The sequence below is a fragment of the Rhinatrema bivittatum genome, chromosome 4 (assembly GCF_901001135.1).
Source record: "Rhinatrema bivittatum chromosome 4, aRhiBiv1.1, whole genome shotgun sequence".
Taxonomy (NCBI): domain Eukaryota; kingdom Metazoa; phylum Chordata; class Amphibia; order Gymnophiona; family Rhinatrematidae; genus Rhinatrema; species Rhinatrema bivittatum.
The window spans coordinates 8,302,394-8,374,482 of record NC_042618.1 but is presented as its reverse complement, the minus strand read 5'-3'; positions in this window follow the sequence as shown (position 1 = coordinate 8,374,482).

The window sequence follows — 72,089 nt, the reverse complement described above, 5'->3', positions numbered from 1 at the left end:
AAATTATTTTTTAAAATTCTTAAGAAATCATTTGAAAATTTTGGCAATTGATTATTGTAGCTTTTAGATTTTTTTTTTTTTAATGTATTGATTTGTGGTGGAAATCAGTGTTGGCTCTTTTTTTTATATTGTTAAATTCTATTTAACCAGGTATCTTTTGAAGATATACGGTTAAGCAGGAAGCTGGATAACAAAAAAAGCCCCTAAGTTATCCGGCTATATGTATCTGGATAACGTTAGTCAAGTATATTCAGCAGGATATTTACCCGCTGAATATATGGAACAAGTTATCCAGCTTAATTTAGCCAGAATAACTTGCCCACTAAACGGCCTTCTGAATATCGACCTCTTAGTACCAGAATGATAATCCCAACTACTTAACCAAATGAAAAGTCCCAGTTCTCGTACCTCTCCTGTAGCCTTCACTATTATCACAGATCTCCTCCTGGCATATACAGTATACACCCTTCCTCCCTCCAGTTCTTTTAGTGGAAACATTTCATCCCCCCTGTTTATGTTGCTCCCAAGTTATCTCATCCTTTGTTCTATGTAAGACAACTTTTGTTACTGTCTGTTTTTTGGTTATTATGTAAACCGGAGTGATAAGTAACTCTGTTATTTGAACTTCGGTATAGAAAAAGTTATAAATAAATAAAATAAATACACATTTTATTAAATACCCGTTCTCAACTTCGCAAATTTCGCATCCTATACTGTGATTATGTTACTATGGGAAATAGATTAGTTAGCCTGTAACTTCATCTGGAGTGTCTGGTAGATGCTTCCTTAGAGGTCCCCACTGTGTAAGTGCAGCAGCTATAATAAATTAACTTTTCCCTTATAAGATGCAGCGTGATCTGTTACCATAGCTTAACTAGCTATGGCTCCCAAGTTAAGATTCTGAATGCATTTTAAAGTCATTCTAATGACTTTAACACTGATGGATTTCACTGAGAACTACAGACCTGCTCACTTGGGGAAACAGAGTAAGGGAAAAGAAATTATTATCATCATTATTATCATTATTATTATTTTTTTTTTTTTGCAGGAGTTGGCCTTTTAAGTACTTTGTTTAATAGTTCACCTGCTTCTCTTTCTTCATATTGCTTTGCATTTTGTTTCTGTGCATTTTGACCTGGCTTAAGGTAAATTATTCAGTCTCCCTTTTGCCCAAGCCACTGAATGCGTTCGCTCTTGCAGAGCTTGCGGTGGTGCTGCAAACTCCTGATAATCCTGGAGATGAGAGGACCGGGGCATTCGTTCCCTGCTGCGTTACAGGATGGATGCCATTTTGATTTCGGCAGCAGAAGAGAAGTTCTGACTTCAGAAGAAGTTGCCGTGAATGCATGTAAGAAACCTTAGGTTTCTTGACCAAAAGTGGTAAACCAAAATCTGGGGAGGTTTGGAGAGAGTTAGTCACTGGAGGTTGGGGTATGGGATCCGTCGAGTATCCGATGGCAAGGCCAAGCCTCGCGTCCTGATGCCTGGGGCTCAATCTAGGCTGGAGCCTGGACCCAGGCCCGATGTCGTGACTCAATCCGGAGGCCAGATCCCGGCACCTGGGCCTTGGCCGGTGCCAGGACCCAGGCCCGAAACCCTGATCCAACCTGGAGCCTGGATTACAACACATCAAATTGGTGTTGTCTGCTGGGGTAAATCCACCAGAGTTAATTAACTCCAATGCAACTCAGCACATGACATCGGAAGAAAGAAGAGAACGATGTGGGAGGAGCTATGAGGCCTGGAATCCAGGCTTGGGCCTGACTCTAGGCCGAGGCCCAGGCATCGGGACCCAGCCTCAGGCCTCTGTTCAGACTGAGGCCTGGCATCAGGACCCGCCTCTGAGCCTGGGTCAGGCTCCGGCTTAGGCTGAGACCCAGGAGTTGGGACTCAGTCATCGGATCAGTTTGGGGTGTCGGGCTGGGTCTGGGCTCCAGCCCAGGCATCAGGACCTGGCCTCCAGGCCAGGCCCCAGCATCAGGCCTGTGTCCAGCCAAGGCGTCAGGAGGCCTGAGTAGGCCGAGGTAGCAGCAACCTATCGCACCCTCAGCCTATGCAAGCCCAAGGCTTCAGTATGGGCCTGGGTCCTGCTGGTGGAGCCTCACCGGACCGGGTTAAAGGAGTCCGGGGGGGATCCTGTACCCAGCATTTTTCCAGGAAGGCAAGTGGGAGGCCCCTGGATGCCTCATTTTCATTTTTTGACCAGTTTTGTTTTGGGGGGGAGGGGGGTTATTGTTTGATTTGTTTACTTACGGATGAAACAAATCAAACAATCTATGAACCGAAATTCATGGGAGAAAAACCTTTAAAAAATGAACTGAAAATGAAAATAAATATTTTTCCCTGCACATCCCTACTCAGTCTGGGGCACTGATACGCAGACATAAGGGAGAAAGCACAGGACTGCTTCTATGGCTAAGTCCATACTCAAAACTCATCAAACAGCACTGTTAGAAGTTTCAAGAAGTCTCATCACCCAGTAGAAATCTTACTAGCAGTAATTTTTTTATGAGTTTGACAGTTGCTTGGTTTTCATTGTAAATGTTACTAACCTTATCATAAGGCTTGGGCATATCAGGGAAATAACCTCAGTATCTGAATGTAATCCACTTTGAAGTGCCAAAAAGTGAAATCTAAATCAAATAAATAAATAAACTGCACAGAGCAGCACTCTCTACCCTTAACAGAAACAGGGGGGGAACCTGCAAGGAGCGGCAGTTACTACCCTTGACAGAAACATGGGGGTAACCTGCACGGAGCGGCAGTTACTACCCTTGATAGAAATGGGGGTATCCTGTATGGAGCAGCAGTTACTACCCTTAACAGAAACATGGGGGTAACCTGCACAGAGCAGCACTCTCTACCCTTAACAGAAACAGGGGGGGAACCTGCAAGGAGCGGCAGTTACTACCCTTGACAGAAACATGGGGGTAACCTGCACGGAGCGGCAGTTACTACCCTTGATAGAAATGGGGGTATCCTGTATGGAGCAGCAGTTACTACCCTTAACAGAAACAGGGGGGGTAACCTGCACGGAGCGGCAGTTACTACCCTTAACAGAAACATGGGGGTAACCAGCACAGAGTGGCAGTTACTACCCTTAACAGAAACAGGGGGGGAACCTGCAAGGAGCGGCAGTTACTACCCTTGACAGAAACATGGGGGTAACCTGCACGGAGCGGCAGTTACTACCCTTGATAGAAATGGGGGTATCCTGTATGGAGCAGCAGTCACTGCCCTTAACAGAAACATGGGGGTAACCTGCACGGAGCAGCAGTTACTACCCTTGTTAGAAATGGGGGTATCCTGTATGGAGCAGCAGTTACTACCCTTAACAGAAACAGGGGGGGTATCCTGTACAGAGTGGCAGTTACTCCCTTGAGAGAAACATAGGGGTAAACTGCATGGAGCGGCAGTTACTACCCTTAAGAGACACATGTGTTTAGCCTGCAAAGCATGGCAGATACTATCATAAGAATCTTGCTGGGTAGACTGGATGGGCCATTTGGTCCTTTTCTGCCATCATTACTATGTTATTATGAATGTTACCACAGAGCCAACAACACAAGAAAGTGTGCCGAAGACTCAACAATCACAATCAGAACCTGAATTCATCAAGCACGCACTAGACAAATTTCACAGTGATTTGCTTCTGGAATTACTGGCAGTGCCAACAGATGTACATTTGAGTGACAAGGATTAAATGTATATAATAAATGTTTCTCCCACATCAAGTGTTTCTTTGTTCGTAGACATAATAGAGGGGACTTATTTGCTTTCTCGCCTTTTTTGTTCCGCAGTCCAAAAAAAAAGGGTAATTTTCAAGCTCTGGTGACTGTGCTGGGAGTGCCATCTGATTGTCTGGTAAATATTCAAATGTATGCAAGTTATCCGTTAGTCCCTGCATTTAAACGAACTTCATTTAAAAAAAAGGGTAATTTACAGATTCACTCCAGCCTGTGAAGGTAATTTGCACTAATTATACTAAATTGAATTGATGACAATTTGCAGTTTCTCTGGTTATTTCTAAGAGGAAAAGCGAAATGGTCTGGGTAATAGCTGCCTTTTCTAGAGAGCGGGGGAGCATTGAACCGTGAACCAGAGCGTGGTAGGACAGAAACAGAGTTCCTCACCTTTGATTAACACTTAACGTAACATCCCTAAGGCAGCGCCTGGCTAAGTCTTCTTTCTGCAGTATTCCACAAGGGACCGCTCTCCCAACAGTGCCTTCTCCTATGTTTCCAAAGCCGCTTGGTGAGTCGATGAGCTCATTCAATGTGAGTTGTTATATTCACACAGAGGCTGCCATGAGGAGACGATCATCCCCGTGGCTCGGTGGCTTGTCGAGCAGTGGGCTAGGTTAAATATGTTATGGATAAAGCCCAGATAAAACAGAAATTGTATGGGTTAGAAAATCAGCTAAGCAGGACCTTGACTCTTAAAATAATCTTTGGGGGGTCCTGCCAGCTTTCGCTAAAAGTGCAGATACATGGTTCTACTGTACTCCAGTCCTAAGCACTGTCTATGGAGCCCCAAGCTGAATCTGTTTCTTAAGCTCTTTGGGGGTTTTTTGCAGTTAAGATGAATGCATAGGGTTTGGCCTTTCCTGGAGGAGAAATGTTCATCAATTATAATCCATGCTACGCTAACGTCTTGGCTGGATTATTGTAACTCATTATATATTGACTTACCTCTAAAGAGCGCACGGCGACTTCGGCGAACACAAAATGCTGCTGCGGATGTGCGAGCCCCCTGTTAAAGAACTCGGCGTGCCTGACTGACTCCGGCCTTCAAGGCCTTAAGAGGAGTTAAGGTCCTCTATACCTAAAGCACCATTTATAACTTTCCGTCAGCCCTCTACAGTCTTGGGAGCAGCTGAGGACACGTCATTTAACTACCGAGGCTGCTTCCCCGTGCTAACCATGTCCGTACATAAAACGCACTGCCCATAGACTCGTTTGCCATGTATGGTAAACCCCATGAAAGCAGGGCCTGTCTCTTCTGCGTATCCTCACGGCGCTGAGCGTGTGTAGCAGTGCTTTAGAAATGATGTGCAGCGGTAACGGTGCCAGGGCTTTCTTTCAGGGAGTGAAAGTTTGGATCTATCCTGATGTCACAAGGGACACTCAGATTAGAAGGAAAAAGTTTGTGGATATGATGCAAGAAGCTAAGTCCTTGGGGATCCAATTGGCTATTAGATATCCTTGTAAGTGCATGTTCACTTACAAGGATAACAAGTATATTTTTTATTATCCTAACCATTTAAGGACATTTATAGACAACTGTAAAAGAGAGGTCAATATCACCTAATCATTGAGGAAATTAATAAAGATAGATACTGTATATTTCTTTATTTGTCTAACAAATTAGATTTCTTAATTGATAATGCTCCTAAAGACTCCTGAGAATCTATATTACTTTATAGACAATGATTTACAGAAAAAGATGTTTATATTAAAACTGTTATTTTTGGTAGATGTATGCCTTTGAATGTAAATGATATAAACTTTCTGTTTGTTGTAAAGAAAAAAGTGCATAAAAAAAAAGGAACGTAAATAAAGGGAAGAGGGAAAGAGACCGTTATGTTTTTTTTTAAAGAAGTAGCTGAAAAGGTAAAGTGAGAAAAGGTTTGCGTTCATAAACTACAAGAGATCACAGAAAGAGGGAGACAGGCGACAATATCTGGAAAAGCTAAGAGAAGCTACAAAAGAAGTCAGGAGTGCGAAAATTCAAATAGAAGAAAAAATGAGCAAATACGGTAAAACAGGGGGACAAGACTTTTTTTTAGATCTGTCAGTGATAGAAAATAGTGCAAAAGTGGCATTGTGAGACTCAGAGGTGAAGGGGAGGAATAAGTAGAGTTTGCTGAGGTAAAAGCAAAATTGCTTAACAAATATTTCTGTTCGATGTTCACTGTGGAAGGGCCTGGAGCAGGACCACATAAAACAAATAAAAAATAAGATTGGAAGAGAGGTAAATCTCAGTTGATTATCAGAACCGTGTGTTCATAAGGAGATAACTAAACTTAAAGTAGATAAAAGTGAAGTCCTGGCAGCTCCGCTGGTGACCTTTTCATTGCTTCCTTAGAGTCTGGAGTAGTTCTGGAGAAGGGTGGATGTGGTTCCTATTCATAAGAACATAAGAACATGCCATACTGGGTCAGACCAAGGGTCCATCAAGGCCAGCATCTTGTTTCCAACAGTGGCCAATCCAGGCCATAAGAACCTGGCAAGTACCCAAAAACTAAGTCTATTCCATGTAACCATTGCTAATGGCAGTGGCTATTCTCTAAGTCAACTTAATAGCAGGTAATGGACTTCTCCTCCAAGAACTTATCCAATCCTTTTTTAAACACAGCTATACTAACTGCACTAACCACATCCTCTGGCAACAAATTCCAGAGTTTAATTGTGTGTTGAGTGAAAAAGAACTTTCTCCGATTAGTTTTAAATGTGCCCCATGCTAACTTCATGGAGTGCTCCCTAGTCTTTCTACTATCCGAAAGAGTAAATAACCGATTCACATCTACCCGTTCTAGACCTCTCATAATTTTAAACACCTCTATCATATCCCCCCTCAGTCGTCTCTTCTCCAAGCTGAAAAGTCCTAACCTCTTTAGTCTTTCCTCATAGGGGAGTTGTTCCATTCCCCTTATCATTTTGGTAGCCCTTCTCTGTACCTTCTCCATCACAATTATATCTTTTTTGAGATGCGGCGACCAGAATTGTACACAGTATTCAAGGTGCGGTCTCACCATGGAGCGATACAGAGGCATTATGACATTTTCCGTTTTATTCACCATTCCCTTTCTAATAATTCCCAACATTCTGTTTGCTTTTTTGACTGCCGCAGCACACTGCACCGACGATTTCAATGTGTTATCCACTATGACACCTAGATCTCTTTCTTGGGTTATAGCACCTAATATGGAATCCAACATTATGTAATTATAGCATGGGTTATTTTTCCCTATATGCATCACCTTGCACTTATCCACATTAAATTTCATCTGCCATTTGGATGCCCAATTTTCCAGTCTCACAAGGTCTTCCTGCAATTTATCACAATCTGCTTGTGATTTAACTACTCTGAACAATTTTGTGTCATCTGCAAATTTGATTATTTCACTCGTCGTATTTCTTTCCAGATCATTTATAAATATATTGAAAAGTAAGGGTCCTAATACAGATCCCTGAGGCACTCCACTGTCCACTCCCTTCCACTGAGAAAATTGTCCATTTAATCCTACTCTCTGTTTCCTGTCTTTTAGCCAGTTTGCAATCCATGAAAGGACATCGCCACCTATCCCATGACTTTTTACTTTTCCTAGAAGCCTCTCATGAGGAACTTTGTCAAAAGTGGAAGTAAGGAGGAGGCTGGGAATTACAGACCAGTTAGTCTGAGCTTTGTTGGGAGCAAACTAATGGAATCGCTGCTAAAACAGAGGGGAGTGCAGCTTCTGGAATCCAATGGATTGCAAGATCCGAGGCAGCCTGGTTTTACCAGAGGTAAATCTTGTCAGACGAATCTGATCCATTTCTTTGATTGGATGACCAGAGAGTTGGATCAAGGGAGAGCGCTAGACGTAGTGTACTTGGATGTCAGCGAGGCCTTTGACACGGTTCTGTACAGAAGACTTATAAATAAATTGTGCACCCTTGGTATGGATCCGAGAGTGAGCGACTGGGTTAGAAACTGGCGGAGTGGGAGGTGACAAAGGGTAGTGGTAAATGAAGTTTTCTTTGAGGAGGGCGTTGTTACTAGCCATATGCCTCAGGGATTGGTCCTTGGACTGGCAAGTTTATCTTTTTGTTGATTAAACCAAAATCTGTAAAAGAGTGGACAGCCAGGAAGGAAAACATGAGGAGAGATCTAGCAAAGCTCAAGGAATGGTCTAAGGTCTGGCAGCTAAGATTTAATGCTAAAAAGTGCAAAGTAATGCAAAAACTCAAGAGAAAGGTACATTACTGAAGGTGATATTCTTCGAAGCACGAAGGAAGAGGTGATCATATCTGATGATCTTAAGGTGACCAAACAGATGGATAAAGCAACAGTAAAAGCCAGAAAGATGCTTGGCTGCATAGGGAGAGGACTGGTCAGCAGATATTGCCCCTGTATAGGTCCCTGGTGAGACCTCACTTGGAATACTGAGTACAATTCTGGAGACCCCACCTTCAAAGGGATATAAACAGGATGGAGTCACTCCAGAAGGAGTTTACTAAAATGGTCAGTGGTCTTTATTCTAAAGCATAGGGGGATAGACTTAAAGATCTAAACATGTACACCCTGGAGGAAAGGCGAGATAGCAGAGATGTGACAGAGACATTCAAATATCCATGCCCAGGAGCTGAGCCTTTTTCAAAAGAAAGGAGGCTCTAGAACAAGGGGTCATGAGATGAGGATGAAAGGGAGTAGAATTAGGAGTAATCTTAGGAAGTATTTCTTTACAGAGAGGGTTGTGGAGACAAAAACAGTATCTGAATTCAAGAAAGCATGGGATAAATACAGGGGATCGCTAAGGAAGTGATGCTAAATTAATTGGATGGATGGGCAGACTGGATGCGTCATGCGGTCTTTTTCTGCTGTCATGTTTCTATGTTTCTAAATTAAGCCTCATCCCCACAAAAGACAGAGAAGTTGTGGATTAGGAAAAAAAGATTGTAATCTCCCACTCCCAAAAGTGACCTCTGGGGGACCTGCAGTCAAACTCAGCTCAAAAGTCCAGAGTCTGGGGTTCATTCTAGATGCCTAACTTATCATCAAAGCCCAGGCCACATCATAACCAAAACGGCGCTCTAGCATCGCTGCCAAGTCCGGCACCTCAGTTTACCTTTCATTATTCGGGCCACTGTTAGTAAGGCATCCCACTCTGGGTACTTAATCCCTGCGGGAAATCAATGCCTCTGCTCACTGTGCAGTGGGAGCTCAGGTTCTCAGCTTGTGGGGCAGTCCAGAGTGAGACGTAGTGAGGGCATGGGGTCCTTTTTAAGATGGGGCAGGGGAATAAAAGCAGCAAGGAAGCTTTTGTTGATTGGTTCTGTTCTGTTGTTCCTTGCCAGAAACTTTTGACCATGCCACCCATCTGACAGCAACTGGAAAAGGAAAGCAGAGACCTTAACGAGCGGCTCCTGAAACAAAGCGACGCTGGCTATAAAATACTAGGACAGTTCCTTGTGCCACTCCATTAAGCCGCCCAGACAAAAACAAAATGCGGGAAGACGAGATGAATTGGAGCATATTGAGAGCTGCTGAATGGATGAAATTAAACACAGCACTAATGGAGCCGGCCAGGTGAAAGGAGCAATATGCAGAATGAGTGCTTCGCTTTGCCATACACTCAAAAAAACGAGAGAGCAGGAAGATGCAAGCAGGGATAGTGCATGAATACACCCTGCCAAGACTAAAGATAAACCTGCCTGCAAAGTGCAGCTTCACAATAATTGCACTTTACTTTTAAAAAAGAAAGTGTCTTTCATCCAAATAAAATCATAATGTGCTTTATGCTCACAGCATCTTGGAAAGACATGGATTGCCACCTCCAAGTAGACTGTCTTGTGCATATATGACTGCTTCTGCAATGCAAAACCATAAGATCAGCTCCAAGGGAGATAACTGCAACAAATCTGAATAGTCCATGTCGCAACAAAGCCCATGGGTAATTAACGGTAAGGGTGATTCTTTAAGATTATAGAAGTGTAAAGGTGAAAAAATATTCACCTTATAAACAGCCCTGTGAAGAGGGGAAACCTGACCATATCCTGCGCTGTGCCCAGCGATGGCTGTTCTATTAATGCGCTTAATAAGGCCTCATTGCATTTCACAGTCAATAAGATTGCTTGATAATCTAAAGCACACAAATTGTCGCCTACTCGCTTGGAAGGGCAGGAATTCCGGATATTCCACATTGCTTGCAATGCACCTGGGCCCCTTCCGCCTGCACATGCAGCAGCTGCATTGTTTCCCTGTGACAAGGAGCAGCCGCGCAAGCCATGCTCTGAAAGCGCCCACATGCTCCTGCAGCTGCTGTTTCCGTGGGTGGCGGACGGGAGGACGCCATGCCGTGCGCACATTTGAAAACCGAATGTGCGTCTGCTGTTCCATTCCCCCCAGGAACGAGCTAAAACCCGGCATGCTAGGGAAGCCCTGAGGGCACTTTTAGCTGGCTGGAGGAGGGCAATTTTCAGAGAGGCTGACAGATCCTGTAAAATGTCTTAGAAAATTATCTTCTTACATAATAAATTCTTGTCACCTAACCACAGAGGCTTATTGTCCAAATTATTAACATTAGTAAAAATTAGACATTTAAAGGGAGATGAGTTACACTCTGCAAATATATAAGAATATAAGAAATTGCCATGCTGGGTCACACCAAGGGTCCATCAAGCCCAGCATCCTGTTTCCAACAGAGGTCAAAACCAGGCCACAAGAACCTGGCAATTACCCAAACACTAAGAAGATCCCATGCCACTGATGCAATTAATAGCAGTGGCTATTCCCTAAGTAAACTTGATTAATAGCAGTTAATGGACTTCTTTAAGAACTTATCCAAACATTTTTTGAACCCAGCTACACTAACTGCACTAACCACATCCTCTGGCAACAAATTCCAGAGCTTTATTGTGCGTTGAGTGAAAAAGAATTTTCTCCGATTAGTTTTAAATGTGCTACTTGCTAACTTCATGGAATGCCCCCTAGTCCTTCTATTATTCGAAAGTGTAAATAACCGATTCACATCTACTCATTCAAGACCTCTCATGATCTTAAAGACCTCTATCATATCCCCCCTTAGCCGGGGATCTTGGGATCTTGAAAGTCATCTTTTTACTAAATAACAAAAAAAAACCCAAAACAAGCGGGCAGCATCTAAGGCAGAACTGTGAGAACTAGGGCCACAGGAGATTTCCATCTGGCCAGAAGAGCTGGCGCTGCCACAGCCAAGATCAAAGGCTTTCACGCATATTTCTGCAGCTCCCCAGCACCTCGGCTGAAACTCCAGGGAGCGCCTCCAACCTCCGACCCTCAGGGGCCCATTATCCAGACAGGCCCCAAAATGTGCCCAGCCCTCTTCTAAGATTAAAGTTTAATCAATTTTACCACTACCATAAGCAGGGAGTTTTTACTGAAAGGTCTGCCACTGTTAAGCGCCCTCTACGCTTATGACCAGGAACACAAGAACACTTAGACTCAGTAGAAAGTATAATTTCTTTTTATTAATCAGTATAAGTATTCTCGGGAGATGCTGGGTAGTGGATGCCCTTTGTCTGACAAAGTGACCAGCATCTCCCTGTATACAGAAAGTGACCCGTCTTTTATAGGTAACATTCAATACTGGAAAAGGATAGAAAGTTCTAGACATTTGCGTGACTGCCCAAAGGATCATTTACATAAGTTGTAATGTCAACTGCATGATAAAATCATCCCTAACTACCCCTGATTAGCTTCCCCAGGAGGTGTAGCCCATTTACCATGGCTTTCTTTGTTCTGTTAAAATCTTACTGGTCAAGATAATTAACACGTCTGTAGCTGTGTTGATACAAACTCCTGAGAATAGTGCCTGAAGCTCCCCTTTGGTTTCTTCTTTGTGACCCAATGAATAGGCATCACCTGTCTGGTGCCAGCTTGCCTGCTTCTACAGATATCCAGGGACATTCTGCAAGTCATGTTCAGAAAGTCACTCAGAGTCCATTCAGCCCAGGCAGGCCAAAGAAAAGCAGAGGCTTCTGGGGATTTCCTTCTCCATGTTGGTTTTCTGTTCAGGCATACTTCTCACCACGAGGCTTCACTTTCTTAATAAGGAGAGAGTTTGATCGGGTCACTTCCTCAGGTTACCCACTGTAAGGTGTTTGGGGAAGGGACTTAGGTCCTTATTCAGCCACTGGCTGGCTAGGAAAGTTAAGCTGGATAAACTTATCTGTCTAACTTAGCTGGGATATTCTGCTGCTGAATATAGCTGGCTATCGTAAAGTAAGCCAGATAAGTGTATCCGGCTAACTAGGACAGCTCTTCCACTGTCCCTAGCTGGATAATGGTGCTCTGCCTTGGAAGGCCCAGGACTACCCCTGACATAGCCAGATAACAATTTATCCACCCAGGTCAGGGACCATCAGACCTGAAAGATTTCTAAATCCCAGTGTTTGTCTGACTAAGTGCCAAACTTATCCAGACAAGCGTGCTGACATGGACCTCACTACACCCAAATTTCAATACTGCTGTAAGACGCCTTGAGCATCACTTTGAAAAGCAGGCAAAGAATTCCAAAATTATGTATTTTGTAACACTTTTAAAAATTAATTTATTTAATGTTTTTGTGTTCTGCGAATGCACAATTATGACCAATGCGCATCACATTGAAACATAAAGCCTGCCTCTAAGTCCAGCACATGGCCAACTACATGAGCAGGAACATTCGTTACTGCAATAAAACTTGTCAGACATGCATTTCATAAAATCCTCTGAAAGCCCTTTCCTGTCTGTATCAATATGAAAATTAAAATCCCCTTAAAACAATTAGGTGCAAAGATCAAGCAGACAATTATGCAAGCGCATTCATTAACGCCGAGCTAGAATCACTCAAATCCCTTAGAGGGACCATATACCAAAAGGAAAACAAAAGTATTAACATTTACCTCCAAACATGGACTGCCCAAAGGTTGGCTGAACTGCATCTGTACACCCAGCAAAGTTGAACAAGTAGTCAACTAATATAAACCCCAGTGGAAAATCCTACAATCCTGTATGAGTTAACCAGGCATGACTTGACAATAAGAAGTGCCCATAATTACACAGTGATTTACAATGGGAGAAAAAGAGCCAATGGCTTAATTAACACGTATGGTGATGCAGCAATGCTTCCCCAACAAAAATTAAACTCCCAGCATGAGCCTGACATCTGGTTTTCTTGCCTGCTTAGCAAGGGCTATGCGTCGTGCTAATTCAACCTGCGAGATTTTGTGCAGGCAACACCTCCACGCGCAGGCCGCTGCGCTTCCCCGGTACCTGCAAAACAGTTCCTGGCATGCCGCGGTTAGCCGTGTCTCTCACCTGCACCGTGTTCGGTTTGAAAGCTGAGCTATGGAGAGGTGGGGCCCAGCTCCACAGGCTTCTCCCTTGCATGACCCAGCACGGAAAGAAAACTTAACGTGGGCCTGCGGCCACCAACGAGGCCCAGCTGCAGGCCTGTTCACCCAGAGGGCGCTCTGGATGGTTACCCGACAGCTCCGTAAAAAAATCCCCCGCTGATTGAGCGCATGGATGGTCCATCCCACTGCGTTCTGCAATGTCTGGTTCTCCTACCTTTTTTGGACTGGAAATGTGCCAGGCTCCAGTGGGATGGGGGGGTGCAACCCTTATTATTACGATTTCTCTGCACTTAGAGGGTAATAAAAATGCCGAGGCCCTTTAAGACTTTATTAAAGTTTGCAGGTGGGTTTCGGGGGTGTCCTCCTGGTGATGGAGGGTCAGCTGGAGCTGCCACAGTGAACCTCTCAAGCTGATGAAGTTTCAGGAGAAGGGACACTGCTTCGTTATTTTTGCTGTAAAGGTAAGCCGTTCACTTTTGTATCCTGCTATGAACTGCTGGATTAACAGTAGAAGGTAATAATATAAGCAGTTTTTGCTATTTAAATGTTTTTGTGACTAAAGAGAATATTTCCTGCTTGTGCAATGGCAATTTTCTGCATTTGTGTTAAATAATATTTGGCAAGAACATGCCAGTGTTGTAATTTCAAGCTGCTTTAAAAATAAAAAAGTGTTATGATTAACATCCATGGCATATGAAGTTGCAGAAGCTTTGTGAATGTTTTACTGTTTAGTCGGCCTGGAGGTGCTGTAGTGAATTTCTCAAGCTGATATAGTTGGAGAAGAGACCCTCATTCTTTAGCTTTCTTGCAAAAACATTGCAGCGGTGACCCTGGAAATTTGGAGGGGAGGTCACCAAGGAGACGCAGCCGACCATTTTCCCAGCTGGGGCCTGAAAGTTTGCAACAACCTTCACTAAAAGGTGAATTTTAAAAGCCTGATGCGTGCCAAAACAGGAAGCCACGCGAATATGCTGGGCTGGTTTGCGCCGAGCAGATTTTAAAAGCCGCCCGAGTACGCACATTCTCTCCCGCTGCGTGCGGGAAAAGTTCCATAGAAGGGTTGCAGGGTGGGCGTGGCAGGGCATGGGCATTCCGCGTGAATACTTATGCGTACAGGCGCGTCGGGGTCCCCTGCTCCATAACTTTACTTCTGCTGTGGATGGCGTGTAAGTCATAAAACAAAAAAAAACTAAACAGATCAGCAGGGTTTTAAGGGTCGGAGCTAATAGTGGAGAAGGGAGGCTATTAAACTAGGGGGGGGGGTTGGAAATCCTCTCGCTTAATGGGCGACCTAGGAAAACGGGCAAGCGTGCGTCTTTTAAAATTCCTCTACATACGTGGTAGAAGCAAGATTTGCACGCACAAGCATGCCTCCACTTAAAATTGCGTGCACGTGCGCTCAGGCTATTTTGTAGCATCATGCGTGCATATACGCGTATATTTTATAAAATGGCCACATCCCTGGGCGCGGGCCGACGAACGCATGCACGTGTGCACCGCATGTCGGTTTTAAAACTCACCTTTCAGGATGCACGGCGCGATCTAGCAAATGCAGAGTTTCTTACATCATATTAAACTGATAAATGTTGCTTGTGGACGCACGGGCTGAATTTTCTGCTCAAACACTTAGTTAATCAGAGTTGCCTGATATTTATGCCTCTTTGTTCTGTATAATCATATCATTGATAATCTGCCTGGGTAGATAAATTGTTGTATTTATACATTACTTACTGTATATATGAGTGTGTGCAAAGGCTCAAAACCACTGTATTTTACTGAGTCAGCGGCATTACTGCTGAGTACCAAAACCAGACTTTGTTCTGCTTGATATATTTTGTTTTGGTTTCTTCAATGCCAAAATTTGTAGCCAAGTGAAAGCATCGAGATCCCTGAAGAATGCAATATTGGAAGTTTTGTTTCTGCTGACCCCCCCCCCCCTCTCTCCTATATTGAGCGCTAGTTGGGAAGGACAAGGTCATTACTTGGGTTCTAAAAAAAACCCACAGGAGCGGGTCAGCTTTTCAATACTGATCTGGCCCCAGGTAGCAGGACTCTGAGGATAAATAGGGAAAGCCTCATGTTAACTCTCACCTGTTTTAGTGACTCTAATGCTGCTGACAGCGAGGCACTGACTTGGTGGGGGGGGGGTGGGCCAGCGGTCGGCTCAGTCACGTGGTCTTGTGATTGTCGCAGCGTCCCCGCAGAGATGCTGCCGCCGCCAACACAAGGTCCCCCGTGGCCTCTGGGTCTCAATGCAAGTTGAGGTGGCTGCTGCAGGAACGATTCTTGAGGCTCTTGCTCCAACCCCAAAATGTTGCCATCTGAAGCGTCTGCCTCACCCTACCTAGTGATAGAACCACCCCTGACAAGGTTAAAAAATAAATGGAAACTATACTTCGTACACTGGAGAACAAACCTTGCCTTATCATCTGCAAACTACACCTGACAAGGCGGTTATAGATTTGGCTCCCTAGATGAGACCTTGGGTATCACAAAAGAACTTTTGCTGAAGCTAGTGTATTTTGAACATATTTGTTTACAGCAGATATGTCTCCGTCTCTGCGAGAAGTGCAGATAATAATCAAATAAAAATGCAAATATAAATGTGACAGGGAAACTGCAGTGAAATAGCTGCTGTATTTGCAGCTGTTGTGCTGGGAGAGTGACCCCCCACACTAGAACTGAAGGAAAAGGACTGGCGTGCTCCTGTCTACGATGCTGTGGGTGTCGCGGCAACGTTGGGTCAGTCCCTGCATGAAGAGGGGTGGGAGAATTCTGCGTGGGGAGCGGGTGTGAGGGGGAATGCAAAGGAGCTGCAGAGCGGTGCCGGGCGTTGGTCTGGGGGGGGGGGGGGGGGGGGGGACGACAGCGAAGCAGAGAAGAACTGAACCTGTCAGTCAGCAAGAAAAGTTCAAAACTGAGAGAGGATCCCAAGGTAGCGAGATGCCCCGGAGGAGGAGCCTGCATGCCAGGAATGTGTGCAGAATGCACGAGCTGCATGGGAGCAAGGGAGAAATGTCAAAACGTGATATTTGGTTTGTGCATAGGGACCCTTCCTTTTCACTTTTAGTTTATTTTTTTCCAGGGCAATTCATCAGCCTTTATTGTGGTGAACAAAAAAAATGGAGAGAAAAATCAGTGGAAAAAGATGAGCCCTTTTCACTGATTATTTTTCCTGTTTATTTCATTATGATATCGGAAAAAAGAACCAACCCTTAAAAGCAGCTATTGCAAACTGACAGCTCATTAATACGTTCAAAGTGCCGTCCCATCGTGGAAGGCATTCACCTAATTTAATCAGAGGCAATAGAATCAGGGTGGGAAGGCACTTTGAATGTATTAATGAGCCGTCAGTTTGCAACAGCTGCATGTCGGGGTTGCTTCTTTTTTCAGATATTTGTCCATTTTTACCCTTTCCATCTTAGGACTCTTTCACGGGATGTTTCATTAAGACAAACAATAACAGATTCCCAGGGGAAATAAAATGAAAACTGAGCGCTCAGGGGCCTATTTATGCAGTGTCCAGCAGCCATTCTGGTCGCCGCATCTCAAAAAAGATATAGTTGCGATGGAGAAGGTACAGAGAAGAGCGAACAAAGTGATAAAGGGGATGGAACAGCTCCCCTATGAGGAAAGACTAAAGAGGTTAGGGCTGTTCAGCTTGGAGAAGAGACGGCTGAGGGGGGATATGATAGAGGTCTTTAAAATCATAAGAGGTCTAGAATGAGTAAAAGTGAATCAGTTATTTACTCTTTCAGATAATAGAAAGACTAGGGGTCACTCCTTGAAGTTAGCATGTATGTTACGACTGTCACTGCCCGACGTCTCCACTCCACCCTCTTTACCTCTTTGGCGACTCCTCCCGCGTTTGTTGGACATCTGGCTGCCGCGGCGTCTGCCTGCCGTCCTCTCCGGCATCCTCGGTCCGGCTTGGGCGCTGCATCCCGCCATGTTGTTCAGCTGCCATAGGACGTGCGCTCCGCGCAGCCCTGCTTCTTATTCCTTCTTTGGCGCGAACCTCAGGGACGTCCCCCTGTGATGATATCACGCATCCCAGATTCAAAAGCCTACCCTGTTTGCTAGCTAATCGAGTTAGAAGGGACTCCTTATAGATGGGATTCGCTCTCCATACCTAACTACTCTGCCTCTCCTTAATTGGACTTACACTATCAGGGTACCCGCTCCTCGGGGGCCTCTCTCCTTTCTTTCAGGTCGCTGTCTGAAACCAGTAATCGCTCCTCGAGGGCCTATGTTCCCGGACTCGCTGCCTGAGCTCACTTCTGCTTGGAAGAAACCACTGCCTACACCATCAGTGAGTTACCATCTATATTCTCTCAGAGCTGTTCCCTGGAACCAGGTACTCGCTCCTCAAGGGCCTGCCTCTATTCCAGCTTCTGTGTTACCTTCCATGAGTAATCAACCAACGAGGCTCTATACCAGAACCCTGTGTATTCTCCACTGTACTCTCTATCACAGTTTCTCTCCACTACAGCACAGCTATTGAGGGATCGCTGTTCCAGTGTCCTGAGGGACTACAAGTCCAGCCGGGCTTCATCTCTACTCACTACTGCCACCTCTGGTGGCTTCTCAACTCTGTTTAATAAAAGATAATTCTGTGTTGTGTGTCCTAAAGCAGAGCCTGACCTGTGGCCCCTCACTGGACTTTCCCCCGTGGGTGTGGTCATTTGCCACAGTACCCTTGACCGCAATGACCCGCAAGGGTGCCAACGCTTCAAAATGGTCTGCGGAGGCCATTTCCGCTTTTGAGAAATTAAAGACTGCCTTTTCCACGGAACCATGCTTGCGGCATCCTGATCCCAACAAGCATTTATCGTAGAAGTTGACGCTTCGGATGTCGGCGTGGGGGCTGTATTGAGCCAAACTGGAGATTCCAAATCCTTACGTCCCTGCTCCTTCTTTTCACAACATTTCTCCCCGGCAGAGAAGAACTATGGGATCGGAGATAAAGAGCTCTTGGCTATTAAACTAGCATTCGAGGAAAGGCGGCCTTGGCTCGAAGGCGCTCAACATCAAATAACCATATTCACGGACCATAAAAATCTAGAGTATCTCCGCCATGCACAACATCTTAATCACAGACAAGACAGATGGTCCTTATTCTTCAATCGTTTTGACTTTGTGCTTAAATATCGCCCTGGAGACAGAAATACCAGAGCTAATGCCTTGTCACGTTCCTTTCTCTCGGAGGATGTGCCTGAAGACCTCAGCACATAATTGACCCAAAGAGAGTCATCTTGGCGACTACACATTCTGTGCCCTTTGGTAAGACCATTGTGCCTAAACACCTCAGGAAGAAAGCACTCTTTTGGGCACACGATTCAAAGCTGGCTGGCCATCCTGGTCAACGCCGCACCCTGCTCAAGATCCAGAAGTTCTATTGGTGGCCTACTATCAAGAAAGATACCCTATCCTACGTGGCATCTTGTACCAACTGTGCCAAACACAAACCTGCTTCTGGCCAACCTTGGGGATTGCTGCAACCACTGCCATTTCCGGAACAGCCCTGTTCACACATTGCTACTGACTTTGTAGTCGATTTACCCCTTTCTGGAGAAATGAATACCATCTGATCACTTCAGCAAGATGACCCATTTCGTGGCGCTGCCTGGCTTACCTTCAGACTTGGAGCTTGCGAAGCTCTTCATATCGCACATTTTTCGCCTTCATGGCCTACCAAGACACATTGTTTCAGACCGAGGATCTCAATTCACGGCAAGATTCTGGAGGGTCTTGTGCAAGTTATTCGACATCTCTCTAGACTACACATCCGCAGTCAAATGGCCAAACAGAACGGATGAATAGAACTTTAAAACAGTTCATTCGAGCCTATGTGAGTTGCCATCAGAATAACTGGGCTGAATTGTTACCTTGGGCTAAATTTGCCATCAATTCTCATCCAGCAACATCAACTGGATCAACACCTGGTTCACCTGCCATCAACGCAGAAGATGACCTAGAATTTAAGATCGAAGAGATTCTTGATGTCCAATGACGAAGCAAAATACTTGAATACCTTCTTTCTTGGGAAGGTTTCGGCCCCGAAGAAAACTCTTGGGAGCCTCAGGCTAACATCCTTGATAAAGAGATGCTCCGTCAATTTCATCTTGCACATCCTTTGAAGCCTAAACCTGGTACCCGCAGAGGAGACCGCCTTACACTCTGCTCCTAGGCTGGAAACCTGGATTCTTTTGGAAGAGCCCATGGAGATATCACTGAAGAAGCCACCTAATTTTGGAAGACTCAACCTCCATCTTTTACTACGATTGCAAAAAGAGAATCTTTTAGTGTTGCCTTCTCTGGAGTGGATACTATAAAGTCAGTTAGATCTGGGAAGCAGATTTTTTTTTCATTGGCTGTCCCTTATCTGTGGACTTCAGTGTCAAACGATATTATGGTAACTGATTCTTTAATGGATTGTAGGGCTGCTTTGAATATGTGATTATTTTAATTTTTGATATATACTGAGTGCTTTCCACTCAAAATGATTAATTTATTTAAATTTATAACAAGCTTAATTTGTATAGGACACCCTAAGAGGTTGATTTTAAAAGCCTTGCACTTGCAAAGGCGGCCATATATGCGCATAAGCTGTGTGAATTTTGAATAGCCAGGAAGGGTGTGCGTACACTGATGTATACGTGCCCAGAAAAAGGAGCAAGGCATGGGTTAGCACTGACGCGTACAGAGCTTTGCTACAGCAGGCATAGGTGAACATCAGGAGAGAGAGAGAGGTGGGTTGGGGTTAGGGAGGGAGTAGTTACAGACACATTCAGAGGTATTCATTGTAAAATTGACATCATTAAAGAATTTTAGACCTTATAAGCGATGAAAATTCTAACAAGAAATGTTGATTTGTACACTGCAGGCTCTGCTAGCAGCATTGTAATAATCAACTCCTTTTCATCGCTTATAAGGTCTAAAATTCTTTGTGCATGGCGAGATATGCGCGTTTATGGGTGCATGCACGGCCCTTTTAAAATCTATCCATAAGTGGGGTACAATATATAGAAACTGAACATAGTAACATTGCACTTGATGGCAGATAAAGACCAAATGGTCCAACCACTCTGTCCATCAAGTTGCTTATTACGGATAAACATTCAGGAGAAACAAAATAGGAAATGAGACGAAATTTCATATTTCGTTTTGGGTGGTTTTAAAAATGAAACATTTTAAATTCTGATGAAACTTCATTGAAATTATGTCAGAATGTTGTCCCGTTTTGATAATCATGGAAAAAAAAGTCACCTGTCGGGCTTAAGCCTAGGCCTGAAGCCGGGGCCTCACTTAGGGAATAGGCTGAGACCCAAAGCAGGGGCCTCAGAACCAGCCTATACCCAAGCGCGAGACTGGGGCTCGATGTCGGAGCTTCGGCCAAGACCCAGCCCCAAAACTTTTGCCATGGCCGAGAAAATTCCCAGCCACCACTTACCAGTTCGATCAAGCATCTGAAGATGTGGAAGGCCCAGTCTGGAAGTCAGGTCTCAATGCTTGGGCCTCTGCTTAGGACAGGGCCCAGGCCCAGGCCCAATGTCAGGGCCTCAGCCCAGGCCTCATAGGTCCTCTTCCATAAATTTTCTTTCTTTCTTCAAATGATGCCATTCGCTGGGGACATGCCAGAGTAAATTAACTCCAGTGCTTCCTCCTCAGCGGAGGACACCATTTTGGTGTACATTAGTTAATTGAACTGCCTACACCAAAATGGTGCCCTCTGCTGTGGTAGGATGTATCAGATTTAATTTACTCTGACACGTCCCCAGCAGATGGTGTCATTTGAAGAAAGACGAGGAAGAAGTCCTATGAGGTCTGGGCCTGACCTGAGCCGAGACCCTGGCATCAAGCCTGTGCCCAGGCCCTAGCTTAGGCCTATGCCCCAGCATCAGGACCAGACCTCCAAGCCTGAGCCTTGTGTAGTGTTTAGGCCAAGGTTGCAGCGACCTATCATGGCCTAGGCTTATGCAAGGCCAAGGTTTCAGTCTGAGTGTACTAGTAGAGGACTCATCATCGGATCCTCCCTAGAACAGGTTAGTTGGAGCCGGGGAGGATTCTGGCTCTGGCATTTTTTTGGGGTGGGAAGGAGGGATGGGTGATGGGGATGGGAGGCCTCTGGAGGTCCTGTTTCTTTTTTTTTCTATTTTTTTTAATGTTTCTTTTTTTTTTTTAATTAAATAAATGAAATAAACATTAAAGAAAATGAAATTCATGGGTAAACCCTGCCTCAAAAAACTAAACAAAATGTTTACTTCTTCCCATCCCTATTAGTAACTGTCGCTCTGGGCATGTTACCCCCATGCCTTCTGTAAATGGTAGTAACTGCTGCTCCATGTTACCTTGCCCCCCCCCCCCCCCCTGTAGAAATGTACACCTAAAATGTGTTTACCTTAGTTCTGCATTCCTATCCCCTGGGCCTCTAAGGCTCCACAGTGCTTATCCCATGCCGTTTTGAATTCCAGTACTGTCCTCATTTTCACCACCTCTTCCAGGAGAGCATTCCAGGCCTCCACCATCCTCTCTGTGAAAAAATATTTTCTGATGTTGGTTCTCAGTCAGTCCCCCTGGCGTTTCATTTTGTGATCTCTGCTTGTACTCCTTCTTTTCCAATGGAAAATGTATGAAGTTTGTGTTTCGTTAATACCTTTCAGGCATCTGAAGGTCTGTATCCCATCTCCCCTGCACCTCCTCTCCTCCAGGCTTACATATTCAGATCCTTCGGCCTCTCCTCATAGATCTTCTCATACAGACCCCACCACCATTTTGGTGTGGGGTCCGCCTCCTTCTCTGGACCGCCTCCGTCCTATCTCGATCCTGTTTGAGATACGGTCTCCAGAACTGTGAACACAGTACTCCAGGTGAGGCCTCACCAAGGACCTGTACAAGGGCATCCCCACCTCCTTTTTCTTATGGGTTATTCCTCTCTGTATATGTAATCAATATAATAATCAAAACTAAAAACAATAAAACAAACAAGTTACACAATCATAGGTATACAACAGAAACACATAAAATAATTGATAAAAATGTGAAAACAGCGCCCAGTTTCCATCATAAACCACATATATGCAATTTATTCATGCCATAAACTACATAATTTCCCTTTTACTTCCAGTTCTTTGAAGATTTGGTTATTTTAGTCCACGATTTTTAGTGGGTGGCTGCCATAATGAGGGATGAGGGGGTGGTTCGGTAATGTAGAACTCTTTATATTGATGTTTTATTAGCTAGCTTTTATAATTTTCTTCATCTCCTTGATCGGGGAGCTGGTAAAGGTTTATTGTTTGTTTATTTGTGGTTCCTGTGTGATTCCTGGAAGCCGCGCATTCAGAAAGGTCTATAAAAGTAGTGAAATAAATAAGAAGCAGCTGAAAGAAAACAGGGACCCGGCATTTCTCTTGAGGTAACCAGCACCTCACAAAGAACGACCAGGGAGTCTCGCGCTGTGGGTTTTAAGAAGGTTTCAGCACAGATGTAAAACTACTCACAAGATATTTTGGTGGAAGTGAATCGTGACATGGGGGCAGAATTCACTTCATTAACTGGCCATTAGTGCAAAAAAAAAAAAAAAAAGGAATTGTCTGCCGGAAAAACACAGAACATTGAATTCTTTCAAGTCTCCTGGCTCCTTCCAGCCTTAGAAAGGTTTCCCATTTATTTATTTCTTTATTTTGCACTAACAAGATCCTGTCCTAGTTTGAATATATTAATTACAGTCCATTTCAAAGTCACCTCTAGGAGAGACTGCATCTGTTTAAAAAAAAAAAAACTAAACTGACATTTGAGGCCTATGTTACTTTGAAAGAAAATTCTGTGCTAATTACACTAATTAGCACGGTCAGCAAACCTCTAGTTAATAAGTACAGGCTTTTGTTTTCCTGCTATTTTGGATAACACAGTACAAGGCTTAATAGAACGGAAAGGCGAGAGAAAGCGGGATTGTATTCAGGCATCTGTCGCCGTGAGGATGGAGAAACAGCCAACTCCATCCCTCAGGCTGAAAAGTGAGTAGCACTGTTGTCTAAAAAGGAACAGGCTCTGATTTAATTACTCACCCTTCCAAATTCATGAGCCATTCGTAAGCCCCTGTCTCCCCCCCGAGGGCTTACAATCCAAGCCTGCCCCGGAGGCCAGGCAGGGAGAAGAGACTTGCTCAAGGTGACATAGAATGCAGATGGGATCTGAACGCTGGTTTCACTCGCACGGCGTTCGCCAACAGGCTGACCTTTCATGCTAACGTAGATGGTGTTCTACATGCTGTTGACAGCCACCGCGGGGCATTGTAACGTCCTTCCAAATGAACGCCACTCTTCCTGCCCAGAAGTTGGGGGAAGGAGGAAGGCTGGTTTGTTTTATCTCTGGTGGGTCTGGACCTGTCGGCCTGAAAGATTTAAAATTGCCAGTCCGAGAGGAGAATCTGGTGTTAGAAGTTTGGGTGTCATCTGGAGACTCCTACTGGAGCCTCCAGCTGGGCGGAGAAGAAGAGGACTGGGATTTTGAAGAATTGGAAGTTCCTGGGGACTTCAGGTATTACCTAGGGAAGGAATTCCGCCTCACCTAGAATACCCCCACCCACAGGGGCGGCTCGTGGCAATCTGCTGCCTGAGGCGAGGGATGAGATGGTGCTCCCCCGCACACACACACACACACAACTCTCCTACTCTCCTTTAAGGTGCAGTACAGATAAAATCATCAAGAGGGGAAGAGGGGGCCCTTGGAGTCCGGCCCTTTTGTTGATTTGAAATGCTGCAGAAGGGGGCAAGCTGGGGTCAGAGTTCCCAGAGGAGTGGCAGAGAGAGTGGCAGTGATAATGTTTCTTGGAAGCTGGCAGCCCTGCCACCCTCCCAGGAACCCTCAGACCTGCCTCCCACCTTTCCCCCAGCATTTTCCCCCGGAGAACTGGGAGATGGGTGAATGATGGGGGTCTCTGGCGCACTCTCTCCGGGCCGGTGCAAGGGCATCAGGCATCCTAGGCAACATTTGCAGTCTTGTGCCTCTGCCCTCCACTCTCACCACACACAATAAAAAACTCTGCATCTATAATAATCAATTTTACATGAAAAGGGCCATTAAGAGTACAGTCTTCTGAGGTAAAAATATCACAAATTATCACAACCCTGCAAAAACCACATTCAGAAGGTGTATGGCATTAGGCCTATAGTAAGGCATGTTGGGTCTGGGCTCTGCCCTCAGAAAGCCCAGAGTAAACTGAATTACAAATACAATATTTGTAATCCTCCCATACTAAAAGAGCACTAACTGTTGTATTTGTGGACCCTTGGGCCGGCTAGAGTGAGAGATGTAGCTACTGCTGGAGGGCCTGCAGCGATACTCGTAGCCGGGAGGTGAATCAAGACCAAGAAACCTGACAGGCCTTCACCTATTCCAGCCCTCGTTCCCCGCGGGTTTAGCCCTTGGGCACTGAGAGAGCCGGCAGGACTTAGGAGGTCTCCTGGAGACGAGAGAAGTAGTGAGCAGTCCAAGTCATGGCAGGCAGCAGACAAGAAGAGTCAATGACAGTCCAGGAGTTCAAGGCAGGCAGAAGACTAGAAGAGTCAGGAGATGAAGCCGAGGTATCAAGCCAAGGACTGGATACAGGATCGGGAGCAGGAACAAGGCACGGAGCAGGAACAACAACTGAAGACTCAGGAGTGACGACCTGTTGCTAAGGCACAGCAGCTACCAGGTTTAAATACTCCCTCCTTTATGAAATCATCCTCCACATCACTGCCCCTTTAAGGAGCGGAGTTTCCCACGCACGCGCGCGTCATGGAGGAGCCCTTGCTGAGGGACTGAAAAAAATAAATATGTCAAAACAGTAAAAAAGTCACATACTTCCTCTCTCTTCTTCACATACACATGCTCTCACACACACTCTCTCACAAACATGCAGGCTCTCTAACTCTCTCATACACGTGCAGGCTCTCACACACACATAGGCTTCCTCCCTCTATGCAGTGCAACAATGGATAAACAGAACTTTCACCATTCCTTAAACATCAAACAATAAAATCAAGAAATATAAAAAATACATAATCATAATAGTAAAGCATACCATTAAAAAGAATATTTAAAAAACAACTGACCAATAGAAAATCTCATATACAATTTTTTAAAAATTTACCAAACACCAAAAAAAATTCCAATAAAGCAACCACATTAAACAACATCCATCAAATAAAACTAATAAGAATTTTAAAAATTCACGCTCTCCATACCTGGGAATTTTTTATTTCCACTCACCCTGAGGTTGTTGTGGATTAGTGGCAGTGGAATGCACAAACATTCTCAGCCGCTCATTCACACTTGCTCCCTTTCTCACACATTCTTGCACATATACACACACACACATAGGCTCCCCCTCTCACACCCACACACATATATATTCCCTCTCTCACACATGCTGGCACACACATACACTCCCTCACACACTTCCTCTCACATGCTCCTTCCCTCTCACAATGCTCGTGCACTCCCTCTCTGACGCATTTGCCCTCTTGCTCACACAAATACTCACACACACACAAAGTAAATGTAACGATTATTACAACTTGCTCCGGCAGCTTACCTTCAGCTGTCCTACAAGCTTCAGAAACTGCAGTAAAGCTTTTCATGCTGCCGGCAGCCGGTGCGGCCATGAGCACAGAGCGAGAAGGGAAGAGACAGGAAGGAGGAAGGAAGTAGCAGCCACGGCAACGGGAAGCAAAACCAACCTGGTGGTGGTAGCAGTCAGAGCACAGCCTCTCCCCTGCCAATTACACCTCCCGTCTAAGGAAGCCCTCGCAGGGTAGATGTAAGCCGGCTGCTGATCGGCTCCTGAAAGCTTTCCCTTTCGATGTTCAGCCGCCGGCAGCCACATGGCCTCATTTAATCTTCAGCCGCTGGCGGAATGGGAGCCGCCAGAGGCCTTGAGGCCTCTTCTTCCACTAGATTGAATTTATTGCCCTCTTGGTAGCAAAGTGAGGCAGCCGCCAGACATTTTGGGGGGGGGGCACTTTTTGCCGCCTGAACCGTCTCCTGCCCACTCAGCCACTCATTCAAAGACCTGGGAGACAAATTCTCAGAGCGAGGGGCAGTTTGAGACACGGACAGAACTGGGATTAAGTGTGACTAGTGATGATTAATTGCACTGGAAGATCTGCAGTAAAGTTCAAACGTGGAACACCAGGTCAGAGCGTCCAGCCAGGTTATTCTACATCCCCACATATTTAAGAGCAAATAAACAAAGAGGAGAGGTGTCCCCCCCCACGTCCTGGAGGTCTATTCCCCTCCTCCTTTTTTGGAGAATCCACGCCATGAGGCTGAATAGACTTTGTGATTGGGTACAGGGACTTTGCCCTGGGACTGAGTGTGACTCCCTAGATCCCTGGATAAAAGCAGAAGAGGGGGCTACAGTTATAACTGGTAATACCATGTTTCAAAGAACTGTGGAGTGCTTCTGAAAGAGGAAAGGAAACTTAGTAGGAGAAAGAATTGTTTTCTGTATTAGAGTCAGTGTTAACAACTGATGTCTAGGTGGTTCCTTATCTGAAATGAGAAGAGCTCCTGGAAAAAAATAAAATTTCATGTTCATTTTCTTAAGTCATCCAGTGACCGCCTTATCTAGGGAATGGCCATTGATGAGAATAAAACTTGGGCAAACGAATTCATTATACAAGCCACATGCAAAAGTGCATTTTCTTTTACTTTCCTGGATTACAAGAATCACTGAGCATTCCCTGCTCCGCATTTCTCCTCTCCACCTCCGGGAGAGCCTCTGGCTGTGCTTTCCGTTTAATAACGGGACTGTGTTTGTGAATCCTTCACTAACGTTGCGGTCCCCGGTCGATAACGATTGCCTTAATGTAACATCTTTATTGTCCAGCCTTTGTGATGACAGTAACTCTGTCAGCATGGCCAGAGGTTTCTAGGAAGATAAAGGAGGCGCAGAGATGGCCTGAGAGCCACTGCCCCCCTGCTGCCCGTCCTTCATCCTCCCACCCAACTATTCTCTTAGCCCCTTTCTCTTACTACAGATTGTGCTTCTGGTGCAAGCAGGAGGAAGCGCAGCTTTAATAAAAGCAGCTCTAGGGCTGTCCGGGTGGAGAGTGGATGCTATTCCAAGGCCACGGAGGGAGTCAGGACCCATGTGAGCCAGGTTTTTAAGGGAGCCACGGTCTGTGGCCTCTGGCCAAGGACTGTCATTGCAACGGCTGGGAATTGGGCAGGGGCAATAAGATAGGGGGGGGGGGGGGAAGCCCCAGGGACTGCAAAAAAAAAAAAAAAAAAGGCTGGTGGTGTGGTAGCCCAATAGGGGCCATTTCTAATTGAGCCTGTAGTCCAAAGGAGCAAGAGGAAACTCATGGGCTAAAATGAAAAAAAAAAATTGGAAAACGAAATTGCTGTCCCTGCACCAGCTCCTGCCCGCCAGAGTTCAGGAGTGGATTTTAGAAAGAGGCGCAGAACACCCCTTGGAAGAAGAGTGTAGGGATGTAGTGTGCATGGTTTGAAATGAAACAGCAATCAGCTTTTCAAGCACAACAAAAAGAATCAAACTTTTCTTAGTTTTCTTTCTTTGCATTTTAAAAGTTCACCGCTGACCAGCAAAGCCCGTTCAGGCTTCGCCTCTGATCTCCCCCCACCCCCGAACCCGCTTCCCGTTTCATGTCAATATTCAGCAGCATGGCCAGCGAGCAATGTATCCAGCCAAAGTTAGCTGGATTAAGTGTCAAGCAGAGCACTGTCGTTTAGGGACTCTGCTGAATACAGCTGGATACACTTATCCGGCCTAACTTAATTAGGATTTATCTCTGGCCATGACCAGATTTAGCGGGATAAGTTATCCAGCTAATTCTGAAAACTGGAGTTAATGGGATACATTACCGGGCTCATCTGATTCCACCCCAGAATGTGCTCAGAACATCGCTAACTTTTATTTGAACATAGTTAGCCAGGTAAATGAGGGGTCAGAAGATTTAAAAGCTGAGACTTGTCCGGCTGAGTCCTGAACTGAGCCGGACAAACCTTGGCAATATTGACTCCCCTTAATGTTTATTAAATGAAACAAACGGAAACCCAGAATAACTCCCTTCCACCCTCCGAAACGAAAAAACAAACTTAGACATATTTTGATTCCTGCCCTTCCCTAGTTCTTGGGAGCTAACCCTTTCTTCATCAGGCTCATTTCGATTTGATCTGATGGTGAGAGTACGGCTCCCGAAAGCTAGTCAAGAAATGTATTTAGTCCAAAAAAAAAAAAGATGTCACCTTATAATATCGGTTTTGTTTGTTAACCTTTATTTCTGTCCAATCTAACAGTAGAATGGGGTTAACCTCTGATCCTGGACCACATCAAGGCCTTTAGTGAAAGCAGTACGAAGTTACTTGTGATCTCTTTGGTGCGCTCATTCAGTAATTGAATATGGCGTATTATCCTGCCCCCCGACAGCTCCATGCCAAAGCTCATCCGGTTTGTTTAGACTTTAATGATGTTTTCATACCAAAGGCTTCATTAGGTTTTACAGTTTCTAACAAATCCTACAAAGTGAAACGTTGACCTCGGGCATTCCAGCATTCAGCATTGCCTCCAATTACACAGCCGAGCCCAACCGCGGCCAGAGAAAGTCCACGGCCTCGCTTTAACGAGCAGGCGCGCGTTCCGTTTTGATCAGCGATTCTGAGGGCCATTCGCTCGCACTGCGGATTCCCAGGAAAACAACCAGGGGTGCTTGGGCTGCTCGCCGTGCAGTCAACATCACGCCTGCCCTACGCGCAGCTCAAACGCGTGCTCACGCTCACAGGTGTGCTTGGGGGGAGGGGGGGGGTCCCCAAATACCTAGTGCTCTGCTGCACTAATGCCAGAGGTGTAATTTTCAAAACAGCCCCACCCAGGAGCAAAGTGCATGGGACCTTTTGCATCTGCAGACTTTGGACAAATTTTCAAAGAAGAGAGATTTCAGGGACTTTCGGTTGGAAAACCGTCCACAGGTACGAGTGGCCCACAGGCTTTGCAGCTGCTTTTCGTGCTGGTAGGATTTGTCCATTTGAAAATGCAACGTGCACACACGCTATTTCCTAATCCTGCCCAGAAAGTACCCCCCAGGGAGTCGTCCCCTTACGCACTCACTCTGTGGCACTCCGCATGGGCTCTTTGCTGGGCCCTGTTCCCAGGTAAATTGGTCTTGACTCAGCCAGCTGGCATTTTAGGATTTGCACAATGAATATGCACGAGAGAGGTTTGCATGCACTGCCTCTATTACTGTACATGCAAACCTCTCTCGTGCATATTCATTGTGGCGAGCCTAAAATCCTGACTGGCTGGCTGTGTCTGGAGGCCTGGGTTGAGAACTACTGAGACATTCACACACTGTCCTGTATAAGAAGAAAGCCTAACGTCATTGGAAAAGGAGGTGAAGTTGCAGAACGTGAGGTCACAGTCAGCTCAAGGAGGTAGGGACATCAGAAAATATTGCATCGTGGAAAAGGTGTTGGATGGATGGATGGATGGAACAGCCTTCCAGGGAGATGGCGAAGAGAAAAAGAGCAAGCATGTAATAAGTACAGAAGACCCTTAGTTGCAAAAAAGCGAACAAATGTCAGAGATCAGCTGGGGAGTAGAGGAAGGTATGGGGCAGACTAGCTGAACCTTACAGTTAGGGGGGGTGCATTCATTTTTTAAACAAAATGAAAAATGCAATTCTATGTTTCTATGCCCTCAGACACTTTAGAATCAATTCAGTTTTTGGTTGAAACCTCCGGTGGTCCCTGGACCTTACCAACATGTCAGCGGGGCACTGTGCTGAGGCTGCAGGAGGATCTGTTGATTGAATTTGTATTTCCTGAGCAGCTGAGAGGTAGGAGGACGGAGGGCCGCTACTGAAGGAAGGATGAACAGAAAAAAACAAGCTCTGGGTCTGGTGTAAAAAATAAAGAAACGCCAGCTAAGAAGAGGAAGTCATCACCTGGAGGCGAGAGAACACCTTTCAGGCAAGGGGAACCTCAAGGCATTTCCCAATCGCAGGCCAACGCCAGCGAGGAGGGCCAGGGAGAGGAAGAGAGGCTCTCTCAAGGCCACACGGAGAGTCGGTGGCAAAGGAGTCCCCGGAATGACCCAAGCTAATAAACAAACAAGGCTGCCAGCAGAGAGTGAGCTGAGAACGCTAGTGTGTGACCCAACAAAGCCCCTGCGGCTCACTTATAGAATTATAAGGAAATGGGCAGAAGATAATTCCAGTAACTAAAATAATATTTCTTCCTATCTCAGGTTCCACCTCGCTCAGAAATAATTATACAAAACCGCCTTAAACGCCACTTTTCCAAGGCACCCGAGAACATAAAATATACACTTTTTTTTTTATGCCTTTCTGTGCTATTTTCTGCTTTCCCATTTGTTTTAATTAAAACCTCAAGTTAAAGATAAATGTTTCTCATTTCCCATAATAATAATAATAATAACAAAATATGCATTGTCCTAATCTGTTTCCATCTTTTATCGAATGTTTTCTGAGCAGGGCTGAAGCCTGGTGTAAAACCAATTAAGCCATAAAAAGTAAGATGGTTTATTTTCCTGAGGCAGCGCTTTCTTTATTGAAATATTAGTTGTAAATTTTGTCCTCGCCCTGCCGGTTTTACAGTCTCTCTCTCTCTCTCTCTCTCGCTCCCTTGTTTCCATTTACGCATGCCGTCGGGAAGGAAAGAATATCTTCCCACCCGGTGCTTCTCTATCCTAAGCAGCTTGAGGCTGCTCTGCGCTATTAATACAGGATTGGAAACATTCAAACACTTCAGCACAGCTGAGTGGACAAGAAGTTCTTACACAGAGGGTTATGGTATGAAACCGGGCAGGGCTAGACTGAGGAAGAAGAGGAGAGAATGTATCTTCACAGACATGGCGATGGATGCTCGGAGTAGCCTCCCGTGAGAGGCGGTGGAAGGAAGACGGGAAATGGTGAAGAAAGCTTGAGATAAGCACAGCGGGTTCCTTAGAGGTAGAGAAAGCAAAATCGGAGATCGAAAGGGCTATGTGTTACGTGGCTTTGCAGGAGTGAGGAAGAAGAGGCAGACTGGATTGGGCCCCGCAGGTCTTCTGTGCTGTCATAATCTATGTTTCTATCGGGCAATCTGGGATAATGCAGAAGAGCAGGCATGTCATCCCCGAAATGAAGCAACGTTAGAAGCTGATTGGGTATTAAGGTGATGGAATGCGGTCCGATCAACGAGATTATCTTTTGAGAAGACAACTGTTTCTCCGCATTGGTGCTGCTTATCTAGCACCTCACTCTTGATACGGCACCTCAGAAGGGAAGAGGTGTATTCAGTCTTAAAGAGGAAAAGATGGGAATGAGGCTCTTTAAGGAATGACTTGCTGACAGCGGCTCACACATACCTCTAATCCAGCAGTGATTGTGCATTCACTCCAGGCTCACTGCTGCTTGTGTTCACACTAGAGGATCAGAGAACGAGTTTCACATTAATACTGGAGTAACTAATGCCATCCAGGGACGTGGTTTCACATCTGAATTAGCTGTTCCAGGAGTAATTGCTTCTGGATTCAATGCATGTTGATAGAGTTTCCAAGTCAGCTCCAGGGTTACGTTGAAGCACAAGTGGAAACTATTTTACACTTAATCACTGAGCAGCTCCACGATGTGAAAAGAACAGTAAGGAAAGCCAGAATACCTATACCAGATAAAGAAGTAAATAATCCAGGAATAGAATAGTTTCTGTATGAAAACAATATATATATGTAGTAGAGATGTGAATCGGAACTGAAATCCGAACCGATTCTGGTTCCGATTCACATCTATAGAGATGTGAATCAGAACTGAAATCCGAACCGATTCTGGTTCCGATTCACATCTCTAAATGTAGACAGTCAAAAATTAATATTTTTTGTTTTTCTTTCCAAAAATTCCAATTTTCTCTTTACTTTGTGTTCATATGACCTAATTTTCTCCCTATTACAACAACATCTTGCTTTGGAAAACATAATTCCTAAAATCTTACAGGATAACTTTCAAACAACTCTTAAGAAATAAAAAGTCATGTAATAGGGGGCGATGTCCTATTGTGGATTGGGGATTTTGCCCGTGGGAGCAGGGCCAGACTCTAGGCAAGGTTGGACAGGGTCTTCTGCCTGACTAGTCACTTCCCTGCAGATTGAGCCCTTGGGTTCTGGTGGCCAGAAGGACTTAGGCTGTAACGGGAGTAGAACAGATGATGGAGACAATGCAGGGGACAGGCAATGATACAGGAACCAGAGACAAGCTGGAACTGGAAGCCAGGCCTGGACCTGGAGGCACCGGCTGGAACCAGAAACAAGGATAAGGCCTGGGATTGGAGACAGAGGCTGGATCAAGAGATAAGGTCAGAGACGTAAGGCCTGAGATTGTAAGCAAGGGCAAGCCTGGGACTGGAGACACAGAAGGTCCACTGGAAACTGGGGCCTCAGAAAAGACTGGACAGGACTAGACAAGACAAGGAATACAGAAGGCCTGAAGACCAAGGCAGGACAAGGAAGTACTAGAAGGCCCAGAGGCCACAAGGCAAGGCAAACGGCTCTCAGAGGGACCATAAGGCAACACAGAAGACCAAGATGGCCACAAGGCAAGGCAGAAGGCCAGAAAGGCCACAAAGCAGGAAAGCAAGGGAAGACATAGCAAGGTAAATTGGGCCAACGCCAAAAGCCAAGGTAATTCAATGAAGAGACCATTAGTTGTGAGAAAGGCAGGGCTAAATAGGACTGGCTTTGTTGAATTATGAGAGCATCAAGAAGATGGCCAGGACTGGAGCAAGTGTGGCTGTGTGAGGACCTCTGCTGGCAGGGAGGCTGCCTACCAGCTGAGATCACGACAAAGATTCAATTTAGAAGGATAGAAGCAGAGGGAGAGAGAGAATTTCAGTTTCTTACCTCTCTGTAGTAGTAGTTTGGAGAGGGGTAAAACCTGCCTGTATCCCAATTTACCGCATAGAAGAGAAGGCCACACAGATAGTGGTGGTAGTGGCTGCTAATACCTTTGTTTTCACAAGTGGGGTGGAGAGTCCCCGTTCTGAGGGAGTAAGCATGTTTTTCTCTGGGAGGGAGGAAGACCCTGATCCAAGTTCATGGCAAACAAGGATCTCCACAGGAGACCGTGAGAAGAGAGGTGTCAGGTGACTGTCCAGATACAACCAGATGTGTGGGAAAAGGAAAGGAGTGAGCCACGCCCCTGCTGTTTTGATCCAGGAACCCATTGGAGTCCAGGAGAAGGAGAGGGGAAGAGGTAGAAGAACCATTCGGGATCAACAAATTACCTTGTGAGGGGGGAACCTACCAATTGCCACGGGAATTCTTACATGTCAAGCAAAGGCCTGAGGGGAACCCAGGAGAGCAACTCATCTCCCATCCCCCCCCCCCGTGGATTTCTTTAAAGCAAAGACTATATACTTTTGCCATTTTCCCTTTTTTCATACCATTCAGTAAAGAATTCTTTGCAGAATACCGAACCTTTGGTCAGTGTTGCTTTTTGGTATTTCACCAGCAATGCACTTTAGGCCCTGGAGGTCAATTCTCCGCCCGTTTGGGGAATCCAGGTTGGGATTGAGTGAGAGTCAGGGGCTCAGCCCTGATATCTCGTGAGCCCCTAGCTTGCAGCTATGCCCACAGTAGGGGTTATATAGGTGCTTATATTGTATGTAATATTGAATATTCTTGTGCAATAAATTTAGTTATGATGTGTAAGTTTTGTAAATTGCCCCAAGTGTGGTATAGAGGTGATATATGAATAAGTGCTCGGGTACTGACACTGATGACATGTAAGTCAGCCAAACTTCTACGACACAAGTTCCACGTCGTATGCCTCTTTGTATAACTAGCCACGTCACCTCTGTACTCAGCTCTTAATATTAATGTTTTCTCTCCTCACCAACATCTATTATTTATTATTATTATGTGCTGATCTGTAATCCACTTAGCATGAACTCATTATAAGAAGAATATAAATTATTGAAATAAATACATTAAAATACATAGCACACACCAGATGTAGTCCATTCTTTTTGGAGTTACCATCTAGTCAAACCAGATAGAAAGACAGATAAAAACAAATTGGAGGCTTTGAGTTACAACAGTAAGGCCATGATTAGTTTATAGGTGGAAATAAATGAGGAAGGAGCAATTTTAATTGAGTAAACCTAAAAGGAATGAAGCCTGTATAACAAAAGTAGACAATGGCGTGGATAGGCCTTTAAGTCAGTCCCTTAATTTGCACAATGAAAACATGAGAATATAAATTTTGCCATACTGGATGAGATCAAAGGTCCATCAAGTCCAACATCCTGCTTCTAACAGTGCCCATTCCAGGTCACCAGTACCTGACAGGATTCCTAAGCTCAATAGATTCCTTGCTGCTTATTCCCCCAGTCCACTTTAACAATGATTTATGAGCTTTTCTTCTAGGAACTTGTCCAAGCCTTTATTAAACTCAGTTACACAAACAACTTTTACCACATCCTCTGGCAATGAAGTCCAGAGCTTAATTATTATGTTGAGTAAAAAGGTATTTTCTCCTATTTGGCTTAAATGTATTACTAGTAAGTTCATTGCATGTCCCCTCTCTCTTTGTATTTTTTTGAAAGCATAAACAATGGATTCTCGTTTACCTGTTATGTAATTCAACCAAAATTGTGCTCCTAGGGCACCTAGCTCAGCTATATCTCTGAACCATTAAACAATCGTCAGTAAATTTTCAAAGGGGTTATGGGCAGAAAATTAGTATATATGCACAGAAGTAGCTTGTATTCTCAAATATGCTATTTTATAAACATCAGAAGTACGCGTGTATTTTCGGTTTCTCGCACACCTTTACCTTTGCAAAAAAGGGGCGGTATGGGGCATTCCAAGGTGTAGCCAAAAAAATACACGCTGAAGTTGCTATTTTATAAGAGATTTACACACATTTATTAGGCAACTTATTTGTACAGATTTACACCTGCTAATTAATAAAACGGGCTCTGGAATGAGGTATTTGCCTTGCAGTCTTGGATCATGCAAAACAAACTAAGAAAAATAATAACACAGACGACTTCATATGAGAAACTATATAAAGCTATATTTTTCTGTATAATATATGCACAAAATTGAAAGCTTATGAGAACGCTTGGGAACAAATAAACAGATTATAATACAATACCGGAGACTCTGAATCATTTTGACTCTCTGTTCAGCTCTGGTCAGCAGGCCTGCCCATCCCACCTTGCATATGGCTGGAACATGCTTAGAAGGGATCTCTTTGTCTACTAACTTTCCTGAAATATTGCCAAGCTACTGATGACCACTAGCCTTGCACTTTCTCTAAACCTAACACGTTCTGTAAAACACCCCATAATAACACCCAAAAATCAACATATGTGTTGTCTTGTCTCAGGTCACTATCATTAAACAGGACCCATCCCCAATCTACTTCTTAATACAGATGTTTTACTAAAACTAATCTGAGTATAAGCTAGGTGTTTCAGCTCTTAGCTTTCTGCAAAACGTCTTGACCTTGAAGCTTGCAGATTTCAAGTTAGGAAAAAGGGAGGGCTGTGTAGGTGGAAAGGTGTTCCAGGCTGCTCACCTCGTATATAATAATGGAGCCTAACTTGTACTTTCTTTAATAACCTCCTCAATTTCCACCATCTTAAGTAACTCATACTAGAGAAGAAAAGGTTGGGGTTGGAGGTAGGCTGTGAAGCAAGAACTGTTTCTCAGTGAACACAAATCTGAATGCAAGAACCGTAACTCATTATAAACAAATCATAACTATAGGACATCAAAATTACACACTAATACAATTAACTAGCGCAAATGAGATCAAACTTGTCTGTTATCTGCTGATTTTGGGTGGGAGGTCTGTGTGAACTTGGGGAAGTTCAGGATGAAGTACTAGGAGGGTCTGGGTGAAGTGGGGATGGACTGGGTGAACTGGTGGAGGTATCAGCGCACTGGTGATTTCAAGAACGTGGGCATATTTTAAAATATACCTGCTTCCTTGTATAAATCAGGGTTTTACGCATACATGTTTTTACACATATGCACGTATGTTTATAAAATAGGTAGCGAGAGCACACATTTTCAATGCATTGCAAATATTTCTGCCTACTGAAACATACGTGCATACTTTCAGAACTGGGCTATGCTGCATTTTATAGATTATGCAGCAATCTACCTCGCAGTTAATAAAATACTAGGATAAATCTGGCAGCCACTTTCATGCACAAATCCAGTAACATGATGGGTTTGAAAGTTATCCTCCTTGTATGCTGGAGCTGATTTGGTTAAAAGGCTCTGCACAAATCCAGGCTCATGTAACCAGTGCCGGTGCAAGGTGAACCTGGCTCCAGACCCCGACCTCATTCACTCAGACAGGCTCCCTCTCTTGCACACCCTTGCACAGGCTCACCTGCCTCTCTTTCACTAACACCATTGTACTCTCGTATACACACTCAATCCCTGCCACTCACACACACACACACACACACAGAGGCGCCGCTCGTGGCCTGCCGGGACTCTGCTTCTCTCGGCCATGAGCAGGATGGGCTCCGCTCGCGGCACCACATGGCTGCTCTTTGCCGCCCCCTAATGGCTGCTGCGCTTGGCCACTGCCTAGTTCACCTATTGGGAGGTGCTGGCCATTGGGAGGTGCTGGCCATTGGGAGGTGCTGGCCCTGCATGTTGACAGCAAAGGGTGAGGCAACCCAAGCGTTCTGGGCTCTGAAAATAACAAGCAAATGTATAATTTCCCCCTTACGCCTTTCCCAGGCTTCTGTGACATCTTTTGACTTTTAGACACAAAGATGCTTCTCCTGCTCCCTTAATTCTTAATGATGGACAGCGCTGTGACCAATTAAAACAGGAATCCAGAGAAAGGGGGCTCTAGGGTCACCAGTACCAGCCTCTCTCAACATTTCTTGAAGGAAGAAACCTGCTCCTAAAATAAAATCTCTCCCGCGATTTCATGAAATGTCACTTTAATTACCCTGCAGTTTAAAAACCTTCAAAAAGAACACTTTATAAGCCCACGAAAAACAATGTTGCTTTGGGGAATGCTCGAGGTTTTAAATCAGAATTCAAGATGCAGCACACTATAGTGCAAAATTTTTTAAAGTGACATTTTTAGTGGTACAAAAGAAAAATTGAGGCAAGGGGGGATGGGGCATAGCGCTATTACATAGCACTATATAGTACAATTAATTCAGAGGCAAAAATTACAGCCGGAGGCTGGAGTGGGGGGTGAATTCCAATGGAATTATTTGCTGTTTCATCCTTACATGGTGCTCAAACTTTTAGCCAGCTATAATCTCACATTACTAGTATAGGACAGGCAAATTTAAAAGCTTCTACGGCAAATGGAAGAATTTTTTATTTATGCAGAAAGTGGAAAGATATATTGGAAGCCTTTTTTTTTTTTGTCTTTTATTTATGTCTGATTGTCTTTATCTCCCTAACACACAATGCAAATCCGGGCCAAGGTCACAAAGTAGGATGCACAAACATTCCCCTCTCCCCCCCAGTATCTCCCCCATATCTGGTCAGTCCAGGCGTGAGACTGCAACAGGTGGGCCCTGCAAAGCACAGGCCATAATTTCAGGCTGGCTTCTCGGAATGATTTTAGCAAATTGAAGCTTTATCAAAAGTGCTGCAGGCCGACAGCCCTGACAGAGTAATGGAAAATGTAATAGCCTCTGCCTGTCTAACTTTTCTATCCTGCAGATGGGTAATGGGAGGTAACCGGTGTGTGAGGCATTCTGAAATGCTGCACCATCTCTGTGCTGAACTGGCTCCACGGCACGCCTCCTTTGGGTGTGCGGGACCTATAATGCTAGCGATGGCATTCCTTATGGGGTTGCTGCAAGCAGCACGCACTGACGGTCAAATTGTAAGCATAGCTACGCTCTTCTTATTGCATGATCCCCGTGTATTTACTCAAGTGAAAGGTTTATCTATACTGCGCTGCATGCATCCACTAAAACTATAGAAATGATAAGGAGTCATGCCATCAATAAACCATGGGTTCTCTTCGCCCAGTGTCAGGACTAATAAACCTTTCTGGCAAAAAGATTATTCGTCAGCACCAGTGAATACAAATAATTACATTTTTTGTTTAAAAAAACTTACAGCTCAGAGGCCCTGTATATCTGAGGAAATTCAAATAAACCCCCTTGATGTGGATTTTTGGAAAGCCGACCCTGATTCGTCACATAATACATATTATCCTCATTATAACACACATGCTGCCCTGACTCCTCCAACATTCGGAACTGAGTGTGAGGACTCTGACTGCAGTGCGGCCCTCCTGCCTGCAGGGGCACTCAACAGGCCACAGTCTGAGCTGCACAGTCTAATGCCATTGATGACATACCTCGATGCCCCTCGGTGTCCGTCCTGGACACCATCAAGGGGGCTCATTGGTGCCCCCAACGCTTGATAGCCTCGAGGGCACCAGGCCATGGTGCACCCTGAATGTCTCGGCACTCCAGGGTGTCTTGGGGCGATGGTGACTCCAGTGCTCGACAGCAACAAAGCCGCCCCAAGCCCAAAGTCCCTGTCAGCTGAGGGCTTACAAGGTGCTCGAGGGCTCTCAGGACCCCCACGGCCCGGAGGTTGATGGTCTCGAGTGCAACCAGGTGCTCAATGATTATCCCAGTGCACCCTGGCAGCAATGGTGCTTGACATTGTCGAGAGCAGTCACAAAATGGCATCACTGGCAAACCCACCCAATAGCCTCCATGGCGCTGGATGGCGGCCAGGCACCTTGATGGCATCGAAGCAGCTCCGATAGTGTTGAGGGTGACTATGGCACTCGATGGCAGTCCTGGCCCCCGACGCAGTCCAGACTGCAACACTAGAGGTTGGTGCTGTTACTCTGCTGCACTGATGCTCAGGTTAATGTTCCTCTGGTGTATCGAGAACCCAGGGTGCACGATGGCATCTATGGCACCCGCAAATGCCTATGGCATAGAAGGCCCAGCCATGGCAATCGACAGCATGCATGGTACTCAATGACAACCATGGTCTATGGCCCTTACAGCAACGAGGATGGTCACATACCTCAATGGCATCGAGGGTAGCCTGGCACCTCGATGACATCAAAGATGAACAATGTGCCCAAGGGTGGTCCTGGTCCCCGATGCATCCTGACATCGACATGTTAGACCATCAGTGTGCTGGCACGGATGTGCATGGGCAACCATTTCTGGGCATGGCTATTGAAGATGCTGCAACAATGCTGCTGCTTGCCCAGGCTCCTGCTCACTCTCTCTCAAAGAACATAAGAACATGCCATACTGGGTCAGACCAAGGGTCCATCAAGCCCAGCATCCTGTTTCCAACAGTGGCCAATCCAGGCTACAAGTACCTGGCAAGTACCCTAACAGTAAGTAGATCCCATGCTACTGATGCCAGTGGCTATTCTCTAAGATAACTTGATTAATAGCAGTTAATGGACTTCTCCTCCATGAACTTATTCAAACCTTTTTTAAACCCAGCTACATTAACTGCACTAACCACATCCTCTGGCAACAAATTCCAGAGCTTTATTGTGCGTTGAGTGAAAAAGAATTTTTCTGAATAGTTTTGAATGTGCCACATGCTAACTTCATGGAGTGCCCCGTAGTCCTTCTATTATCCAAAAGAGTAAATAACCGATTCATATTTACCTGTACTAGACCCCTCATGATTTTAAAGACCTCTATCATATCCCCCCTCAGCCGTCTCTTCTCCAAGCTGAACAGCCCTAACCTCTTTAGTCTTTCCTCATAGGAGAGCCGTTCCATCCCCTTTATCATTTTGGTTGCTCTTCTCTGTACCTTCTCCATCGCAATTATATCTTTTTTGAGATTTGGCGACCAGAATTGTACACAGTATTCAAGGTGGGGTCTCACCATGGAGCGATACAGAGGCATTATGACATTTTCTGTTTTATTAACCATTCCCTTCCTAATAATTCTTAGCATTCTGTTTGCTTTTTTGACTGCTGCAGCACACTGAGCCGACGATTTTAAAGTATTATCCACTATGACGCCCAGATCTTTTTCCTGGGTGGTAGCTCCTAATATGGAACCTAACATCGTGTAAGTACAGCAAGGGTTATTTTTCCCTATATGCATCACCTTGCACTTGTCCATGACCGGCAAGCAGGAGGGGAGGCTCCACTGTCCAGGCTCCTGCCTGTGTGGAGTTGTTCCTTAGAATGTAGGGAGCATAAGCTCCCCACCCCCACCACACACTCACACCTGGGTAGAACTCAGGCAAATCCCCAGGCTCAATGGCCTATACGGATCACCTATTGTCTGCATTCTTTCAGTCCTGTCAGCACCAGACAAAGGAATCAAAAATAAGAGCAAGGAGAGGACACAGAAACTAAATTGCAGATGCAGAATTTATTTATTAAGGAATAGAATTAGACTCTGCTAGGCTGCACAGTGACTAAGGCCCACCAGGTGGCTGGCAGAATGTTGAAAGGTAGAGAAAAAATAAAATAAGAAACAAAAATAAAAACTACCATAAGGAAAGAAAAAGCAAAACAGCTGCAGCTCCAGAAAAACATCAGAACAAAAACAGTGAGGAGAGAGCAAAGCTGAATACCGTGAGACACACGGCTCCGCGGAAAAAAAGAGACAGAAGAACATAAGATATGCCATACTGGATCAGAATTGCAGACCTTGTGAGACCGGAAGATTGGGCATCCAAATGGCAGATGAAATTTAATGTGGATAAGTGCAAGGTGATGCATATAGGGAAAAATAACCCTTGCTGTAGTTATACAATGTTAGGTTTCATATTAGGAGCTACTACCCAAGAAAGAGATCTAGGTGTCATAGTGGATAACACATTGAAATCATCTGCTCAGTGTGCTGCGGCAGTCAAAAAAGCAAACAGAATGTTAGGAATTATTAGGAAGGGAACGGTTAATAAAACGGAAAATGTCATAATGCCTCTGTATCGCTCCATGGTGAGACTGCACCTTGAATTCTGTGTACAATTCTGGTCACCGCATCTCAAAAAAGATATAATTGTGATGGAGAAGGTACAGAGAAGGGCAACCAAAATGATAAAGGGAATGGAACAGCTCCCCTATGAGGAAAGACTAAAGAAGTTAGGGCTGTTCAGCTTGGAGAAGAGACGGCTGATGGGGGATATGATAGAAGTCTACAAAATCATGAAAGGACTTGAACAAGTTAATGTAAATTAGTTATTTACTCTCTCAGATAATAGAAGGACCAGGGGGTACTCCATGAAGTTAGCAAGTAGCTCATTTAAAGCAAACCGAAGAAATTTCTTTTTTACTCAGTGCATAGTTAAGCTCTGGAATTCATTGCCAGAGGATGTGGTTACAGCAGTTAGTGTAACTAGGTTTAAAAAAGGTTTGGATAAGTTCCTAAAGCTTGCAATCTATCTAATGCTTGGGTACTTGTGAGGTACTTTTGACTTGGATTGGCCACTGTTGGAAACAGGATACTGGGCTTAAGATGGCAGGCGTCATCTTAAAAAATGGCACGGGCCATCCATTGCTCCTACCATGTGACAGGGGCCGGCCAGTGGCACCGATAGCCCCTGTCACATGGTAAGGGCAAAGGGCCATCAACGCCATTTTGATTAGTGGCAGTCGACAGCCCGAGTGGGGGAGATCGCTCCCAGGACCCCGCTGGACCACCAGGGACTTTCGGTAAGTTTTCGGGGGGGGGGGGGGGATCAGGCAAGTCTTTGGGGGTAAGGGGGGGGGGGGGTTGCAATTAATTAAATTTGAAGGGTTGTGGTGGGTTTGGGGGGGGTTTATGTGCTCTTTCTCCCCCCCAAAAACAATAAGAAAACCACAAGAAATTTCGTGGGTTTTCCTATCATTTCGGCGACCTCCCGAAACGTGACAAAATAGGAAATATCGTCTATATTTCCTATTTTGTCGCAAACGAATGCACAACCCTAGCACCAGTCCAAGTACAATTCCCTGAAGCAGTCTAATGTTTACATTTTTCCACTGTGAAAACTGACCATTTAATCCTACTCTCTGTTTCCTGTCTTTTAACCAACTTGCAATCCACAAAAGGACATCGCCTCCTATCCCATGACTTTTTAGTTTTCTTAGAAGCTTCTTAAATGGGACTTTGTCAAACGCCTTCTGAAAATCCAAATACACTATATCTACCGGTTCACCTTTGCCCACATGTTTATTCACCCCTTCAAAAAAATGTAGGAGGTTTGTGAGGCAAGACTTCCCTTGGGTAAATCCATGCTGGCTGTGTCCCATCAAACCATGTCTATCTAAATGTTTTGTGATTTTATTCTTTATAAGAGTTTCCACGATTTTTCCCTGCAACTGAAGTCAGGCTCACTGGTCTGTAGTTTCCCGGATCACCACTGGCCATCTTCCAATCTTCAGGTACATTGGATGATTTTAATGATAGGTTACACACGTTTACTAATAGGTCTGAAATTTCATTTTTTAGTTCTTTCAGAACCCTGAGATGTATACCATCCAGTCCAGGTGATTTACTACTCATCATTTTGTCAATCAGGCCTACCACATCTTCCAGGTTCACTGTTATTTGGTTCAGTTGACCTGAATCATAACCCATGAAAACCTTCTCCAGAACAGGTATCTCTCCAATATCCTCTTCAGTAAACACTGAAGCAAAGAAATTGTTTAATCTTTCTGCGATGGCCTTATCTTTTCTAAGTGCACCTTTAACCCCTTGATCATCCAGCGGTCCAACCGACTCCCTTGCAGGTTTTCTGCTTTGGACATATTTAAGAAAATGTTTATTGTGAGTTTTTGCCTCTATGGCCAACTTCTTTTCAAACTTTCTCTTAGCCTATCTTATCAATGTCTTACATTTAACTTACCAATGCTTATGCTTTATCCTATTTTCTTCTGATGGATCCTTCTTCCAATTTTTGAATGAAGATCTTTTTGGCTAAAATAGCCTCTTTCACCTTACCTTTTAACCATGCCGGTAATCGTTTTGCCTTCCTTCCACCTTTCTTAATGTGTGGAATACATCTGGTCTGTGCTTCTAGGATGGTATTTTTTAAGAATGTCCATGCCTGTTGCACACTTTTTACCTTTGTAGCTGCACCTTTCAGTTTTTTCTTTTTTTTTTCTTATTTACTTTTTATTCATTTTCACACAAAATTACAACATTTTAATGTCAAACATTTCAGTATTCATTCTTAAAGCTATTTCTATATATTAATCATTTTTCCATGTTTCTTTAACACAATGAATATATATTTAAGTAATATTGGCAATAGGGGTGTGTAATTAGTGGTCCAAAGTAAAATAATCTTTCAGAATTATAATTAATTAGCTCACTAGTGATCTATATGAACTTTACATATTTTGCATTAAGCCTTATCCAACTATCTCCGATGGGTGCCCATCCAAAAACTTGCGCAGATCTAGTGGATTAAAAAATACATATTTGTTTTCCATGTAACTTAATATACATTTACAACGGTATTTAACTATAAATTTCCCTCCTCTACTTTCCACCTCAGATTTCATCAATATAAATTTTCTCCTTCTCTCCTGGGTAGTTCTTGATAGGTCCGGTTAGATCCAAATCTTTTCGCCATGAAACAATTTTAATCTATTTCTCATAAAAAATGTAAATACCACATCTCTGTCCGATATTAATGTAAATGACACAAAGAGAGTTCTTCTTTTCTTTGTAATTGAATCTGATGATAGTTCCAATAATTGAGATAGGTTCAGATTATTTTTTATCTGCAAATTTTGCTGATTTTCATTTTTTCCATCGTTTCTCTCGAGTAAATAATATATCTTATTAAAGACAGGAATTAATTCTTTAGGAAGCTCCAAAATTTGCAAGAGATATTTCTCTAGCATCTCTAATGGGGATATAACTTTTAAATAAGGAAAATTCAAAATTCGTAGGTTAGAGTACTTCTTCATATTCTCCAGGTTCTCTATTTTCTTTAAATTTATGTCTTCAACTCTCAATATTTCGCATTGGGTTTCCTCAAGTTTTCCAACTCTAATCATAACCTGTTCAACCTTTGTCTCATTATCGCCGATTCTGGTTTTAATTTTATGAAAATGTTGATTTGTTTCCAGCGTAATCTTTGTCAAGTTCATAACTGCAAGCTCCAGATCTTTCAAACCTGACCATAATAAGAATAAGGTTATTACCTTAGGCTTCTCCGTCTGGGGTAGGATATGCACAGGTTGTTTGGTGGGTTCTTTCCCCATAGTTGGTAAGTCCCCAATTTCTCACCGCAGAAAAAAACATTTTCTGACTTCGCCAGTTTCTCTCCGGCAATTCTTAATTTACTTTTCAAACCGCTGTGGTCTGCAGATCTCAGCTGCTTCTCTTGGCCTCTCAAACCCAGTTCCAGTACTGCTTCCTCCACGGTCGATGGCGGGGGTGGGGTACTTGGTGCGCCGGGACTCGGTGAGATATTGTCAGCCAACAATTTGGACGCCCGCTCTGTGCCTTCCTCTGATGCGGCTCCCACTACTGGCTTCAAGTTCACATGCTGGGCAAAGACTCGATTTTTGGTTAGAGCGTCTCGGGTAAGGGGGATGATGTATTTACTTCCCTTACCCTCTTTGTATGAGGCATTATTTCTTTTCAAGTAGTCCGAAGTCAGAGCGCTCCTGCCCTGCTTCTCACATAGCAGCCATCTTGTGCATGCCCCTGCAGTCTCCTCTGGTTTTTTTTTCTAACTATTTTTCTCATTTTATCAAAGTTTCCCTTTCGAAACTTTAGCACGAGAGCCGTGGATTTGCTTACTGTCCCCCTTCCAGTTATTAATTCAAATTTGATCATATTAGGGCAGATTTTTAAAAAGTACGCGCGCATACTTTTGTTTGTGCAACCGGCGCAAACAAAAATATGCCGGATTTTAAAAGATACGCCTATAGCCGCGCGTATCTTTTAAAATCCGGGGTCGGCGCACGCAAGGCTTCGCAAAATTGGCAGCCTGCGCGTGCTGAGCCGCACAGCCTGCCTCCGTTCCCTCCGAGGCCGCTCCAAAATCGGAGCAGCCTCGGAGGGAACTTTCTTTCTGATGCCCCCCACCTTCCTTTTCCTTCCCCTAACTAACCCTCCCCCCGGCCCCTAACTAATTCCCCCCCTACCTTTATTTCAAATGTTACGCCTGCCCGAGGCTTCCGAGAACTATTAGCCTCTTGAGTCCTGTCTCGAATACGGCGGTCTATTCTCCCAGCCAGTTCCATGAGAGATTCAAGGGTATCAGGCAGATCGTGAGCCACCAGCTTGTCCTTTAAGCGAGAGTTGAGACCCTCCATGAAGATAGCACATAGACATCATGTGTTCCAGTGTAGTTCGGATGCTAAAGTCTTGAATTCAATCACATAATCTGTTAGTGGCTTATTATCTTGCTGGAGATTAAGCAGAGTGGATCCAGCAACGGTCTGGCGAGCCGAGTCATCGAAGACAGACTTGAAAAGTTTCAGAAATCCTGATAGGTCATTCAGGATAGGATCTTCACGTTCCTATAACGGTGAAGTCCAAGCCAAGGCTCTTCCTTCAAGTAGAGATAGGATATAGATGGTCTTGGAAGCTTCTGTGGGAAAGAGGGTAGGTTGCAAAGAAAAATGCATACTGCATTAGTTGACAAACCCTCTACACATACGTGCTTCACCCGTGAAGCGGGTAGGCGTGGATAATGGTACGGTGGTCTTGACAGTCACCAGCAGAGACAGCAATTCTTTCGCTGGAGTTGCCGAAGTATTCAGTTGTGCATGTAACTGATTGAAGGCAGCAGCCAAGCTTTCCAGAGACTTTTGTTGCTCAGTGATCTGCTGGGCTAGGCCAGGAATGGTCTGCAAGGCTGCGAGCTGAGCCGAGTCCATGGAGTTAGCAATCTGTTGGGTTTGTGGCATATTGTGGACTCTTGGTTGAAGTGGCAATGACTCCTCCCACGGGGAGGGGCCTCGTGGGGAACCACAACGATTGGCTAGACTCTTAGTAAGCAGACATTGAGGAGAGAAAGCTTTATTATACTGCAGCTGAAGAATAGAATCTCGCCCAAGGAACGGACAGTGCTCTAGTCTGGCAATATCACAGTAAGCTCAGACAGTCTCTGTAGATGATGGTCTCACCCAGATGTAGCAAAGGTCTGGTAGTGTTCTGCAGTACGGGATAGGCCATGAACCTGAAGGGTGGAATGAGGAGAGCTGGAGCGTAGTGATACCCACACAGTAGCAGTGCTGATAAACTTCCTTCGGTAGTTGAAGAGCAGAGGGACCCAACGTCCAAGGTGCAGGATACCCTGAGCAGAATAGGCCCTCGAGGAGCGAATACCTAGGAGGCCGAAAGTTCCTGAAAGAGAGCAGACAGGACCCCCGAGGAGCGGGTGTCCTTAAGGTTAGGCAGATTAGCCCTTGAGGGCGAATAGGACGCTGGGAAGACCCCTGCTATTGGGAAGAGGGCCAGCATCCTGCATACACAAATCCAGGAAGCCTGCGGCTAGACAAATAATCACTAGGGGGCTCAACAACATAACATGTTATAAAATCGGGCATAGATTGTTGCGTGAACAAATCTACGCCTGTGCATAATTTAAAAAATCTACCCCAATGTGTGTCTAGGATGCACATTTTAGCTATCAGAAATTAACGCCTGCCCAGAGCAGGCGTTAATTGCTGAGCGCTACTAAAACTAGTACAGAAAAACAGAAAAAACTGCTTTTCTGTACTGCCTCCTACTTAATATCCTTGGGATATTAAGTAGGAGGCAGTACAGATATTAAGTGGGAGGAACAACTCTTTAAAAAAATAATAATAAAAAAAAATGTTTTAAAAGTGATGGCAGGGGTTTGGAAAATGGACGCTGATAAATTCAGCGTCCATTCTCTGAACCTGACTACCGGCACCAGAAGGAGTATATAAATCAATATTACAGTGTCGGGCACTTAATATTAATTTATTCACTCCTTCACTTATTGCCCATTGGTCCTTTTCACTGACATTTGTCAGAGAAAGGACCAATCCCCTTTCAGGACAGCCTTCTGAAAGGTGATTGGTCCTTTCACTGACATGTGACAGTAAAGGGACCAATCCACAATAAGGGGCAGATTTTCAAAGCCATACGCGCCGGGCCTATTTTCAAAAGGCCCGGCGGCATGCATAAAGCCCCGGGACGCGTGTAAATCCCGAGGCTTGAAAAAAGGGGCGGGGCCATGGGCCGTTTGCCGCATGGGGCCATTTGCCGCTGTGCCCGGGATCACGGGCTGGCCTTCGGCCGGCGTGCGCAACCTACGCTTGCCCGAAGGCAGGCGCAACTTAAAAAATAAAGGTTAAGGGGGGGGGGGGTTTAGGTAGGGCTGGGGGGGCGGGTTAGGTAGGGGAAGGGAGGGGAAGGTGGGGGATTGGAAGGAAAGTTCCTTCTGAGACCGCACCGATTTTGGAGCGGCCTTGGAGGGAACGGGGAAAGCCAGCAGGGCTCCCCAAGGGCTCGGCGTGCGCAAGGTGCACTCTTGTGCACCCCCTTGCACGCGTTGACCCTGGATTTTATAACATGCGCGCGGCTGCCCACGCATGATATAAAATTGGGCGTACATTTGTGTGCGCACCGGGTTGCGCACACAAATGTACGCCCGCGCATACGTATTAAAATCCGGCCCTAGGTGAAGGAGTGAGTTAATTAATATTAAGTGGCCAACACTTTAATATTGATTTTATACACTCCTTCTGCTGCCGGTAGTCAGGTCGGGAGAATGGACGCTGAATTTAACAGCATCCATTTTCCTAACCCCTGCATGTGCGCTGGTTAGGAAAACGGGACGCTGCTAAAATTCAGCGTCCCGTTTTCTTAACCGTCGGACAGCCACTGACAGCCGACCTCTCTCCGGCTTGCGCTGTCAAGGAGGTGCTAGGGGCGCGCAATCTCCCCTAGCGCCTCCTCGACAGCGCAAGCCCTAATTTAAATATTGCCTCGCGCCCCCAGAAGAGGTGCCTGGGGGTGCGTTATGAAAGTGGGCGCTGAACACACAGCGCCCGTTTTCAGCGCACGTTTTTTTGCCTCGGCCCCCTAAATGGGAATAGCGTGCACTAAAGGCGATTTGAGTTAGTGCACGCTAATTTGAGTCAGCGTGCACTAAAAAATGACAGAAAGATGGAAAAATGAAAGACTGTCCAAAATGAAACTTCAAAAAAGAACTAAAAACAAAATGAAAATTATTACTATGCCCACCCCCTAATAATCAGCACATTTCTTTTTACTGTGCCTTTTCTGTTCCTTAAAAGCAGTTTAAATTCAGGTATTTCCCTGACCCATGGGCCTTCTAATCAAAGCTTTCTACCTGAGACAATGGACAGTAAAGTGACTTCCCCAAGATCACAATGAATGCTGGCTTCCTGCCCACTCCATGACCCACTAAGCTACCCCTCCACTTGGCTCTGCTGCTGCTCCTTCCAACATTATTGGTTTCCAAATATAGCAAAGTGCACGCGTGACGAAGGAAAGACATGCATTATTGTTCTACTAGGGCCTTGGCAATCCCATCGCACACGCTAGGAAAGGATTTTCTCTCTCTAGCAGAACAAATTATTCAGTGCTTGCTGCAGAAAGCTATTTTATGGGCTGCTTTCCCTTATATTTATTCATGTTCTTATTTTTAATGGGAAAAAAAAAAAAAAAGAATTGTGGGCGTCTGAAAGGGAAGAGGAGACAGAGGCAGGTAAGTCAGGGGACAGAATATGCAGTAAACATATCAAGAAACGTGGAAGCAAGAGGCTTTTCAGCGCGAGATTTATAGGCCAGAGCAGCTGGAGAGAAATCACGCACGGTACAGGAAGGCGTCTCAGCGTTTCACAGCACTATTCTTATTAGATAAACTGAATATTTATGGGGAAATTCTCCCCAGGATGTGCATGGGCATATTTCTAAAGGACACCTGCTCAGTTTGCTCCCTGCCTTGACTTAGAGCAAGCATGGCTGCCATGCCTCATGAAGCAAGTCCAACGTATCCCGAAGAGTTAAGAGCCTGCTGCCTTGCTCTATCACGATGCCCACACTTCATTTTTTTTTTCATGTTACAGAAGAATCCTGTAACCCCCAGACTGAGACATATAAAATAAAGGAGGCCCGGTGATGGGTTTTCTGCTCCTGTCCCCAGCTCTGTGGATCCAGAAATACAACTGGTCGGGCAGATGTTGGACTGGACTTGGCTCGGAGGCTTTAGGACATCATTTCTTCTGTTAGAGAGGACAAAATGCCATTGGGGGGTGTTGGGCTTCCACCGGCGGGAGGAGGACAAGCACAGGTGGGAATCCATTTCACAAAGTATCGCACTCGTCTTGGTGTCTCAGTAGTTGGTTTACTCACTCCTTGGTTGTCCTGAAAGAGGCAAGGACGCTTGGACTGATGTTCAACTAGTACAGACATGGCCGTTTGAGGAAGATTTTCAAGAGCAGCTGCAATCAGGAATTACCTTATGGTGGCGGGAAAAGGATGCCTACAGAATTGCTTGAGTTTTACCGGATATTCAGTCGTGTAGTTCAGTCAAGTTTTTAACCATTGTGTGTGTTATTTTGTTACAACGCCGCGATCAGTGAAGTGTGCGGCTTAGAAATGCTTTTAAATAAATGAAATAATAAATTTACGGTTACTTTAAAGAACTTGATCCAAAGGAAAAGTAGAAAAATACAAAATACAAAAAATAAAGTTTGTGGTACAAGTGCGGTAACAATCCAAGTGGCTTAGACTCTTCCCAGCTCTGAGCCGATGTCCCAAGTCCCTTCCTTGTGACAGGAAAGACTGAAAATTCTCTTCTCCGGAAAGCGGGAAGGAAGGTGATGGTAAAAACATCCTCCCATCCAAGTGGAACCGGACCCCAAGTTGGGTGCTTTATCCTTCACTTTGGGGATGGTCCAGGGTCCGGGTTCAGTCCAGACGGGGAGGAAGAATAATCCTCCGTGGCCCCTGGCGTGTCTATCCACTCTTTCCTCTTAATGCTCACACCGAAGATGGGGGACCTGCAGCAGATGCCAGACAGTTCAGAGAAGGAGCAATGAAGGCAATAATAACACCTGCATGGGTAGAAAAATAATAATTAAAGAAAAAAAAAACCCCACTCTCGGGAGTCCAAGACTGGTGTGCAAATAAAATAGTCTTCACCGTACCTTAAATAAAACAATCCAGGGCACACTGACTAAAATAGAAAGCAGCATCAGAAATATGATGGCAATGAATAGGATTGTCAGTTTTTTCCATCTTAGGTGTTAATTCCCTTCTCACTTCCCTTGCACCGTTATCCATGGAGAAAAACTGCTCCCCTTGCAAGGTGGGAAAACTGGAAGGGAATCCAGCATGAAGTCAACCAGCAAATGGAAGAAAATCCCCAAGCACAAAGAACCACAGGACAAAATATCCAACTGCAATTGGTCCAAGTTATAAAACGTTTCTTCAGACTGGAAAAACTGAATCACTATCTCAGTGGGGTTTAGATGCCGCCAACTGTAAATAATTGTTACCTTCCAACTGTAAATACTGTAAATACTTGTTGCCTTGTTATTATCTTAAGCACTACAATTCCCCCTCCCGGTTGCATTCTCCTTGTTCAATGCACTTTCTCTCTTGTTATCTGTAAACCGGTATGATGTCACCACGATCACCGGCATATAAAAAGTGTTAAAATAAAATGTACGAGGAGCCAGACCAAGTAGGGCCAATGTAACGAGCACAGCACTAATGGTAGAGGAGTACGCTGGGCGGGGGAAAATCGTAGGGCTGGTCTTCAAATGCAAAAAATTGGGAAATGGGCAAACCAATCAGTCAGAGAGCGAAGCAATCCTTAACCTGGAGTACCAGCAGTCAATTCTCAATTAAGATCACCAAAAAGGTGTCGTCACAGGATTCATAGCACAGACAAGAGCAGTAACACAGTAGACACACACTTTACTCTTCTCCTTCCTCTAGCGGAGGTTTTAGATCTGTTTCTCTTACTCCAAACAACTCTTGTGCATTAGTCATTCTTCTTTAAAACAAACAAAAAAATCCCATCTGTACTCACATCCCATCACTGAATTCAACTCAGAGGGAACGGCCAAAGAAAGCCACAAACTCTCCCACTTGGTAATTGTCCTCCCTACTCCTCCTACTGCCTCTTGGCAAATGCCTAAGAGCAAACAATTGGTTGCCCCAGTGTTCAAGGTGAAAGAGAGCCTTGTTGGCCTGGAAGGACCCTCAGATTCATTTCAGCCTTTTCCGGTAAATTCCACTCCCTCCAAGAGCTTAGTCTCAATATTTCACAGGGCACCTTCCCCTAGAGGTCATCCAGCCAAACGCTAATGGCCGAATTTCAAAATGGCCACGCCCGAAAACACCAGCACTTCTGCACGTGGCCAGACCCTGCGCGCGCCGCACACGTTTTCAAAAGGGCCCGGTCATGTGCTTAAGTGCTGATACACACACAAATGCCAGGCCCTAGAACAAGGGGTGGGCTGAGGGCGTGTTCTGGGCGGGGCAGGGTGGGACAGGGGCCGGCCAGGACAGCGGCCATTAGCTGCTGTCCCGGGGAAGCGCGCTCCGGCAGCGGGGCGGCGCGCATAAGTTGCTTCTGCTGCAATGGAGCAGTAAGTAAAAAAAAATAAAAACAATTCTTTTACTTAGGTAGGGGGTAGAGGTCAGAGTGGAGAGGGGAAGAGGGAGGGAGTATGGGCAGGGGGGGGGGGTAGGGAAGTTCCCTCCCAGTCCGCTCCTTAATTGGAGCGGACTGGGAGGGAATGGCGGAAGGCCCGATTGCGTCGCCACGCGTAACTTACTAAAATTATCCCCCCCCCAGTGTACGCCGCCCACACATACGCGCGTGGATTTTACAATCTGGTGCGCATGTGTGTGCAGCCCATGGATTTTATAACATGCGTGTGCCGGCGAGCGCACGTTATAAAATCTGCGCGTCCACGCGTGCATGCCGGGAACCTTTTAAAATCTACCCCTTAGAGAGAAGCAAAACCAGTGTCCTCCTCTTCTGTAGCGCCATGATCCCATTATAGCGCCACGCAGAGATTAAGTGAAAATGTCGGGCCAGTGGAACGAGCACGGCACTAGCAGCAGAGGAGCAGAGTCTCTCTCTTTCCTCTGTGGTGAATACGGTGAGTTCCCTGGGCACGGCATTGTCCTAGCCCTGCAGGAAGGATCTGAGCTGACATGTTTTCTTTCATCGCAGTAAAGACTCTGGCTCTATCGGCCTTTCCACAGGGAAAAGCACTAACCTAGCGTGCATTGTGCTGGGGCCTCCTCATGGATGAGATGCCCGGGGCTTGTGCTTTCAGTCTCCATTACCATCTTCCTCTCCACGTTGCTCCACTCACAAAACAAAAGAAAAAATAAAAAACCCAGACAGACTGAACTCATTGCAACCGGCATCAGCAATTTCCTGTCAACAGCAGCTCCCAAAAAACCTGCTTGAAATCATTTGTTGACAAGCAAAGGGGATTTGTAAGTCATCCGTTCTGTTTCACACTGCCGGGTGTTGTGCTGTCCGTGCTGCATGGTACAGCCTCCCTCTATACTTACTCTTATTCCCCCTCTCCCCCCTTAATTTAAGATCTGACAGGTCTGACTTATCTGCCACCACCTACCATCGGTTCCAAGAACAGCTACATCTGACGACTTTCCTCTGCATTATCCACTTTCTTCTTGCCTCCATCGAGGCTTTATTCCTCTGAATACCAGCTGGTATGAAAGCTGGAAATCCTGACCTAGGGTCGCGCGGACCCTTCCGTTCCTCTTTCTCTCTCCCACTGACCTCCCCCCCCACGCCGTAATACTGCTGCTTGTCTGCTTCTGGGGTGCAGGGGGCTAATAGCCCTACTGGCTCTGGAGAAGCCGGGCGTTGTGAGATCTATTATCGGCTCAAGGACAAACACGTTTTAAATGTCGGCCCACCTTTCCGAAAAGCACTCAAGGCAGCTTACAGAATTCAGGTACATTAAGTCCCTGTCCCAAAGAGCTCGCAGTCCTGGGGGCGATCATGCCTGATGATCTTAAGGTGGCCACATTAGGTAGATAAGAGGATGGCAAAAGCCAGAAAGATGCACAGCTGTGTAAGACAGCTCAGGGCTTGCTAGAAGGTTGAACTATGTGCACCTTGCAGAGCTTTCCAGCTAGCAGGAGGCTCTGGGAGCTGTGTTTAGGGGATGCAGGAACGAGAACTCTTCCCCTTTAAGGGATGGGTTTGAGAGGAAGGTATTTAAGGTGCTTCCACAGGCACTGGGAGGGAGTTGGGGGTTTTTTTGAGTTAAGGAGAGTGGGCTTGAGGCTGAGGCTTGTAGCCTGGGTTGGGGCCTAGACTGATTCTGTGTTGGAGAAGAGCTGAGAGTTTGGAAGGTTTCCAGGGAGACGGGGGATCCCTTAGTCTTTTGGGATGATTTTATCGGCCTTGGGAAGCCCACAGTTTGGGCTTCCCAAGATTTTTGCGCTGTATTTGAGGCCCTATGGGATGGGGTTGGACTGGGAAAGGCCCCTGAAAAGTGGTCAATTTTGAAGTAAAGACAACTCTTAGTGCATCTGGAAAAGTTTTGGCGATTGGAAGTGAGAAGATGCTGTTTTCGTTTGTTTCTTGAAGCTGAATTCTGGACTGATGCTGCTGAAGGTTTTTCTGTCTTTATTCTGCTCTAACTGAACTTTGATTTTTAGACTGTTAAATAAATTCTGGGTAACAATTAGTGTAGACCTCCATTTATTCTGGTTGTGTGTGTCTCCCCTTGGGTCTTATTTATTTATTTATTTGAAACCATATAAACCTCGTAATAGATGCAGTGTTGCTTTATTTATTTTTTATTTTTTTTATTTAGCATTTTTTTATATACCGAGGTATAGCATAGTTGCCTTCACTCTGGTTTACATATAGAACAACTTGTTACATTGAAAGATTTTAAACTTTAAATTTAACAATAGTGGGAAATGGCACCAAAAGAAGAGATATGAACAAAGAACATAGTGTAAACAGGGTAGATACACTGAATAGATAGGCAGAGATAACTGGGTTCTTCAAAAAGGAGGCATCAGTGGCTTGAATCAGTAGAGATTGTCCAAATGGAATATTTAAAGTTGGCAGTTAAAGGGATTATAGTATAAAGTCATTGAGAGTTGTCCTTAAGAGAATGGTTGAGAAGCCAAGACTTTAGTTCTTTTTTGAAGGATTTTGAGTTTTCTTGCGCGGTGAGGAAGTGGGGTAGTGAATTCCATTAATTAATTCCATTTAAGAAGGTCTTACAGCTTTGCAGACCCCCACTGGACTGAATCATGGTGTTCTGGGGCTACAGAAAGATTTTTTTCCATTCCTGTAGCTTTCAAAGTTGATACACACACACCCCCAATGAAGAAGGGGAGGGGGCATTACAGGTGCATAGGGAGAGGAATGGTCGGCAGAAAAAGGGAGGAGATATTGCCCCTGTATAGGTCCCTGGTGAGACCTCACTGGGAATACTGAGTACAATTCTGGAGACCCCACCTTCAAAGGGATATAAACAGGATGGAGTCGCTCCAGAGGGAGGCTACTAAAATGGTCAGTGGTCTTTGTTCTAAAGCATAGGGGGATAGACTTAAAGATCTAAACATGTATACCCCAAAGGATAAGTGAGATAGGGGGGATATGATAGAGACATTCAAATATCTCAAAGGTATCCATGCACAGGAGCTGAGCCTTTTTCAATGGAAAGGAAGCTCTGAAAAGAGGGGTCATGAGATGAAAGTGAAAGGGGGTGAAATCAGAGGTAATCTAAGGAATTATTTCTTTATGGAGAAGGTGGTGGGCACATGAAACAACCTCCCAGTAGACATGGAGACAGTTGGAGCTCAAGAAATGTCTGAGGGTGAGGAAGTAAATGTAAAGCTAAACAGGAGGTAATGGATGGGCTACAGTTAGATTTATCTACCATCATGTTATATAAGCTAATTGAATACCTGAGGCAACAAGAGATAAAATGAATTGCCCAAGGTCACAACAGGTATCACTGGGGGAAGTGGAATTTGAACTCTGGTTTCTCTGGGATCCAGCCCATTTCTCTAACCACTAAGCCACTCCTCCTTCTCTATGGCATTGGGTGACCTTTTCAGGCCACATGGGTCCCTTCATTCCAGCGTGCTTCACAGTTTCTGTAGAACCTGACCTACGTTAATAATAACTCTTCCATTTCTCTGCATTACAATATGCAGAGGCACTCAGAGGCTGCTACTTCTATTATTGCTCCATCATAGGGGTCTCAAAGTAGATAAGGGCTCCACCAATTTTGCAAACCTCCAGTTTTTAGTTATTTTATATAGCCAGTTCCAAGTTTAGGCTGTTTGCATCATCCAGGGGTGCTACAGTTTAAGTCTAGTGGGTGGGGGAGGAGGGAGGAAGCTAACTACCTGGGCTCCTTGTGTGGTCAGTATGGCAAAGATCCAAAGATCAACACTCCAGCTGTATGATGCTCACCAGGTGTAGAAAAACCCAGAATAAGACCAAGGAGAAGACTATTAACAAAATCGTCCAGTAGCAGTCAGCCCACTCGCCGTCCATTCAGCCAGGGCAAGGAAGAGAGTCCTCTTGGTGTTCAAATCGAACAGTTTACTTTAACTTGAAGATGAGAATCCAAGCCAAAATAGTAAAAAAATTAGGAATCATGGATTTCTTGTCCTTTCTGTGTCTCCTTACTGGTCTTTGCAACTTTGCACTACCATCCATGAAGGGTAGGGTAACTAGAGTGTAATTCCAGCATATACTGGTCAGAAATCGGAAAAAGTCCCCAAGCTCAAAAATAGATTAACAAAGTCCAGCTCTGAAAACTTCTAGGTCTCCTGAGATCTCCGGTCAAGAGTCCACAATTCTCCTCACCTTGCTTTTCTCTGTTTGCTCGGGCAAAAAGATCTTTCATGCAGCCCTTCAGGACCCCTTCCCTCTAGACTGATCAGCCTCTTCCAAAAATCTCTTCAAAAACAAGTCTCACTCCTTTTCTTCCTTCAAGTCTCCAAACCTCCAGGGATGAGGCAGGGACCATCCAGAACACCAACTCCTTCTCCCCAACCCACAATCCACTCGCCTTCCCACTAAATCACTGAGCATGTTCCAGGGCATTTTGTATCCCACGAAGACTTCCCCAGAAAGGTAGGGTTACAACCACAGGAGGTCTCTCTAAAAAAATAAAATCCCCTCCTCCCACTGCCCATGAAATTCAAGCAAAATTTATTTAGAATTGTTCAACCAGTATTGGTTTGCTTCTGACTCCCCACTCCTGGACTGTACAGCAGATACGCTCTCCCTCTCTCTCTCTCTCTCTCTTACAATTACCATGTTTCTATGGCAAACTGTATTGTACATTCACTCACACCCCGGTCACGCAACAAAGTGGAATCTGACTTAGGATCCTTCACTTGTGCAATCGGAAAAGCAACTCAAGCTGATGGACACCTTTGACCTAAACCAGAATAAAATCTAAACCTGTGGCTTGCAGAAGAAAAAGGTTTGTGTCCTAACAGCTGCCTCGCCTACTGAACATCCCTTCGCAGTTATTCACTATGACTAGCAGATAATTTTACAGGCTGAGAAAGGATTTCCAGAACAAGGCCGAGCATGTTCCAGTTAACAAAAGAAGCAGTGCTTAGCTGAATTTTCAGTTGATTTAGTTACTGGATAATTTAATTTGATCATTCACCTCTCCTTTCTAGTTCCTATCAGTGGGAAGCTGCCAGACCTGAATGAAAATTACCATTCGAGCAGAGCTACGGCTGGAGTACAATATATTTTTTATTCCTTTAATTCTGTGGGGCCAGAAGGTGGATAATCCACCAGGTTCCTAAACCACATGGGGGCAGAGAAATAAAAGCAAAGTCAATAGGTTAAACCAGAGAATTATCCATTGAATCAAATCATTCAAAACTGAGCTTCCCTCTTCTTAGTGGGTCAAAAATGGTGTCCTTCCATGAATTAATAACATAGGTGACACCCTTTAAAACCAAACTGGTTTTTCTTCACTAGAGTTTTGAAGTTTTATGAATGTTTATGGTACACTCCACCCCGGACATGCTCTGGAGCCTGCGGAATATAAAAGTTTTTCAATAAGATAGATAATGTGGTAGTTTTAAATCAATGGTTCTCTCTGACTTCGGTACATTTGCTAGAATGCTGCCATCAAGTTAAGCAATGTATTCATCCCTGAAGTTGCTAGCTTTTGCATTGAAGAAATCACCTGATAATGACGGAGTTTCAAAATGCTGCACCACAATTTATAAAATGCATGGATGATTGTGACATGCCAGCTTAGCCTGCTACGATAAATTAGAAAGCTGAGAGAAAATTATTGTATGGCACAGGATACGAAAGGATAATATAAGCAGCTCAGTGCCCGAGTGCTCTGGCCACTGGGATCATTAAACATCAAGCGGACTTACACTAAGTCACTTTGCCTGAGCTAAGCAGGTTTCAGAAGGAGGAAGGCCCCAATATTAAAGAACTTTTCACTCTTTTGCAAATAAACAACCTACGTCACAAGCCAGAAAGACTCCACTGCTATGGACCTTTGCACTGGTACCATACTACCCTTGCCTAGATACTAAACAGTGATTGGCCTCATATGACCAGCATGAGGACACTGCCGCAGCTTAACCAATAGCAGTAACCACACCCTGAGCTGACCAATGGCATGAGCTGCACCCCCTCGGCCCGAACCTGAAGAACCAACTAGGAAAAAAATACATCCAGAGATGGGCCAATTAAGAGAATGGTATCCTGGATCAACGTCTAAAACTGGCATGAAGTCTTCTGATACCACAAACACAGATAACAGAAAGCAGACCAGACCAGAGATGACAACTTCCCTAGCTGGAGGGCAGGCTTGAAGACTGAAGCCAGAGTGTGAGGACTCTAAAGATCAAAATCACAGAACATATAGAACGACATGGTTTAATGGAACAAAGTCAGCATGGCTTTACCCAAGGCAAGTCTTGCCTCACAAATCTGCTTCACTTTCTTGAAGGCGTTAATAAACATGTGGATAAAGGTGAACCGGTAGATGTAGTATACTTGGATTTTCAGAAGGCATTTGAAAATGTTCCTCATGAGAGGCTTCTGGGAAAAGTAAAAAGTCATGGGATAGGAGGTGATGTCCTTTCGTGGATTACAAACTGGTTAAAAGACAGGAAACAGAGAGTAGGATTAAATGGTCAATTTTCTCAGTGGAACGGGTGGGCAGTGGAGTGCCTCAGGGATCTGTACTGGGACCTGTGCTTTTCAATATATTTATAAATGTTCTGGAAAGGAAAATGACGAGTGAGGTAATCAAATTTGCAGATGATACAAAATTGTTCAGAGTAGTTAAATCACAAGCGGATTGTGATAAATTGCAGGAGGACCTTGTGAAACTGGAAAATTGGGAATCCAAATGGCAGATGAAATTTAATGTGGATAAGTGCAAGTTGATACATATAGGGAAAAATAACCCATGCTATAGTTACACGATGTTAGGTTCCATATTAGGAGCTACCACCCAGGAAAGAGATATTTTATTTATTAATTTTATATACCAACATTTGATCTCAATGGAGATATCACACAGGTTTACATTCAGGTACTGTAGGTATTTCTCTATCCCCTGAGGGCTTACAATCTAAGCTTTTGTACCTGAAGCAATGGAGGGTAAAGTGACTTGCCCAAGGTCACAAGGAGTGACAGCAGAACCTGAACCCTGGTCTCCTGGTTCATAGTCCACTGCTCTAACCACTAGGCTATTCCTCCTCCTGTCTAGGTGTCATGGTGGATAATACATTGAAATCATCAGCTCAGTGTGCTACAGCAGTCAAAAAAGCAAACAGAATGTTAGGAATTATTAGGAAGGGAATGGTGAATAAAACGGAAAATGTCATAATGCCTCTGTATCGCTCCATGGTGAGACCACACCTTGAATACTGTGTACAATTCTGGTCGCCACATCTCAAAAAGAATTTAGTTGCGATGGAGAAGGTACAGAGAAGGACAACCAAAATGATAAAGAGGATGGAACAGCTCCCCTATGAGGAAAAACTAAAGAGGGTAGGACTGTTCAGCTTGGAGAAGAGACGGCTGAGGGGGGATATGATAGAGGTGTTTAAAATCATGAGAGATCTAGAATGGGTAAATGTGAATTGGTTGTTTACTCTTTCGGATAATAGAAGGACTAGGGGGTACTCCATGAAGTTAGCATGTAGCACATTTAAAACTAATCAGAGAAAGTTATTTTTTACCCAACACACATTTAAACTCTGGAATTTGTTGCCAGAGGATGTGGTTAGTGCAGTTAGTGTAGCTGGGTTCAAAAAAGGTTTGGATAAGTTCTTGGAGGAGAAGTCCATTAACTGCTATTAAGCAAGTAGACTTAGGGAATGGCCTCTGCTATTACTGGCATCAGTAGCATGGGATAATCTTGGTGTTTGGGTACTTGCCAGGTTCCTGTGGCCTGGTTTGGCCTCTGTTGGAAACAGGATCCTGGGCTTGATGGACCCTTGGTCTGACCCAGCATGGCAATTTCTTATGTTCTTATATTCTTCTTATCTCTTAGTTGCATGAATTTACAGTTGCACACTTGAATGTACATATGGTTAGCACCTTCTAATCTTCCAAGTGTATAATGGAGATCGGAATTAGTGCAGAAAGACCATTATCTATATTTAATGGAACTGATGACATTTCTTGATCTGCTATGACCGTCATTTCCATATAATTATGAACAGTCATGATGCTTCATCTTGTATGTGGACATCACTCCTTGGTTACTTTTTCCCCTCATAAGAATATATAGAGACCTGTCCATGGCCCTATACATCCTTGTTAATCTTTCATCAGAACAGATCCACAGAGAAAGGCTTTCACACCAGGGATGAGAGTACTATCGTTAATCTACCATCATCATCAGCTTCCCATCCATTCCAGTCTAATAATTCTGTCATCTCCTGGGAGCTTCTGTTCCTTGAAAATAAATGGGAGGTAACTCAGGGGCCGCCTCGAGAATGGAATATAAGGATAGATTTGCTTTTAGAGGGGCATTCAAGTCTGAAACGCTAAACAAATTGTTCTATTAAATTCCATGGTGATTGGAAGAAATTGTTTAATAGGGAGAAATTGTTGACTTATGATATTTGCTGAGTTTTGCATGAGACCCCTAGAAAACTTGGTGATATGGTTAGTTGCCAAGTCCTGTGGTTTCAAATTGTGGCAACATATTTTTTGTGCCACAAGCACAGCGGTTTGGAAGGGAGGGGGGGGGGGGGGGGGGGGGGGGAGGAAGGAAGAGAGGGGGTCAAGGACAATTCTGAGGTGATTTAGTAGACCTAGGATGAATTTGCTGATTCAAAGGTCTCACAATTGTGATCATTTTGTATGACACATTGCTGATTCCCAGTGTGGCAGTCTGATCAGATAAGAACCACCGTGATGAAGTCAGGCCGTTCACGTGCACTAGCCAGCAGTGTTTCGGTAAATACGCAGTGCAGTGACTTAGTGTTGGTGGTGTGCGCAATACATGAATGGCTGATATGGAGGCAAACTGTGACTCTGCTATCTAAGGGCATTTGAGTCGTACTGTAAACTTAAACATGATTAAGAAAGAAATTTGGGGAGAAAAGAAGAATGTGTCTGCTCCTCTGCATGTCAGAAGGCACTCAAGAAATTGAACTTTGGGGAAAACAACCACGGTGTGGGCAAAGCAGCTACAAAGTTTCTTCCTCATCAAAAAACAAGACCTGCTGAGAATTTCAGACACTGCTTCAATAGCTCAAAAGGTATCATCATTTGGTGCAATTCTCATCTGAAAAATTATCATTCAGCAGTTAAAGCCCAGTAATTGATCAACATCTGACCCTGTGCATGTCAAAGAGGTGTTCAGTTTGAAGTTTGTCTGCCATTTTACTTAAGCGCCTTTACTCTTAATGAAGCAAGCACAGAAACCAAGGCATGATAATCCGACACAGATCCACATTTATAATTACAAAGCGAAGCACTAAGTTTCCAGTTTGATAATCTTAAGAAGGATCAATATCACTCCCCAGGGCTGTGCAGGCTCACTGCATACTGAGCAAAGAGATTGTGTGGCAGACCTAATGCTAACCTCCAAACAGTTACAATTCCTTAGGGACAACATTGTTCAGTCATCATTTTCTTGCTTATAATCAAATGCATTCTGGGACATAGTCCTACTGCCCTTTGGAAAATGAAGGAATTCAAGTCCAGGAATGCAATGCGATGTGCCGATACAGGAGAGGTTGACATTTGTCTGCATATATTGGAACCCTGAACAAGGTCCATTTCCTCAAGGTCTTGCCCTTGAGGAAATTCTGGATGGGGGAGTCCCTTGACCTTCTCATGGGGATATTGGTAACAGTTTTAAGAGAAAAATAAAACTATGGAAATGGTTCCTTGACATTACAATGGAACATGAGGACCCATCCCAATATTTCCACGTTATGTTCATTGGTTCATCTTAAAGCTGAATTAGCTGCAATAAAGAAAATATCAGCAACCACCAAGGTATACTCACCAACTCTACAGCACTCAGGAATCATTTCCCTACTATCACAGAGAATTGAAAAACCCAGAAAAAAGTGGTATACACTTGGCTCAGGTAGGATAAGACCTGTGACCCCAAAACACCCATTCTTTATTTTATTTAAACTTCAAGTATACAGCCCACATGTCCCTCCCCCCCCCCCCCCCCCCCCCCCCCCCCCACACACCCCTACACAGAGTGCACAGGAACTCAAGAGCAAATGGATTACAGTGGGATCTGGTAGAGTCAGACCTGTGATGCACGCTCTCTCAAGTGACACAAGTACAAAATACTTTGTGTTAAATAATGAAGAAGCTCTAGCAATGGAGATTGAAGTGGTATCTGAAAAGAAAAAAGAAACCCAATGTACACAGAAATTCCATAATACAATCAATAACCATAAGAAAAAGCTCATTGTGCTGGGTGACTCAGTCATCAGAGGCACTAATTTGGGAACTCTTTTCGAGGGAAGTATTACAGTTAAAAGCCTTCCAGGATCATCGGCCGGCAGAAATGCTATTCAAATAAACAATGCGATCAAAGAGGAAAGCTTAGACTCTAAAGTGTTGCGCTGGGGGTGGACCCTTTGCCTGGCGCAGGATTGGTACGGCCCTCAGGGAGGGCCCAGAGGGCGCTTGCCACCAGGAGGCGGAGCACACGAGGAGACAGAGGCAAGCTGGAGCTTCACCAATAACAGTCCGGGGGTTCCAAAGGTTGAGTCTTTGGGTACTGCCTGGGCTTAGGTGGGCCTCTGACGGTCTCCCGGAGAGGTAGCGGAGAGGTGTGCCCACCAAGAGCAAGGGTGCGCAGCTCATGGAGAATAGATGAGCTAGACTGGAACAGTGTGTACCAGAGACCACGGGAAGGGAACAGGAATTGAAGGTCTTCCGGGCAGGATAGGCAGCACCTAGTAGTCTAGTTTGTAGAAGGCCATGGGCAGTGTCAGAGCAGGCAGACCTGGTGGTCACAGGAGAAGCGAAGAGAGTATCTGAGTGAAGCGCAAGGGTCAAAGCCAGGGTATCCGTCCGAGGGTGGTCAGCCAAAGCAAAGATCAGTTCCAGGTATCAGTCCAAGCGTGGTCAGTAGTAAGCAGAGGTCAGTTCCAGGTATCAGTCCAAGCATGGTCAGTGTCAAGCAGAGGTCAGTTCCAGGCAGCGGTCCAAACGAAGTAAGAGGCAAGATGAGGTCAGTACCATGTATCAGTCCGAGAAGGTACTACCTGGGTAGCGGAACGTGGAACAGGAATCAGGAACAGATGCTGGGACACAGGAGGACCACAGGAACTCAGGAACACTGGAACAAACACAGGAACAAGGAACACAGGAACAGTGGACGGCATCTAGCTTCACACAAGTGTGATGACCCGTTTTCCAAGGCAAGGAACTGGAGACTGAGCCCTACCTTTTATGCAGGGCTCAGGTGACGTCATCGCTGTGCGCCACGGAGGAGATTCCTGCCCTTGGCCCTTTAAAGGGCCGGATGATTCGCGCAAGTGCCTGGAGATGGACCCGATGCCGATGAGGACGCCGAGCCCCGATGCAGGAGCACTGCGAGGTTGAAGGCCCCGAAGGCCCTGGAGACGCCATGGGATGCCGCAAATACTGGGAGCTGGCTGCGGCTCCAAGGGAAGACAGACTAGGCCTCGCGGAGGAGAGCCCAAGGTGAGCAGGCCTGGCCGTGGCACCAGCGCAGCCGGGACGCGCAACATAAAGTTGATATTATCATTCATCTGGGAACCAACAACCTTGCTAGAACAGCATCCAAGTGGTACAGAGAGATTTCTAGTCTCTGACAAAGCAGATTAGACACATGGCGAAGACTATTGCCTTTTCAGAAGTGTTATCTGTTCATGGAAAGGGGAAAGAGAGGCTAAGCCATATAAAGAACTTCAATGCATGACTCAAAACTTGGTGTAAGGAACAAAGTTTTGGATATATTGGAGGCTGGGGCCATGTATGGAACAATAAAAGGCTCTATGTCAAAGAAAACTTACATCTATCTGTGGCAGGAAAAAAGATCCTAAGTGATAAATTCAAATCCTATGTCATTCGGCATTTAAACTAGACAATGGGGGTGGCAGAAGGACACTGGAACATCACCTCCCTAATACAAATACAAATACAAATACAAAGGAAATGGATGCAGGGGATAACAAAAGTCAGCCGAATAAGGTGTGATGGAGACCTTTAGCATGGGAAAGCTCAGAAGTCTTCACAATTTGTTAGGGGTGTGCATTCGTTTTTGCCGTATTGGCGAGTCGCAACGTATATTGCACTATTCGTAGTATTCGTGGGGAAGTGAAACGTATCGTGATTCCCCATGAATATACGAATCTTCGCCGAATTATACGGCCACCTAAACAAAAATTTAAACTAACCCCCCAAGACTTACCAAAACTCCCTGGTGGTCCAGCGGGGGGGGGGGGGGGGGGGGGGGGCGGGAGCCATCCCCTGCACTCACACCCTCGGTACCGGTTTCATCATGGCGCCAAAAGCCTTTGTCACAGGGGCTACCGGTGCCATTGGTCAGCCCCTGTCACATGGCCATCAGCGCCATCTTGTGTTCCTACCATGTGACAGGGGCTGAGCAATGGCACCGGTAGCCCCTGTGACATCATATGGGCAAAGGCTATCGGCGCCATTTTGAGTAATGGCATCAGACAGCCGGCGTGCAGGTGGTCGCTCCGGGACCCCCATTGGACCCCCAGGGACTTTTGGCCAGCTTTTGGGGGGCCTCCTGACCCCCACAAGACTTGCCAAAAGCCCAGCGGGGGTCCGGGAGCGACCTCCTGCACGCCGGCCGTCCGATGCCAGTACTCAAAATGGCGCCGATCGCCTTTGCCCTTACTATGTCACAGGAATGGTGAATAAAATGGAAAATGTCTTAATGCCTCTGTATCGCTCCATGGTGAGACCGCATCTTGAATACTGTGTACAATTCTGGTCGCCGCATCTCAAAAAAGATATAATTGCGATGGAGAAGGTACAGAGAAGGGTGACCAAAATGATAAGGAGAATGGAACAGCTCCTCTATGAGGAAAGACTAAAGAGGTTAGGACTTTTCAGCTTGGAGAAGAGACGGCTGTGGGGGGATAGGATAGAGGTGTTTAAAATCATGAGAGGTCTAGAACAGGTAGATGTGAAATAGAAAGACTAGGGGACACTCCAGGAAGTTAGCATGTGGCACATTTAAGACTAATCGGAGAAAATTATTTTTCACTCAATGCACAATTAAACTCTGGAATTTGTTGCCAGAGGCTGTGGTTAGTGCAGTTAGTATAGCTGTGTTTAAAAAAGGATTGGATAAGTTCTTGGAGGAGAAGTCCATTACCTGCTATTAATTAAGTTCACTTAGAGAATAGCCACTGCCATTAGCAACGGTAACATGGAATAGACTTAGTTTTTGGATACTTGCCAGGTTCTTGTGGCCTGGATTGGCCTCTGTTGGAAACAGGATGCTGGGCTTGATGGACCCTTGGTCTGACCCAGTATGGCATGTTCTTATGTTCTTATGAAATTCCAAGGAGGATGTCTCAGAACCAAGGGGGTAACTTGCTGTTGTGTTCCCGGCCAGCCTCGCCTTCCGACGGTGGGGACCTGTGGGGCCCAACCCCTCAGGTATTAACAACCCTACCTTGGGCCAAGGGTCCACAATTCCTAACAGTTTTCCTAACAGGAGGTGTATTGGTGTTTTAGGACCTGGGGTAATATTTGCAGTGTTGCCTTTTCATAAGTTGGGTTGTTACTGTTTGTGTGCTGGCAGTTAGTATTGTTTTCAAATTGATGATTTACTATATTGTAATTGTAATTCAGTTTACTCATAGATTTCCCAGGGTCAAGCTCACCCCCAAAACGTGTTACCATAGGCCTAATACCATATTGTTCCAAATGTCTTTTTTTTTACTTTTTTTGTAGGGTTTCTGGTTGGCACCATAGTAATGTATTTAAATATAATATACATGTTATAAGTGATATTTTTTTACCCCAGAAAGTCCTTTTTCATGTGAAATCTGTTATTATAAATGCATAATTTGCAATTGTGTGTGGGGAGGGCACAACCTGGGAGAAGGGGGGGTGGGGTGCAAGTCCATAAGCTCCACCTAGGGTGCATAGTCAAACCTAACCTCAAAAAACCTGCTCTCGATCCTTCTGATCCAGTCAACTACTGACCCATTTCAAACCTTCCCTTACTAGCTAAAATCATGGAAAAGGTTGTTAACTCCCAACTTTCAGACTACTTAGAAAACCATAATATCCTTTACCCTTCCGTATTCAGCTTCCGTAAGTTCTTCAACATGGAAACCCTCTTAATCTCCCTCACAGACACCCTCCTTAATGGTCTAGACCATGGTCACTCCTACATTCCTGCCCTGCGCGATATCTCTTCTGCCTTTGATACCATAAGCCACAATATCCTAATGAACCGTCTTTCAGGAATTGGCATCACTGGAACAGCCCTTCTCTGGTTTAAATCCTACCTTAAAAATAGAGACTACAAAGTCAAAATTGGAAATGTGGAATCCACACCCATCCAACTAACTCAAGATCTTCCCCAAGGCTCTTCCCTATCCTCCACCCTCTTCAATATATACCTGCTGCCTCTCGGTAACTCCTCTCCGACCTTGGCCTCAAGCACTTCATGTACACGGACGATGTCCAAATGCTCATCCCCATCCAAGAATCCTTATCTAAGTCCCTCAAGACCTTGGAAAACTGCCTTACCGCAATAAACACCCTCCTCATCAACTTCCACCTGGCCTTAAACACATCAAGAACTGAGCTACTCATCATCTCTACACACCATAACATAATGCCTCTCCCCCCAGGATTGATCTCCTACCCCCCACTATCTCCCTCCTGACAATGTACAGGATCTCGGTGTCACCATTGACCACCAATTGAATTTGAAAAAATTCATCAATGCAACCATAAAAGAATGTTTCTTTAAACTCCATGTCCTTAAAAAACTTAAACTTCTCCTCCATTTCCACGACTTCTGCACAGTCCTTCAAACTACAATTTTCTCCAAAATTGACTACTGTAATTCCCTACTTCTAGGCCTCCCCATCTCTACCATCAAACTGCTCCAAATGCTACAAAATGCCATGGCTAGAATTCTTACCAACACCCGCAAAACAGACCATTTTGCCCCTGTCTTTAAAGAACTCCATTGGCTCCCTATTTCCTCTCGTATACTCTACAACAGTGGTTCTCAACCGGTGTGTCTCGACACACCAATGTGTCGCCAAGAACACGCAGGTGTGTCGCCACACTTCCCGGTCCCCCGCTGACACAGCTGCTCCCCGGTCCTCCTCCGCCTGGGCTTAAAATGCTGTCAGCCCAGGCGGAACGCGGCAGGACAGCTGGAGTCAGCGAATCGGCATCGACATGGTCTCTTCTTCCCGCTATCCCCCTGCGGCCCGGAAGCGGAAGTGGTGAGCAGCGGGTGCGTGCACAGGAAGAAGAGACCATGCTAGTGTGGTCAGCGTCGGCCCGAAGAACAGAAGAGAGGCGCGGCCGGAGGAATGAGCAGCGCAGCTCGGAGGAAAATGAAGAAGAGCGTCAACCCCCGCGGCCGATGGGACTCCTCCTCCGCGAGGGCTGAAAATGAAGGAGGTTAGGGTGGGGACGAGGCTGCTGCTGCTGCTAGTTTGGGGGGGGGGGGGTGGAGGGAGAGAGAGTGAATGAATGAATGAATGAATGAATGAATGAATGAATGAATGAGCAAGCAAGCATGTGTGTGAGTGAGATAGCACGTATGTCTGTGATTGAGAGCCTGCCTTTGAGAGAGAGAGAGAGAGAGAGAGAGCATGAATATAAGTACAAAGCTATCATAAGGACCATGCTATCTCAATCAGTTACACTTGTAAATTTGTATATCAAGAAACCTTGTATAATATAGGTAAGTTATTTCTATCCCTCTCTCTTCTTTTTCAGTTTGTTCAGTTTCCACTGTTGGAACTCTATCAGTTGCCCCCCCCCCCCCCTTCCCTGTTTTTTGTACTTTCCTCCTTTTGTTATTATGTAAACCGATATGATATGTACTTTAATGTTGGTATAGAAAAGCTGTTAAATAAATAAAATAAATAAATAAATAAGTTTACAATTGGGAACCTGTATGTGTAAGTTTGTGATTGCAAACCTGTTTGTGTGAAAGAGTATGTGTGTATGAGTGAGATCCTTTGTGTGTGAGAGAGATCATGTGTATGTATGATTAAGAGCCTATGTGTATAAGTAAGAGAGAGAGCATGTGTGTCTATGTGTGATTGAGAGCTGGTTTAGGTGAGGGAGCACGTGAGTATGTGATTGAGAGCCTGTGTTTAAATGAGAGAGAGAGAGACCATGTGTGTCTGTGTGTGATTGAGAGCTGGTTTAGGTGAGGGAGCATGTGAGTATGTGATTGAGAGCCTGTGTGTAAATGAGAGAGAGAGAGCATGTTTGTAAGCATGTGAATGAGAGTCTGTGTGTGAGAGAAAAAGACAGCATATATGTGTGTGATTGAAAGTCTGTGTGTGTAAGCGTGAAAAGATAGACAGCATGTGTGTAAATGTGTAATTAAGAGCCTATATAAGTGAGAGAAAAAGCATGTGTATATGTGAGTGACTGAGAGCCTGTATATGTGAAAGAGAGTATGTCTGTGAATGAGAGCATGCCTGTGAGAGAGAGAGCATGAATGTAAGTTTACAATTGGGAACCTGTATGTGTAAGTTTGTGATTGAAAACCTGTTTGTGTGAAAGAGTATGTGTGTATGATTGAGATCCTTTGTGTGTGAGAGAGATCATGTGTATGTATGATTAAGAGCCTGTGTGTATAAGTAAGAGAGAGAGCATGTGTGTCTGTGTGCTTGAGAGCTGGTTTAGGTGAGGGAGCATGTTATGGCTGTGGCTGCTGTGCTACCGCCTCACCACCAGGGGTCCCTCTAGTGCTGGCTTTCCTGACAGGCCCAGTCCATCTCCTATGTCCACTCTAGGCTCTGGGTGTGCCCATATAACCCTGCCTGACAGTTGCCTCGGTGCTTCGGCATCGAGCTCACCTGGGCTCCCTGCTCTAGCCTGCCTTGCGCGGCCTTCGGGCCTATCCTTGCCTTGCCTAGCCTTGCCTTGCGCGGCCTTCGGGCCTATCCTTGCCTTGCCTTGCCTTGCCTTGCGCGGCCTTCGGGCCTATCCTTGCCTTGCCTTGCCTTGCCTTGCGCGGCCTTCGGGCCTATCCTTGCCTTGCCTAGCCTTGCCTTGCGCGGCCTTCGGGCCTATCCTTGCCTTGCCTTGCCTTGCGCGGCCTTCGGGCCTATCCTTGCCTTGCCTTGCCTTGCCTTGCGCGGCCTTCGGGCTTTTTCCTTTCCTTGCCTTGCCTTGTGCGGCCTTTGGGCCTTCTTCCTTGATTTCCATACCTGGCCTACGGGCCTTCCGTGTGTGTGTGTGTGTGTGGCCTACGGGCCCTCTGACCTGCCTTGCCCCGTCTATGGTGTGTGGCCTACGGGCCTCCTGTGTGTGTGTGGCCTACGGGCCTTCTGACCTGCCTTGCCCCGCTACTGGTGTGTGGCCTACGGGCCTTCCGTGTGTGTGTGTGGCCTACGGGCCTTCTGACCTGCCTTGCCCCGTCTATGGTGTGTGGCCTACGGGCCTCCTGTGTGTGTGTGGCCTACGGGCCTTCTGACCTGCCTTGCCCCGCTACTGGTGTGTGGCCTACGGGCCTTCTGACCTGCCTTGCCCCGCTACTGGTGTGTGGCCTACGGGCCTTCCGTGTGTGTGTGTGGCCTACGGGCCTTCTGACCTGCCTTGCCCCGTCTTTGGTGTGTGGCCTTCGGGCCTTCCGTGTGTGTGTGTGTGTGTGGCCTACGGGCCCTCTGACCTGCCTTGCCCCGTCTATGGTGTGTGGCCTACGGGCCTTCCGTGTGTGTGTGTGGCCTACGGGCCTTCTGACCTGCCTTGCCCCGTCTATGGTGTGTGGCCTACGGGCCTCCTGTGTGTGTGTGGCCTACGGGCCTTCTGACCTGCCTTGCCCCGCTACTGGTGTGTGGCCTACGGGCCTTCCGTGTGTGTGTGTGGCCTACGGGCCTTCTGACCTGCCTTGCCCCGTCTTTGGTGTGTGGCCTTCGGGCCTTCCGTGTGTGTGTGTGTGTGTGGCCTACGGGCCTTCTGACTTGCCTTGCCCTGACCCAGCCTGGACCCAGACACTGCTGACTGCCGCCTGCCCTGACCCAGCCTGTTCTTGACACTGCCACTTGCCACCTGCCCTGACCCAGCCTGAACCCAGACTCTGATTCTTGCTGCCTGCCCTGACCCAGCCTGGTACCTGACTCTGTTTCGAGCCTCCTGTCTCTCTCCACCTGGAGCCACCCTGCTGGGTGGGGTTCACGACTCCTGACCGGAGCCCAAGCGTAACAGTATGCCGAAGCCATCACATTTTCCAGGGGAAGAGATAGGTCTGTGTCCTGCCGGTGAGTCAACTTTTCACTAATTCAAGATGCCTCCTTCTTTAAAGTTTTATACCTGCAATTCCTGTCAAACTTTGAATTATCCAAGCTATCAGAACTGTCTAGCCTGTGAACTTGTTGGTCAGGAACACTGGTCATGCAATAATTGCAACAAGAAAAATGTCTCTGTCTATCAGGAATGTTTGAACTGTCTGGCTCCTAAACCAGGGTGGTGGAAATGCTCCTGTCTTCCGTGTTTGTTACCACCAGGCAATCCCTGCCCCGGTTGTTCTGCTCAAGGACCAGCTGTGCCATTAGAAAAAGCTATCAGCTCTCCTAACCAGTTTTCTGTTTCTGGCTCAACTAAAACAGACATTTTTGCTGGCAGTTTGTGGGTAGAAAAACCCAGGACTTACCTGGCCAAGAAGGATTCTGTGAGACCAGTGCTAGAGCCTCGGGAACAGGTTTCTCTACAACGGAGAGAGCTGATTAACTCTAGCAGGGCTCAGCTTCCCACAGCTGCCAAGTGGACACTAACGAGCACCTTCCCTAGACGTCCTAGAACTGCCTGTGCCTTCCCTAAACTGCTCCTCCAGAAACAAAATCAGGAGCATCAGACTTTGGCTCGAGGTATCAAGCCCACGGCAGTACAATCTGTGTCTTCCACGCACACTACCTCTAACCATGCTACTCTGCCATCCGAACCTGCTACAACGCCCGGAGAGGTGTTCGAGCCTGCTTCATCGCCCCGAGAGGGGTCCGAACCTGCTACAACGCCCCGAGAGGGGTCCGAACCTGCTACAATGCCTGGAGTGGTGTTCGAGCCTGCCTCAACGCCCCGAGTGGGGTCCGAACCTGCTTCATCGCCCCAAGAGGGGTCCGAGCCTGCTACACTACCCCGAGAAGAGCCTGCTAAACCGGTCCTGTTGCCACCCCCGGAGGGGCTCAAACCGGTACCACTAACAGACTTTCTAACCGAGCCTGCTGAACCGGCCCTGCTGCCGTCCTCGGAGGGGTCCGCATCAGCCCTGCTGCCGTCCTCGGAGGGGTCCATACCGGTCCTGCTGCCGCCCTTGGAGGGGTCCATACCGGTCCTGCTGCCGCCCTTGGAGGGGTCTGAACTGGCCCTGCTGCCACCCCTGGAGGGGTCCATACCGGTCCTGCTAACACCCCCGGAGGGGTCCGAACCGGTCCTGCCAACTGACTTTGTTACTCAACTATCTGAGCCTGCTGTACCGGCCCAGCTGCCGCCCCTGGAGGGGTCCGAACTGGCCCTGCTGCCACCCCTGGAGGGGTCCATACCGGTCCTGCTAACACCCCCGGAGGGGTCCGAACCGGTCCTGCCAACTGACTTTGTTACTCAACTATCTGAGCCTGCTGTACCGGCCCAGCTGCCGCCCCTGGAGGGGTCCGTACCGGCCTTGCTGCCGCCCCTGGAGGGGTCTGTACCGGTCTTGATGCCGACCTTGGAAGGGTCCGGACCGGCCCTACTATCGCCTCAAGAGGGGTTACGGACTATTTCTCTGCCCCAGGTGGGGTTTGTGTTCCCCTTGTCACCCCAGGAGGGGTTATGGACTGTTTTTCTGCCTCAGGTTGGGGTTGTATCTGCCTTCTCACCCCAGGTGGGGTTATGGACTGCCTTATTGCCTCGGGTAGGAGTTGAACCTGCCGCATCACCCCCGGAGTGGTCTCCCGTTATTCTTGATTACCTCCTGCACAGATGGGATCCTGGAGGAGGGGGAGGCCTTGAGGGGGGGGTACTGTTATGGCTGTGGCTGCTGTGCTACCGCCTCACCACCAGGGGTCCCTCTAGTGCTGGCTTTCCTGACAGGCCCAGTCCATCTCCTATGTCCACTCTATGCTCTGGGTGTGCCCATATAACCCTGCCTGACAGTTGCCTCGGTGCTTCGGCATCGAGCTCACCTGGGCTCCCTGCTCTAGCCTGCCTTGCGCGGCCTTCGGGCCTATCCTTGCCTTGCCTAGCCTTGCCTTGCGCGGCCTTCGGGCCTATCCTTGCCTTGCCTTGCCTTGCCTTGCGCGGCCTTCGGGCCTATCCTTGCCTTGCCTTGCCTTGCCTTGCGCGGCCTTCGGGCTTTTTCC